This window comes from Eublepharis macularius, chromosome 16 (assembly GCF_028583425.1).
Source record: "Eublepharis macularius isolate TG4126 chromosome 16, MPM_Emac_v1.0, whole genome shotgun sequence".
In the NCBI taxonomy this organism is placed as follows: domain Eukaryota; kingdom Metazoa; phylum Chordata; class Lepidosauria; order Squamata; family Eublepharidae; genus Eublepharis; species Eublepharis macularius.
Window position 1 is genome coordinate 32,698,655 of NC_072805.1, and position 72,089 is coordinate 32,770,743.

At 42.1% G+C, this 72,089-nt stretch overlaps 2 protein-coding genes across 3 annotated transcripts; both read right to left on the reverse strand.

Annotated features, from left to right (window-relative positions):
• Positions 1-1,919: 1,919 nt before the first annotated feature.
• On the reverse strand, positions 1,920-50,551 carry DPY19L3 (dpy-19 like C-mannosyltransferase 3). The gene is made up of 19 exons (XM_055000484.1): positions 50,513-50,551; positions 45,287-45,432; positions 43,602-43,726; positions 36,189-36,279; positions 35,005-35,126; positions 32,919-33,064; positions 31,223-31,346; positions 28,974-29,108; positions 27,999-28,130; positions 26,043-26,144; positions 24,927-25,000; positions 24,032-24,190; positions 22,249-22,371; positions 20,984-21,095; positions 20,378-20,434; positions 15,192-15,274; positions 6,823-6,955; positions 5,521-5,679; positions 1,920-5,189 (listed from the first exon to the last, which is right to left on the reverse strand). The coding sequence occupies exons 2-19, from the start codon at positions 45,411-45,413 to the stop codon at positions 5,019-5,021; spliced, it is 2,175 nt and encodes a 724-aa protein (XP_054856459.1). The 5' UTR covers positions 45,414-45,432; positions 50,513-50,551; the 3' UTR covers positions 1,920-5,018.
• A 6,408-nt stretch (positions 50,552-56,959) lies between these two features.
• ZNF507 (zinc finger protein 507) lies at positions 56,960-71,336 on the reverse strand. 2 transcript variants are annotated; one of them, XM_055000831.1, is made up of 6 exons: positions 69,228-71,336; positions 67,519-67,624; positions 64,513-64,627; positions 63,643-63,747; positions 62,327-62,461; positions 56,960-61,250 (listed from the first exon to the last, which is right to left on the reverse strand). In XM_055000831.1, the coding sequence occupies exons 1-6, from the start codon at positions 71,334-71,336 to the stop codon at positions 60,887-60,889; spliced, it is 2,934 nt and encodes a 977-aa protein (XP_054856806.1). In that variant the 3' UTR covers positions 56,960-60,886. The 2 variants fall into 2 exon arrangements, with proteins under 2 accessions (XP_054856806.1, XP_054856807.1); XM_055000832.1 differs by lacking the exon at positions 63,643-63,747.
• Between the last annotated feature and the right edge of the window lie 753 nt (positions 71,337-72,089).

The following is a 72,089-nucleotide window of genomic DNA, read 5'->3' on the forward strand; positions in this document are numbered from 1 at the left end:
GAAAAATGGTGACTGCTAAATCATTTAACTTGGAAATTCAATAAAAGCTACACTTACACGCTGTCAAAGCCCAAAGATGATTTAAATAAATATTAACTGTTCAGCATATTAAGGCGCTTAAGGGAAGGTCAAAAAAACTGCTGCTGGCAGAAGAATGAGTTGCGTTTGGCCGTGAACAAAAGAAGGGCCGGTTCTTTAGTGGCTGTGTTTAAAAGGGACGAACAGCTGCAGGTGGGCTTTCGGGGTAGGACTTTATTGAGAATAGTCAGGCGCTGTGTTACAGCAAAATGCCCACATGGCGAACTGTTTCGTGCCTAGAAAAAGCAAAGAACTTGTCAATGTCAAAGGATGGTGTGACTTTTAATGTCCATCCTGCGTTCCTTTTGATGTTTTACCTCCCTTGCCTCATCAATGTTTCTTTGAGCCTCGGTGTGAAAAACGTCTCTTCTGCAGCAAAGTAGGGCAAGGCTTGAAAATACTACTTGGAAGTAAATCCACCTGAAATCAAGTGGACCTGCTTCTCAGAAAGCGTAGTTCACATTGCACTGTTTGGTGGTGGTGGAGAATGCCCTCAAGACATAGCTGACTTACGGTGACCCCTGGTGGGGTTTTCATGGCAAGAGACTACCAGAGGTGGTTTGCCATTGCCTGCTCCTGCAACCCAGGCCTTCATTGGAGGTCTCCTATCCAGTTATTAACCAAGGCCGACCCTGCTTAGCTTCTGAGATCTGATGAGCTCAGGCTCACCTGGGCTATCTAGATCAGGGCACACTGTTAAGTAGCTTGTAGATTTTATGCAATATTGTTGCAACGGAACTGGGTGTCAGATTCCAAAGACCAGGGCTATGGCTCAGCTGTAGGTCCAGGGTTTCAGCCCCCAGCATTTCTAGTTAAGGTAGCAGGTGATGTGAAAGAACTCAGCCTAAGACCCTGGGACTCTGCCAGTCTGGGTCAGAGTAGGCAACACTGACAACGATGGTCTGATAAGGCAGCTTCATGCGTTCAGGTTTAGTTGAAGGACAGCTGCATGGCAGCGGATGCTGGCACGCTATAATGGAAGGAACAATGAGAAACAGGAATACAAGAACGGGCCTGTCGATCCGTTCGGCTACACTAAGGCGGCAGGCCCTCTGCATCTTTCCCTTAAGCAAATCCAAACGGATCTCAGCCGTCACAAATTGTGGCCTGCCAGGTGCCTGACCTGGCAGGCTCAGATAAGCAGCAAAAACAGGTTAGTCGAATCCATCGTTTAAGCACCAGTCGTTGTAAGAACCTGCCAGGGTTTCTCAGGATGAGCGACAACTGTCAAACACAGAATACGCACAGGCGATCAGGAGCTTTCTGGAGAACAGAAAGGAGTCCAGTCAAAGGCAGAGGAGCGCTAAACACTCGTTGGAAGAGAAGGGGACTTCCTGCCTCTTTGAGGCCATCCAAGTAGGCAGCCTAATCCTGTGATCATTTACTGGAGGGTTCATTCCGCATTCATTGGAATGTACTTTTTGGCTGCCAGGAACTGCAGCTTGAGCTTGGCCATCAGAGAGAGTGACCTGTCCCTAGTTTTCCTGCCCTGTTTTTCTTTGGATTTGAACGCAAATGAGAGTAGATGGCAACGTGGCATTTTGCAGTGCTTTAGGAAGCCAACTCACAATCAGCAGAGTAGATTAGTTCCCATAGAACAAAACCCACTCCCCTTCCTGAACACAGTTTGTCATATCCCCCACTCCACCCCTCGGGCCACAGCAGAAGTATAGCAACACAATCTCCTGAGTTAGGGCAACTAGTAAAGTAGGAAAACAAGTGGCATCAGTGCCGAGCTTCTCCCTTCATTAGAACTCCTAAAGGAGGAAAAGCCCCAAGGGGGAGCCTTGTTCTTCTGCAGCAGCCAAGATAACAAAAAGAGTCCTGTGGCATGGTAACAACGAACAAATTTATTGTGGCATAAGATCTCGTTAAGGCAGAGCTCATTTCATTAGGTGCAACATATAGATAATTTCACATTCAAGGACAAAAAAACCCCTTACGTTTGGCACTTGACAGTTCTGGTAAAAAGACTGCATGTCGATGCCGGCAATATTAAATACATTTTGTAACAATACGATTGTAATGTAAAAAAATACAGAAACTGGTGGTGGAATGGTCAGGCATTTTTGAGAGAGATTAGCATGGCCCAGACAATGAATGCAGAAGAGCGATCTGCAGATACCATATTTTAAAATAAACTGGGTCTGATCCACTGCGGCTGTGTGGGTCTCCTAGAGACAGAAGTAGAAGGTGCTGTGCGTAATAGCTCACAGCATCGGCAGATTACACCCAGTGCCTTTAAAAACAGCAACCTTCTGTAACTTATTACTTAGCCTTACGTGTACTTATCCTGAATTAGCAAAGGCACTCTCCTTGAGCTATCCACTGATGTGACCCACGCTCCCAGCAAGATCAGACACGTATCACGACAGGCTTAATTAAAGTTTTACTACTTATTAAAATGTTTTATTATTATGTTGAAATGGCAGTGGGCTCCAACCTCATGAAGGGATACAGGCTAGAATTTATTCAGGGACTTTGCTTGCATATTGAAAAGAAGCACAACCCGCGTTCAGGTTTGATTTAAGTCCAAATGGATTAAAGCCTGCTTTCCTTTTTTGGGGTGTGTGTGTGTGGTGGCATGAAAGTGTGGAAGGATCTTGCCTATTACTTAATGGAATACTTACCTAAACCTGAAATTGTTTTGCTGGCGGGTGATAGAACCTTATCTAGTCCGGCAAGCAATTTACCTAGGAACAACTACAGAGTGCTAAGCACTTGCATCATTGGGAAATGGGACAGAGCTCAGTTAGGGACCTTTAATCTCATTACACATCTTGATTTAATTTTTTTTTACCCGGAACTCTGTTAAGTTTCCTGTAGCTGGAAACTGATTATAATACTTTTGTGATGCAAATTATTCAAGCAGACCCAATAGGCTCCTATGGTTTCCTAGTGGCACTTGATTCCCACTGCATTTTGCTCTAGAAATTAAAACTGGTCACAGTCTATGGGGAACGTCCCCTGGGCAAGCCCTACTGAAAATAAACGACAGCTGTCCGGCTCCTATTTATTCCAAGGGAGGGGAATTCCTTAAGGAGGCTATACCTTATGGCTGCCGGGTGACTTGCCTTGCTACGATGGGAAAGAAAACCCTTCACTTTCAAACAAGACACGTCCCTTAATTTCATATAAAAATGTTAAAATCAGCATTAAAAACATCACAGTGACTCTGTAAAAAACACAGCATTATAAAGTTGGTAGTCTTCATAAAAGTTTAGAATGTACAAATACATGGAATTGGCCTGTCTGAACCTAAAATAAATGATTGAAGGGTTTGTTTCCTACAGGGATGGAAACGGTGGTGAGGGTGGGGTTGTCGTTCTCCTGTACAATAAAACAAAATTACCCCCTAAAACACCAAGATCCTATGAAGCACAATTTAATTCTCCTGATTCAGTTCAGGTTTGGTAACTGTTTTTACAAACAAATGGAACACAGGAATCAAACACAGCTGTGCAGAAGGGGTGTGTGTGTGTGTGTGTGTGCATTTTGGTCTTAATTTGAGTTACCTCCATTAAAAACTCGAAATTACAAACATCACGACATGCCACGTTACAAAAAAAAAACATGCTCCAGTCCTCACAGCCTCAGATTCACACGAACAGAACGCAGCATCCAGCAGGAGACAAAAACTCAAACAAGTAACAGATACGGCTGAAACACCAAGGACCAAGTAGGCGAAAGTAACAACAGGTTGAAAAGCAGCAGACACGGAAGGGAGACGGCAGGCGCACATGCACGCGGGCACTCCTGGGGGAGGCTTGCCGGATCATGGCTAGCACCTTCCCCTGTAATGAATGTTCAAGGCTGGAGCTTTGCTTGCAAGGAAGAGCAGCCGATACTGAAGGTTTGGTGCGGGTTCCGCAACAGTACCAGGCCCACATGATTACTAGCCAAAGAGCAAATTTACCTGCCAGGAAAAGCCTTACTCTGGCTAAAAGTGAAGTTGTACATGGAGATGTTCTAACTTTTTTCGACCTCTAGCTAGAAGAGGGGGCGGGGGGATGCCCCATCCACGGCAGCACAGACCAAATGCTTTCCCACAGCACTGGCTTTTCTGTTGTGAGGAGGGGACAGAAGGTTGCAAAAGGCATGGGGTTGTGGATAGCTGTTACAGAATCCTCTCCAGGGTCCGGACACAAAATGTCTCCTGATAGCATGTCTGGAAGGAAAGTCCTTATTTTAAGACTGGACTGGGATGTTAAGAAGGTTAAAGCTGTGCTTCTAGACACACAGCGTTAGTAAGCTTTGTGGAAATCAATAGGACTTCCTGGTAAGTACGTTTAGGACTGGGAGTTCCAGAATCTAAACTTGGAACTGATAGTAAGCTTCGTGGAAATCAATAGGACTTCCTGGCAAGTACGTTTAGGACTGGGAGTTTTAGAATCTAAACTTTGCACTGAGGTATAGGTTATGTTGGCTTCCTAAGGAAAGAGAAAGACAGAAGAAGCATCATCATCACAGGACAACACGAGTAAGCCAGAACCCTGAGCAGAATTTCCTAGGTTAGCTGTTGATGGAACGAAACTACAGTTGGTTCACACAAGTGCCTGGTGAAAAAGCTGTGTGTGTGAAGAGGCAGGGGAGCAAGTCTAAGGCTCACGCATCTACGTCTCCAGTTACAGGACTGCATGAATCCCCCCAAAATGTGCACACAAAATGTCCTAAATGGGGTTGTGTGCAAAAAACCAAGATTCAGCCCTGAACCCCACCCCTTGTGGAACATACATGCTGGGTGGGGGCCTTTGTTAATCAACTTCACGTAATCCACAGAAGCTTTCGGGACACATTTTGCATGTCACCAAAGTACTCCCCCCCCCAAACCGTCACAGTAATTAAATAGTAAACCACTTTAAAACAGTGTAAAAATCACTTTTGAAATGGACCCCCCTTTTGTAACTCCCTTAGAGTTGTCCTCTGAGATTACAGCAATGCTAAGCGGTCTTTTTATGTTTGGCAAGCTTATAAACGTGGAATGTTTTATTCTGAAATACTCTCGTGAAATACAGAGTGCACAGAGGCAGATTCCTTTTGATTTCTTCACAAAAGCGAGGATACTGGGACGGCTTCAGGTCAGGCTCGTCGTCCCCAGGACCATCCATGGTCTGTAATGGAAGTTAACATCCATCATTGCTAAAGAATCAGAGCAGAAGATAAAGAGCTGCTCATCTTCTGGCCAAACCCATAGACTTAATGCGGCTGCAACAGCATCAATAGCCTACTGTATAGATGAGGTGCCCACTAGGCTTCTCTTCCTAACCCCCTACCCCCAGCTTCCCAGCTTAATTCAGGGGTTTCCCCAGTTCTTGCCCTAAGATTAATCTCTGAAATCCAAATTCAGGGGAAAAAATGATGGAATTCGTGGTGGGTTCATTACTCTCTATTCTGGTCTACAAGGCACTGCTCTCAATCCCAGCCACGGAGCACCACACTTACATGGCCATTCGCTACATCGAGAAGGTCACGCAGCCGACAGCCTCGGCCGTGTCTTCTGCCGTAACACATGCTGTCCTCCAGAATCACAAAGTCCGTGCCAAAGGATCTGAGGATGCTGTAGACCTCTTCGGGTGACCTTTTGGCATACACCTGGTAAACCTGCCAAAGACAGAAGGCAGTTGAGGCAGAACTAATATGTGCGTTAGTGATCCCCCCCACGATGTATTGTCGAAGGCTTTCACGGCCGGAGAACGATGGTTGTTGGGGGTTTTCCGGGCTGTATTGCCGTGGTCTTGGCATTGTAGTTCCTGACGTTTCGCCAGCAGCTGTGGCTGGCATCTTCAGAGGTGTAGCACCAAAAGACAGAGATCTCTCACACTGAGAGATCTCTGTCTTTTGGTGCTACACCTCTGAAGATGCCAGCCACAGCTGCTGGCGAAACGTCAGGAACTACAATGCCAAGACCACGGCAATACAGCCCGGAAAACCCCCAACAACCATCGATCCCCCCCACCTTTGACATTTCCTCACTTTAAATGCAGACTGAATGAGAGATACAGGTAGGAACTCGTCAGCAGCTATGACTTACGGGCAAAGCGCATGCCTTGCATGTGGAAGGTCCCAGGTTCTATCTTGGTATCTCAGGTAGGTAAGACTTTTTTCAGGCTGAAGCTCTGGTCAGGTTCTGCTAGTCAGAGTAGACAGTGCTAAACTCGATGGACCAATGTGATTTTGTATAAGAAAACTTCATATATTCATATGAACTCTGCGCTACAATTAACCCCAACGATCTGAAAGTGCTATATTTGAAATATAAAATGTATAGTCTTTGTCTAATAGGCTAAGCCAAATGAAAGGGAACTGATCAGAGAAACTTCAAGGAACAAGGAATGTGTCAAGGAATTAAAAGAGGTTTTTTGCATCTCTTGAAAGACCAGCTTAGCAACCTTTGTGTGGAATCTGCAGTTGAGAAATACTATCTTGGCCTTTCATAACCAGGGACTGAGCGCTCGGTGTGAATTGCTCTGGTGTGGTAGACTGTCTGGACATCAATGGAACATTACAAACTCTATCCTAACAAAAGTTTCATCTATATCACTAAACTGAGTTCCAGTTCCCTCTTTGTTATACAATTTTGGCACAACGAACAGTTCATTTGTGGTGCGTTACCAAAGGGAAGACTGATGAGTGATCACATTTGTCTTTGCCAAGAGATAAAGAGTCCAGTGGAATTCCCATTATCCCAAGCCATCGAGAACAGACAGAGTCGGGATACGAGGAGAAGATCCTTAGTCCCCTTACCTGTCTTGTCCTCTCTCGTAGACTTTTATCCTCGTAGTGGGGATGATTGGTCAAAATCCTTCCTGTGCACAGCTTAACTCCTGCCAAGAGCTGCATACTTCCAGCAATCACTGCTTTCCTTGGGGTGTTAGACCTAAGGGAAGTTCAAAATTATGTTTCCAATGATATTAGGAAACTGTCTACTTGGCTGTAGCTAGGCTGAAAAGAATTCCATAATATTTCCAAAGTACTTGCAAAATGGCTATGTTGAGGCTGCAAATATTTTGCTAAGTTTTTTGCCACGCCCCAGAACTTAAATAAACATTCTAGCAATTGCATATCTGATGTGCTTACAAGCTCACATATAAGGAATGAAACTCAAAAACTTATTTCTTTAATACTTCAACAGATTTTCTTTGGGTTTCTGAATTTAAAACAAACAAACTAGGGTCCTGTTCTCTGATCAACATCATCTTGAGTTAATTTCATAAGAAAGCATTCCTCAATTAATAACGTTTTAAAGGCATAGAAAAATAAGAGTGGAGGTGGGGAAAACAGGTAAATAATTAGGCTGTTAGCTGTCAGACTATTAAGAAGGCTTATGGATATGGATATGCCATAAGCCCCTTCTCTAAATGTGTTTCAAACATAAAATACTGCCCAAGCAGGCAGAAATATGGAAGCAAGATCCTGGCTGGGAGTCAGAACATGGTTAGCATGTGAGATGACAGGCAAGACCAGCTCTCAGCCCCCACACCCTGGATGTGTGCATACATCCTAAATCAAAGGGTCTTCCCAGAGTTCCTGGTCGTTTCCACATGCTGTTAAAGAGACAGCCCACTCACTGAACTCTGGTGGTTTTTTTCACTCACTCCACGTGTCTCCTATTTCAAAGTGGAAGCACGCAGTTTGGCTTCCGTTTTTTCAGCATCTTTTAGCCGGACCAGGAAAGTGTGGGAGATTCTGTTCTCAGAAAAGACACCAAAGAAATGGAAGCCAAACTGCCTGCTTCGGCTTTGAAATCGGAGATGTATGGAGTGAAAAAAAAATTCCAGAGTTCAGTGAGTGAGCCGTCTCTTCAACAGGTGAGGAAACAACCCCTGAATTAATCACTGCAACACACCCTACTGATCTTCCCTGATCCACTCGCCTATTCTTAGGGCTCTAAGTACCTCACCCACCCAGCCTTCGTGAGTCATCAATCATCACTGATAACTTTAGTTCTACCTAGGAAGACTTCATCAAAACTTCCCAGTTCATTGTCTCGCCCTGGAGACATCTTCCCAATCCTTTGTCCCGCCCCAAGAACAACCATTAGGTCATTGTTTTGGGGCGGAAGATGCAATCTTGCCCCACCCTGGGTACATTCCATAGTATGTCTGGACTACCCCTCCACCATAGTTGTGTGCATGCCCTTGGATCCAGCATCCACCCACGAACCTCCATTCGAGCTCCTTCACATTGACGCGCTGGTCGCTCAACACTCTCTCCTGGACACCCTCTTCTGGATGGTAACTATCACCCAATCCCTCAAATGATCCAATTTTCACCATTTTCTAGATAGCTGTGTGTGTGTTGTGTGTTTGCGTGCTGTTGATCTTCATTTTTTTCAATACTCCCCCCTCCCTTTTGATTGAAACATCTGTCTGGTCATTGAAAGAGTTCTCTAGCCAGGACAATCCTTGTATACACAGGTGGAGATCCCTAAGTTACCCGCCTCTCGCCTCTCCTTGCACGCTAATCCTCCCAACTTGCAAGGGGACATCCTCATAGGGTAACTTCAGTCTATTTCAAAGGAATCTGACCAGATTTTCATGGATGTGACTGCAAAACCACTGGAAGGCTGCACAATTTTATACAGAAGTGTATGGTAGAACAGTAACCGAGGTGCTGGTGCGAGGTGCTCTGGTGTGGTGGGTCAATGGATACTATTCTGACCAGCCATTGTAATATTATGAACTTTTTTCTAGTAAAAGTTTCATCCGTATTATTTCCATTGCCTCTGCAACCACCACCACCCCGCCCCAGCACTGAGACAAAGCCCTCATTCTTGTGGGGTTTTTTTTTGGAAAGCTTGATAAAGAAGCCACAGATCAGAGAATGCTGCTGCTAGAAGATGAGTCAACTATTGCACCAAATCATACAGGACAGCCCCATCGAGACGGCACGACTTCAGAATGCTCACTCAGTGTTCCTCATCAAAAGCTTCTTGCATGTGGAAAGTAAGTGCCTTGAGGAGAAGGGGTTCTTTGAACAACAATCCAATCCCAGGAGGAGGTCCGTTTCAAACAGGGTTGCAAAGCACAGTGATGCCCATCTAGTTATTGCCCAGGTTTTTATGCAGACACCAAACAGGCTTGAGGGATGTTTCAAGGATAAAATAAAAACCACGCTGTTCCAAGGAAGCCAGCTGTACGAATGCTACTTTATGCTTAACTGTGTGTACATGCTTGTGTTATAGCTTATTATTTAATCCCTCTGCAAAAATGTGGTTTGGTGAGTTTGCCGTTGGGTTTCAGTGATTAAAAACTGGAAAATGTTAAGAGACAGCCATAAATGTTTGCTTGAGCTCTGAAGGAGATCAACTTTTAGAAATGAATGCAGGCTTAACACAAGCACTTGTAACGAGTCCAGCCTAATCTCATACACAGACAGTAGAGATAATATTTTTTAACATGCCATTTTAGCTTTTGATGGAAAAAGGAAACCATTGCAGTTTTCCTCTGGCTTCTAAAGTGGGCTCCTTTGGAAAAATCTCTTTGATTCAGTTTAATATTTTATAATTATATTTTGAAATATTCAAAAATGCCACCCAGCAAGTCTCAGCACAGGAACTGGTATAAGAACCTAATCTTACGGCATGCCTAATAATCTTTCCGTTTGGCAGAGGAGGGGGCCTGGATTCCGGTTGGCCTCCACTCTAAACCTCTTCCATCTGAGCTAAAAGGAACGTCACCACCATCTGGTCCATACGTTGCAAAGCAGGAAGGATGCTGACGCTAAAACCACTTGCCTGCTTTTCCTGCTTCTCTTTCGTAATGCATCAATGAGAGACATTACCCGCAGCAAGAACGACTTCTGAAGGGAGACTGAGGTTGCTGAAAGCCAGTAAAACTGGGCTGTTGTATTTTTTATTGCACTTTTATCCCACTCTTTCTCCAAGAAGATGGCCCTCATTTTTTTCATCACGACAGCCCTGTGTGGTAGGCTAGGCCAAACGACAGAGAGATCAGCTCAAGGTCAGTCAGTGAGCTTTGTTCCACGGTAGACTGGGTATCCGGATTCAGGTCTTCCCATTCCTAGCCTGACGTGACACTACACACTGGCTGTTACCAATACGGTTATCAGCACTGGCAGTTATGAGCACCTCAGTCTGAATATTATTATTGTTTATATATAGTCTGCCTTTCTCACTGAGATCCAAGGCAGATTACACACTGCGAGTGAATACAATATAATCAACAGTTGGAACATTCAATGAAAACAGATAAAACAGGCTATGGTAGCCACAAATTTGAAAACTAGTATAAAACCAAACACAGATTAAACCTTTCTGAATTAAAGTGTAAGTAATATGACATCTTTAGCAACACCGAATTACCCAGTAGGAGCGTATCTTCATCAGCAGACAGAACCCAATAACCTAGTGTACCGTTCTGTCCCTTAACAAGGTATCTCTCTGAGCCATTTCTTACGACACAGCCCAATAATATGAGAAGAAAGCCCTCCCGAATAATTGTCTTGCATAATTTGCAGAAATCCAGGAGAGCGAGTGCTTTCCTGACCTCAGGCAGGCCGTTCCACAAGGTGGGGGCTACCACAGAGAAAGTGCAGCTGTGGATTTAGCCCAACTGCAGGGTGTTATTTGCAGAAAGTCCTGTTCAGATGAGCAAAGCTGCAGTGGCGGAACAGAGGGAAAAAGGCAGTTTTGCATATGAGCGGGGTATAGGCAATGAAGGGGGAGGGAAGGCAGTATGGTACAGCATGGTCTTTTCATATCTTGGAAGTTAATCAGGGTCAGGACTTGGATGGGAGACCACAAAGGAAGACTCTGCAGAGGGAGGCAATGGCAAACCACCTCTGCTTCTCACTTGCCTTGAAAGCCCCTTGCTGGGGTTGCCCTAAGTCAGTTGTGACTTGACGGCACTTTACATACATAGGCCATGAAGGGCTTTGAATGTAATATTCATGATCTTGAATTGAGCCCAGTAACTGATGGAGTAAATGCAGAGTGGGAGCAATATACATGCTCCATCTAGCTCCTGGAAGTAAACGAGCGGCAGAGTTTTGCATGAGCTGAAGTCTCTGAGCTGACTTTGAGGGGAGACCTATGTAGAGTGAATTACAGTAGTCTAGTCGTCATGTTACCATGATGGCATGAATCCAGGTGGCAAGACTAGCAATATCAAGGTAAGGGGCCATCTTCCAGGCTAGTCTAAGTTGGGAGAAGGCCTTTTTTGCCACTGCATTCAGTTGCTTCTCTAGTGGCAGTGCTGGATCGAATATAACCCCTATGCTTTTCAATGAGCCAGCCAGGGTCAACTGGACCCAATCAAAGGTTGGAAGCACAATATCCTTCAAGATCTCTGCTTTTCCAACAAGCATCATTTCCTTCTTGTCTGGGTTCAATTTCTTTACTTTCAGTCATTTGACAACAGCTGTCAAGCAGCAATTCAGGGGATTTGGATAGTGAAATATAGAGCTGGATATCATCTGCATATTGACAGCATCCAGTTCCATAGCTATGAATGATTTCTTCTAATACCCAGTACGGTCTGCTGGCCAAGGCCTACAAAGTGTCTTACTTGGCTACACACTTCACCTGCCCCGTCTGCCTGCTTCAATCCTCCCTCATGGTGGGGGCAGTATCCTGAAAATTAGTGCTAGAAGAGGAGCAGATGTGCTGCTTCTCTCCTTCCTCTGTAAGAGCTGAATAGGCTCTAAAGTCGTAACAGAACTGCTAAAGGTGTCATCCTGACGAATGGCCACTAGAGGGGGACAATTCACCAGCATGTTCCAGGCCCGCCGCACCAGGTGCTCTGAATTTCTCTCCCGGATGCCGGCACTAAAAAGCTCAGTCTCTGTATCTTACACAGCTAATGTGCTTCAAACGACCGAATGACACTTTTCCATTATGGGAAAACGAAGCAATTTTTACAAATGTCTGAACAAATGATGTATAAAATGAAAGGATAATTTGTTTTTATAGGTTTCTGCCAAGCTCCATAACCAGGCTGCCCAACCTGCAAACAATTTATTCTGCAAGAGATGTCACTAAATAATGACAAGGACTTACAGGTCAAACTGATTTACATTATGTAATTTAAATGTCATTCTGAGAGGACCTGATGGCATTTTGAACAAATAATCTCATTTATTTTTTGAAGCTCTAAGCTTCAACAAGTTAATTACTGTTGAACTAATGGGGTAAACTCAGCACTATAATACAAAACGGGGTCCTCTGCTTTATCCACACTTTAAGAATTATAGGATTGCTACAAAATAACTCATTTACAACCAAAAGCTTTAATGGGAATTACATGACTCTGTGTAGGACTTCTGGAGGGAAAATACGGTGCCTTTCTTGAGGCCTTCGGAAGATCCAAAGCACCTGTTTTAAAGAAGCCCTGTTAAAACAGCAAGTGAATAATTTGATAGTCAAGTCAGAAAAGATATTTATGAATATGTCTATCCTGACTTTCAGCTCTTAGGACTTTGAAAGTTCATTGCCACAAATATTATGCCATCATGTGATCAGAAATGCAAAATGAGCAGTTCAGACATCGGGAGAAGAGGGGGCGCCTGTGGCTCAGTGGCAGTGCATCTGCACGGCATGTAGAAGGTCCCAGGTTTAATCCCCAGCTTCTCCAGTTAAATGGATCAGGTGGTAGGTGACGGGGAAGACCTGGGACCCTCGGTCATGTGAGCAGACAATACTGACTGAGATAAACCAGCGGTCTGATTTGGTGTAAGGCAGCTTCATGGGATGCTTTCCTGATGTCGCTTCAAGCAGCGAAGTGGCACAGAACAGGAAGTGCCTATTGTGGGGCTTTACAGCTATCATCCCGAGCTGAACCACCCGGGCTGATCTTGCTAGACAATGTAGGAAGCAGACAGCAGCACGCAGATGTTACTCTGAATGTGTGAACTGAGACCGACTGGCTCTATAATTCATAATGCCAGCTGCTGGAAAAAGGCTGGATGTGGAAGGGCAGCATAAGGAAACCCGTGTGTTGCTTTTCCATCCATTTTTAGCTATCCGTCTTGCCCTCAGTTACACAGACACCTGTGTCTAACAAAACTGAGGCTCCTAACAAAACTGAGACACCTAACAAAATTGAGGCTCCTAACAAAATTGAGACTCAGGACCATGGGACTGAAGCTGTGTCTACACGTGCACAGTGGAATAAGGTGAGAATGGAAGTGGCTGAATGGTCTGTACCACTTTGGACTTTGGACGTCATTTTTTTTAATGCTGTCCCTGAAAATGGAAATCAACACAGCAAGGAGCAAGGTTTCTCTGTAGCCAACTTTCTACATTCAGGGAATTTAAAAAATAAATAAATGCAAGTGACATATTAAAAAAATTAATCTTCTACCTTCAGCCTGTGGTAGTGTGGATCCTGCCTCACAGCAATACGACAACCTAACGTACCATGTATATCTACCCCTTAAACACAACATCCAACTCACACACTATGGAGAACACAGGTTGGCTTGGGGGTCCCCATCTTCTGTCCTGTAGAGGTGGGTTTTTCTCAGTTTCTGCATGCGTGCTGCACGATTCAGACAACGCCTGTGGTCTGTGTAGAGAAGGGGCCTACCTGTGCTGAAGCCCGTTCCCTGCACATGCCACAGTCATGATCCAAACCGGGCACTGGGTGCAAGGGAATTGAGGAAAACCTGAAACTCGCGTGTCACGTGGCAAACTCGGGTTTTCAAATTACGTTTTGATTGAAAGCCACATAGAAACCTTTTCTGGAGGTCATAAACTGTTAAACTATGCGGCAAACTCGGAAGGAAACGAGAAGTTCAGCTGAACTTCTAATAACGGAATGAAAAATGACTGCCTCACCCTTGACAATGGGGGGGGGGGGGTTACGAGGCAAGGAAGTATCAAGTCCCAGTTTTCAGGTGCAAGGCATAAATTGGTTGTCGGCCACTATTAATGCAAAAGTAATTAACTTGTCCTGACGCAAATAACATTCTCTGTCTCTCCAACACAATAAATTCCAAACAACTCGCCCTCCCCCAAATTTGTGGCTGTCACGACTTAAAAAGGAAAAGAGGATAAGCAGCAGTTTAGTATTCTCTGCTCTGAAATTGTGTGAAAAATTACTCTCATTGCAACCAGTCAAATCCAGTTTGTGGCTGAAACCAAAGCCCCATGTATATTTTATGCATAAATCTCTATATAAAACACTGCTTTATTGCACCCTAGAGACCAGGGCTATTAAACATTTAGCATCTCTTAATACAGGAGTGGTACTAAAGACCCCTGGCTGGTGAACATTTGTCACGAGGAGGTGTCGATACGGGAGCAAAGGGATGGCGAGGACTTCTGTCGGCTTTCAGAATATTGGGGGAGATTTACGCCACCTATTTACTCGTGAATAATTACATCGTCCTGTAACCCTACAACAGAAGGCAATGCAGCGTTGTAAAATCCCAGCATATTCTTACAGATGTGAAAGCCCCCCTTCCTTTTAAAAAACAAGTCGTAGACCCGGGGTGGCCAATATTGGAGGCCCACGAGCCACACCCAGTCTCTGGCGCCATGAAGCGTGGCACTAAAATCCTTCCTGGTCCAGGTTACATACCAGCAGCCACCTTTCTTGCTCAAAGTAGTAAGATTTCAAAGGCCCTTGCATTATCTTATTTTGGAAAATAAGCAGAGGCCTATGCAGCGTCCTCTCATTTGGAACTGAGAGTGGTGCATATGAAGGGTGAATATCCCTTCTACTCAATCCCCAGTGTTCATAGATGATCATTTGTCTTAGCCCTAGCGGTTACCATGTTAATCACTTTGGAGTGGGGGTAGAGGGAGAGACCTATGCAAGCCAAGCTGCTTGGGGCCTGATGGTACTGGGGTGGGGGTGGGGGGGGAGATGGCTGCTGATTGGTTCAGCTTTTTTTGCTGATGAAGTCCAGCACTTCATGCTGATGAAATTGGCTGCTGCCATTCTGGACAAAAAACGCAGTTGCAGTAGGAAGGCTTTGTATACAGGGATTCCAAAAAGGACACGACAAAAGGACCGAAGGTTCTTGCATGTTACCCACCTTCTAAAATCTGTCAATGTAGGTCACTGACGGTACTTGAGTGCCGTCACTAAGAGCATCGGCGCTCTCTAAACAGCATCTAATTCAAATAAAGTAAAAAATCCTCTTACTTAATCCAGTTCATCAGCTCCACTGTGTCTGGGTCGTAGAATTCTCTCAACTCTGACAGCTCAGCCATCATTCCCGGCCAGAACTAGAAGGAAAATGCAGAAAATGGAATGAATAAGTTGCAAGTCACAGCCTGGGAGACAGCTCAATTATGCAACACTTAGAAGTGACTCTTTTTTTAAAAAAAAAATGGTGGGTGCATCCATAAGAACTAAAGCAGTATTTTTTTGTTCAGCTCGGCACTGGCTGGCTGTTTTTTTAGGACACTGCAGACAAAGACCAGTATAGGTTCGTGTGGGCCCACAATCAAACTAGAAGACTGTACCCACAGACAGACAGACAGTGTAAATATGCTTTTTTGCATATTGTGTCAGAACGCCTATCCTTGAATTGATTGGGAATCAACAATCTGAGGGCCAAACCAGAAATCGATACACACGTGTGTGTTTTTACCTCACAATAGCAGTTTTGTTTATACAAGCAGAGAAAGATTTGCAGAAGAGAGGCAGCAGGAAGAGTGTTTAACCCCTTCCGTGCTTGCCAATGTTGCTTTCCAAATTGCTACAGCGAGCTGCACTCCTCTCCTCTGGGGTCCCAGCCATGTGCTGGCAAGATTGACATATACGCCTGGAATTCTAAGAGGGAAGAAGCAGCAAGCAGAGGGTGGGAAATGGTATGAAGGGACAGGCCTTAACATTTCCCAACCCCTTCTGCATCGCCACTCCAAAATACTCCTTCCCAAACTGCTTTTCCATAAGGAAAACAGTTATCAGGATGGACAAGAAGGACTGTGCCAAACTGGAAGACAGGACACTGGGAGACGTTCAGTGCTGAAGGTTCCCAAGGTTTGGTGGGAGAAAAACTTCTACCAGATGGAGCCGACAGGAAGGGGCCGGGCTTAGGTGAGAGACAGAATATGGAGGGATGGATCAAAAAATGCTTATGAGTTCTTTCCTCCTTCACCAGGTTAAAGCTTCTAGGTGAATACAGGGAAGGGTGGAAATGCCGTATTTCCCTCTCTACCTGAGGTCCAGGCTCCTGGAAGCAGGCAACGATTTCCCTGGTGGGATCAAGGATCTTACACCTCACACACAGGCTAGCAGATCAATTATATCAGCCTTATAAAATGAGCAACTCACTGTAGTGCTCGTTGTCCCCCCTGCTTTATTGGTGGCCAGTTAACTGAGAGCTAGCGGCTGCCTCCATGCCATTACCAAAGGACTTGTGCTCAGCGGCCCTGAGGTGATCCGGTGAAGACTCTTGCCAACAGCACAAAGCTGCCTTGGTGTTTTATGCAAACAGGAGCGGGATCTGTGTGGCCTTCGTACAGACAATTGACAGGGACCAGTCCAAAGCTGCCTTGTATATCCCGCCTATTAGAGAGCTCTGCTAAAGCGGGCTGCTTCCAGCTGTAGCTGAGCAAATAAATCTTTCACACAACCCATTTGGACTTGCAGTAACCACATGCCTCCAAAGAGGCTTTCATTAGCTTACTCAGGATTGAGGTTATAATCCTAAATATACCGCTGGCTTGGGGGACAGGAGCAAATGCATATTTAGCTTCATAAAATGTAGCCGCAGGACTGTGCAAACAAATTCCTGTACAAGCGATGGCCAGTAAAACGTTTAAGACAGAACTGGAACTTACACGGGGAAAAAAGAGGAGGAGTTCCTGCATAAAAACCAACTTCCATTCCTTGAATGGCCTTCTGGTTCTCTCTCTGCATACACAGATAGGTGGTGCAGAGGAGACCCGACATCCAGTGCATATTACTTCCGCGTGCATTGTTAAAAAGGAGCTTGAGCCTGTTTGTTTGGAGGAGGGAGGGGTAGCTGAATAGAGGAACAAACTTCCCGATCTCCTCCTTCAAGATCAGGAGGGGGGCTCCCTCCCTCGCTCTAGATCACTGGTTCATCCTGGTAGTGTGCCATCGCCCAAACTAAACAGGCTTCACCATTCACCAGCAGTTTGGGGAGCAGTTGAGCCTCTGAGCACATACAGAGTGCTAGAAGGCGGCCTGTGAATGAGGACACATCGGGATGGCTTAACTTAGCCTAAGAAAGGTATTTACTGAACTTCAGCAGAATCTAAAATATAGGGAGCACACAGTATATAGGAAGCTGCCTTGCACTGACCTTGCAGCTAAGTGAAAGAAAGGAAAAGGACAGAAAGTTGCTAATGTCTAACTAACATACTAAGAGTTACCAAATAATACCTGGAACATCCCCTGCCATTATGGGTGCCCGCCCAATACCCCGGAAGTGAAGGTAAACCTGCCACTAGGACCCACCTCCATTCTCCATCCCCTGAACCACCCCGGATCACACCCATAAAGGGCTGCCAAACCCCTTTATACTCTCCTTCTCCATGGCTAAACTGGCCCTCGATCATGTAGACACACATAAGCCATGAAGCCAGTTTTATGATGGTACCAAAAGGCTAAAGCAAGGATGCCAGTTACACGGACATCTCAAGGAGAGGTGCCAGGTGGAGCAAATGGCATTTTATTGCCCTGCCCGCTCCTCCCTGCTTTCCCAGAGCTGGATTTGAAAAGGCGAATCACAGGCCAGTTTGATACAAAAAGGCCTCTGCTCCTACCATAACACCCTCCAAATAGGATTGTGGCCTCCACAACTGGCACCATCCGTCATCTGTCCAGTGAGAAGACTGGGAGGGCAAATGGCATGGACACTGGCTAGGATGAAGCTGGGGCTGCACAACAAGGTCTTTGCACTGGAACTGCTGCTTTTAATATTTATGCACAACAGATGGAATTTGCCGATCCTTCACTTCTGAGAAAAGCTAGAAGTAAACGCAGAGAGCAGCATTTCTTGCTTTTAAAACGTTGTGAAATAAAACGCTAAACAGACCTCATTTCTGCTCTCAGACTGGGTCATTACCCAGCAAGAAGGATGTTATGTGCAAAGAATATTTAAAACGAGGACCTATTTAAATGAGAAAACAACGGATGCCAGATACTAGTTATGTGACATTAGTTACATGAATATGTAACTAAGATGTTGGTTAAGGAATAAGTTATCTGAATATTATTGTTTGTATGCAAACAGAATTGCTGCTCCTATTCCTCCACTGACAAAATTTTATGTTGCAAGTAAGCCATCTCTGGTCTGGGATTTCATATTTACACAAAAGTAACAAAAAAATGCTAAAGATTCAGCACATGCGGATGCACACACATTTCCTTGTTAACACACCTACTACACGGAACAGGCAATAGGTCTTCAAGGGATCAATGGCCTATTGATATAGAAATATGCAATAAGAACTCTTCCCTGGACGGAAAGGAAATACAGCTTTTACTCAGAGAATGTTCAAAATTGATTGTGAACGAATACATTTTTACAGCTCTTTGCCAGTTTACACTGTCACAGTTACAAATCCACGTTCATGGATGAAGATGTGTGTTTTGTAATGTAGGAATAGCTGGCTCAATGTCAACAAAAATGCTGGGAAGCTGATGTGGTTCAATTTCTTGGCATAGCGGTATGAATAAAAAATCAACTCTTAGCATAATTTTAACACTAAAGATTTTCTGTATGTGTTCACGTATATGGATGTATCACTGTGCAAACAGATGAAGCTGCCTTATGCACTGGTCCCTCAAGGTCAGGCCTGCCTACTCTGACTGGCAGCAGCTCTCCAGGTTCTCAGGATGAGGCCTTTCGCACTCCCTATTACCTGAGCCTTTTGGAGGTTCTACTTAGGACCTCCTGTGTGCCAAGCAGTGTGCCAAGTTATACAAGTTCAGAGAGTAGGTTCCACCCAGTTCTTTCTTTGTCATCCTTCCACCTCCAGACCTACCATGGTCAGGTCTAAATGACCCACAATATTTCAAGGACACCGTGTGGCTGAAAAATAACACAATCTTTCTAATAAACTATCAAAAATATCTTATTTATCTAAATAAAGGTAAAGGTAGTCCCCTGTGCAAGCACCGAGTCATTACTGACCCATGGCGGAACGTCGCATCACGATGTTTTCTTGGCAGACTTTTTACAGGGTGGTTTGCCAGGTCACGAGCACAGCTTGGGCCGCAGTACTGCCGCTTACCACTCTGTGGTAAGATACAAGCAGTAATATTCCAAAGACAAGTGCAAGTAATAACAGATTAATCTGAGCACCGGGGAAATTTAAACAGTCCCGTTAATTAGTCCAGATTCTCCAAAGTCCATACAAAATAATTATGGAGACCAAGCTCTCTTCTTTATATTCCTTCAAGGGAACCCGAAGCTGCGAGCAAGCAGGAAGCCACCTCCTGGGTCGGAGAACCCACAACGGAGGCGATGGATATACGGAGGAAGAATCATAGCTATCAACCGCTCAACAGGGCGCAAGCTGGATTCCTATTTCGGTGAAGCTTTCTCAAGAGCGTTGATAGACAGAGTTCCAAATGCAAAAGTAACCTCACTTCTCTAATCCCAAATGGGAAGCCCAGATATGCTAACTGCTATTCACTACACGGTGCCCCTCTTTCTGTGTTACATCCTTCCAGCTCCAGCCTGTTCTAAATATCTAACAGTTCCTCACTACTATAAAGCATTCATGCTTGCACGCCTGAATGCTGCCCCCTGTACTGTAATTTGCTTTATTTGGACAGACTCTGCCAATGTGATTTGAAAAAGGCCGACACCCTGTCCCATAAGATATTGGAATGTCCTCATTATCATGAATTATGGATTGCCCCTATTTTAACTAAATTACCTCCTACTACACTAAAAGGTAATATAGTTCCCTATCTGCTGGTAGGTAGAGACCCAAGAACTACGCTGGCTGTGGTCAAATATCCATCATATTTTTCTTAAAGAAATAAAGGATCCCTATCTGCTGCTCAAGATCATTGGATCAAAAGGGCTTGAAAGGAAAAGGAGAAAGATGCTCTGACACTGAGCCACAACCCCTTCCCTGCGCAGAGAAGTGCATGTGAATGAGATGGTATATATGGTGAGGTGGCAGGTCAGCCTATGGGGAAAGCGCAATCGCAATCATGAAGACAATTTCCAAATGTACTATTAATTTTCCCTATCTCCCCCATCATGACTGTAAACCCAATTCACAAGACTGCATGGAGAAATCCAGAAAACTGGTCCCAGGTTATTTGGGAGTCTAGATCTTTAAGAACACGACACGTTTTTGTTGCGATAAAAAAATACTAAGAAAAACTCCTACCTTGTAACAAAGATACAGCAATATCAGCATAGGTGTTAAATACCTCATCACAGACACCTAAGCATAAAAGAAAAAAAAATACATTTACTGAAACATAAAAACCATTTTGGACAAATTAAATATGAGGATTCTGAAACAGAAACAGGGATCTGCTTCACAAATCACATTTTGAGGTCAGACAGTAATTTTACTTGGCATTAATAATGGCCCATTTTGAAACTCATTCTATTAAGCATGTTTCACGAAGATTTCAAGCATTAATCTAGCATTTGTGAACTGCAAAATATGCTATTGTGCTGTGTAAGTGAAAAATTATTGGTTGCTATGATTTTTCATGGGACACATAATTCTGTCTTTCATAGCTTCTGCAACATCACCATCTAGTGGAGTTAAATGGCATTCCTTTAACAAGCAAAACATTTTAAGTTAAGGTGGTATACTGATGTTGACATTAAATAGTTTTCTAAAAGTATTACACTAAAAGTAAGTATAAACATTTTTTTTCATCAGTATGTACACATTTGCTTTAAGCATTTGTTCACTTGCTTTAGTTTGCCTCTTAAAATATGAATATTCATAAACCAGTGAAAACTAAAGAGCTCTAACCCTTTGTGGTGTGTAAAGACGAACAAATTTCAGGATCAGGCCCCATGTGTCACTACTGCACAAACCTGAAGCTGCAAACACACATATATGGGAAGTCCAAACATATTTCATCCTGCAATATTAAAACAAATATTTTAGAGCAAAGTACAGAAGTAAGCTTAAGACTATTTGTCAATGCAAACTTAAATTCTTTTCCCTCCAAGACCTCCAGTATTTAAAAACAGCAGTGTAAAAATAATGTGGGGAAAGAATCAAATTTGGCAATCTGTTGGGAAGAGCTGGAATAGTCTTTGCTCTGGTTTTGGGGTCCAATTTTGTCTCAGGATGACGGCAGGGAGGGAACTACTGGACATGGGTCAACACGGGGAAACACACAAGTTCTAAAAATCCTGGGACCACGTTATCTCAGTGACTGCCTTCTGCCAATGATCTTGCCTTTTCCTTAAGACTACCATTTGGGGCACTTCTCTGGGCAGGCGCTCCCTCCCTCAGGAGTCTGCTTGGCAATTAAGGTCTCTGTTAGGGACCCTTTTCCAGAAGAATCTGTTTTCAGAGACGAGGCAGAGGGCTCTAGAGGGCTGTCGTAGCACCTGGACTAGACTAAGAAACTCCCTCCCCACATAGATTTGCCTGATGACTTTGTTAGCATCTATTTGGTAACAGGTAAAAGTCCAATCTGAGCTTGTAATCGCACACAGGATAACTGCTTTTCTGAGATTAATGATTTTTATTACTAGTTTACTGTATTTTTATGCCTTAGACATTGTATTGTTTTAAGTGTTTTTTTAAGGAGAGGAGCAAAGTATACATTTTTTGAATTTTTAAAAAAATCAAACAAATAAATAAATAGGCATGAAGCAGGAACAGAGCCTTTGTTGTGGTGGTGCCCCAGTCGTGAAATACCCTCCCCGGAAATATTCATTTGGCACCCACTCTTCCGTCTTTTAGGCACCATGACGGATTTTCAAAGCACCCGGTGGATTATTTCTTTTTTCTTATTGTTACTTTACCGCTGTTGCCATTTCTCTTACACTGGGGATTGCGAGATTGGGAAAATTGTTTTTATTTGAATTTATTGTTAATGGTTCTATTTTCACTTCGTAAACTGCCTTTAAGGCTTGATAGTTGAAAGGTGGGGCACAATTTTTTGCAGCAAATAATCTAATAGGCAGTAGAATACATTATAACCTGTTTTTATGTTCTATTTAATATTCAACAATGAACATTCTGAGCTTTGCATGTGAGATGTGTCAAATGAACGGTACCTCATTGTGCTTAAAGCCAGGCACCCAAACAGAATGGTGTGCACCAAGTTATAAGCAGCACCAGGTTTCAGCAGCGTTGTACACTTCTGTAGTTTATCCATGGATCTGTTATTAGGAGAACCACTGAATAAAGAGAGGGAAAGAGGGGAAAGAGGGGAGAGAGAGAGAGAGACTATGTTATGTTATACTCAGCAATAAGTTATTTTAAAACAGGACATTTGTATGCAGTTCATAGTAACCTCTTGATTCCAGGGAAAATAAAACATTCTAAGGCAGTACTAATAGATTTTTCATTCTCAACGAGTGCTTTAAATATTCCCCAGTGCAAGATTTTCTATGTTCAAGCTGGACTGGCAAGAGTTGATACGAGAGTCAAATAAATAAAAAACACACGTGATTTTATTTGCAAAGCATAATGCTAGAAATGATGATGAATAAGTGTACAACAAAAATAAATCCTTACAGCTATTAACCAAATTTTTAGTTAGGAATTTGTCCCAGGCTTGGACAAGATTCTAGACACCCCTAGGAATTCGCATATGTTGTAATAAAGCTGACAAGAGTTCCTTTAGGCAGAACCAGTTCTAGGCAGCATTCCTCTCCCACACCACTGGACCATTTGCCCAAGCATATTATTTGATGAGTTTTTCTCCGTCAAGGCTGTATCACATTTGTGGCGAATAAGCTGACTGCATCACAAATGCATTGTCGCAAGAACAACCAGCAATTGTACATACCTCTGTAAAACTTCCAAATGTGGTCTAAATGTTAGTGAGCAAAACCACATGCATCTTGTGCTAGTAACAGATGCTTTCATTTGCCATGAACGAGAGTGACTCGTGCTGGGGTGGTGGATAGGGGAAAACAACTGACCACAAATGGGGTGGTTGGCAAAAAGCAGCTTCCAATGCCAATGGTGTTGTATCGCCTGTATGAAGTACGTAAAGGTGCATGCCCTTCTGATGTATGAAACCAGATACACCGGGCAAAGGAAGTGAAGAGGAAAATCATGTGCTCACATCTCTGATGCTCTTCCTGCTTCTAGTAACTTTTCCTTCTCCCTGAGGCAGTAAACCTAAGACTGGGGGAGTACTACTACAGAATGCAGATGGAGACTCCCTCTTCTGAATACTCTTCTGTATAAAAAAGTTCCTTCCACACTGAAAACCTAAATGCCAAGAAGAGGTCCAGCCAGCCATTTCCTTTGCATTTTAAATTTTCTATTTGCACGAGCATTTGTGGGGGAGCATTAAATGCGGGGACATTTAATCAAGTAAGCTACCATACACAGGGCATCCATTCCTGATTCAGGTTTACAGTCTCAGATACCAACCTTAGGGATGTAAGGAGTATTTGTAGTTCAGAGTAATTCTACTGGATTCCCTGATATTTTAAACTAGGGTTTAAAGACAGCAAACGCACATCTAGACCACAACCATCTGTGCTAAGTATCTGATATGCTGCTGTAGCGCTCTTGGGATGTGACATGACATCAGCTAGTGGTAGCGTTCTCATAATCCTCCATTCGAAACGCATATTTGCTTCTAAAGCAGGTTGTAGGGTTATATTATCAGAGGTATTTTTCATACTAAACACATCATTTTGATATACAGTGTTCAGGAGATTAATTTCAATACTTGTACAATTCAAGTTCCAGATATTTGGCACACTCCTAATGCTAAGTATATAGTGCTTCTGATCTTTTTTCAAGGGGTGTCAGGTCTTAGTAAATAGGAAGGAAAAGACCCTGGTAGAATCTTAAGAGGTTTTAAAATGCACATACCGGAGATTTTGAAAAGCAACAACAGCAGCTGCTATGGCCATGACAAAAAGCACAAACACATAGGCATAAAGGACTAATGTGTCTGAAAGTCTTGTGAAAGTATCAAAAGGCAACAGACCAAAAGCTTCTTCACACAGGTACAGGTTAGCATCAAAATCTCTAAAAGAAAAAAAAAGAGAGTAAAATTATGAAGTTCTAACAAAAAGGTTAAAAAAGCAACATATATTCATGTATGATTCCCCACAGGGGGAGAACGACTAATAATAATAATATTTGATTTATATATCACCCTTCAGGACTACTTAACTCCCACTCAGAGTGGTTTACAAAGTATGTCATTATTATCCCCACAACAATCACCCTGTGAGGTGGGTGGGGCTGAGAGAGCTCCAAAGAGCTGTGACTGACCCAAGGTCACCCAGCTGGCTGCAAGCGGAGGAGTGGGGAATCAAACTCGTTCTCCAGATCAGAGTCCTGCTGCTCGTAACCACTACACCAAACAACAACTGTTCCATCCTCTTGGCAAAAGATTTCCAAGAACATGGTCTTCTGTGTCACGGCCCGGAGCCCTGGAATACTCTTTTCAGAAACTTGTTTGTTTTCTTCCCTGGCCTCTTTTTGGCAACAATTTAAGACACATTTGTTCCACCAGGAATTTGGAAATTTTGATAATTTCATTGTTACTTTATTCCTATTTCAAACTTTGATATTATTTTAATTGGTTTTTGTATTTTTATGCACCTATATTAATTTATAAATATTGTTAATAAATATTGTATGCTTTGAACTGCAAGATCAACAATGCTTATCCGTAATTCACAGGCATAAGCTACTGCTGCCTTGCACTGAGAAACAGAAAAATAATTTTACTTTTGAATAATAACTGACATCATACCTTGTTGCTCCAAATCCAAACTTTGCTTTTAGAAATTTAAATATATGCTCATCTGACTCAAGATTAAGAACTTTCTGTGGAGGAAGGAAATAAAAGTTATAACTTTCTCTTAGTTACCAAAATTAATGCTCGACTGCTCTCTTGCTGATATTCTTGCTACGGCCTCTTTATTTCAAACATCTTTCAAATTTTTAAAAACGTTTTTATATTGTGGAACAAGTCATATTGTTCAGGGCCGCAAGTATTTTTCTACTCCAGTAAACAATACGCACACACAAAAAAATTATTGCAATGATATACTATTTTCTCTGTCAAACATAATTTCTTACTCAGCCTGTATTCAGATATTTGATTGGAATTCTTAAGGAGTGTTGCTTTAGCAGGAATAAAATAGGAAACACTTTATTATTGTGGCTATTGGCATTGTTTATGGAAATGTCCTTGACACTGTATGGAAATGTACTTGATACTGATTGTACTAAGCTCATACTGTATAATCCGCCTTGAGTCTCAGTGAGAAAGGCAGACTATAAATGATATAAATAAATAAATAAATAAATAAAATAATAAAACTAGTAACTGTTCTTTTAGACACGTAAGTGCCCCATTCAGAGCAGTGAACAAAGTCAGTGTCATTATTATTTGCACAGTACAGCAGGGAGCTGGAGCTGAGAGGAATGGCCATCTGCTGAGCTCATGGCAGTAGCAGGATTCAAACCAGCAAAATGCTGATTTGCAGCCCAACCACTTAACCACTATGCTGGTGGCCTGTGCCCTACTACTCCACTAAGCAAAGTTTGAAGCCTTCCTCCTGTCTTAAAAATTTTGCAACTTTAAGTTTGAGGAGGGCCTCTTAGGTTGGAGCAACTGCCAACTGCCTAAGGTACGATACTGCTCAGTGTTTCTAGCTATATCACAGACTGATTCAATTCCCAATGAAAACCTAACCAGAGGTATACCCTTTTAAGTTCACTGAAGTCAATATACATTATGCCCCACGTAACTGTTCGAGTTGTACAGTTCTGAGTTAGTGCATAACACTGCATCTTGACAAAGACACACACACACACACACACACACACACACGAAGAACTAGGAAAAAACACATTTACCCACCTTCATAAAGTTATTTACAAGAAACGTCAAACACAGCACTAAAAGCACATGAAGGAAAAGCTTCCCGAGTCTGCTAAATAAGCCTCCTGTTTTCAGGTTATTCTGGAAAATGTAAGCAATTAATATTTTAGTGTTCTAAATATATCTTATAAAATATAAAACGCATACTAATTTATCCAATTAAAAAAAAAACGTAACTATTGTGTGAACAAATTGCTGGTGGTTAAAAGCCTCGTTTTTATATTAGCAAAAGATTATTAGCTTTGAAGAGAGAAACCAACAAAGCTTTTTTTGCGGGGGGGGGGGGAAACCCAACTCTCTTGGAGCAACTGCCAATGGCCTGTGTATGAGAGGCTGGAAAACCATGAAAATGGAAGGCAGAAATCTTGAAGGCATCATGAATGTGAGAGCAGGAGCTCACATCAGGTGAGCCTAAATAAAATGGATGGGGGATTTGTGACCCCCATCATGATAAAAGCATACAGACTACCTGATGTCTGGTTTCTGAATTGAGCACGATGTTCCTCCCAGAGAGATATGGGGAGAAAGTGACATCCTATCTGGACCACGGTCCTTGCCAAACCAGTGCAGACTGCAGTTCAGGACTGTGTGATACTGCAGCCTTGATGTGTTAGCCCTACAAGCAGCACTGGCCAAGCTGCGTCTTCTCAAGCGACCAACAGCTCTTGCCTACTCAAGGTGCTCTCCAAGGTACTGAACGGAACTGTATCTTCCCGGCGTGATTTTCATGGCACCTTTTCAGAGCCCCATTATTATGTTGTACAAGCCTACATTTCAGTTCCGACACAGGCAAGAAAGCAGATGGCCGCACTCACTTCCTGTCAAGTACTGGAAGCAAAGTATGTACGCACCATCATTTTATATGCTTTTCATACAATTCATGAATTTCCCTCTAGGGTAAAGGTAGCATGACAACAAATTCTTCGTGTGCTGCAAGAAAAATATGATCTTAAAGGGTAAGAAGTTCAGTGGGACCATATGGTCTTTCTAAATTGTCTCAGGTTCATTTGGCCATTTTTTATTTATTTATTTGTTTGTTTATTTATTTATTTATTTATTTATTTATTTCTGCTCTTATTTTCAGTGAATCTCTGGAAGAGAGAGAGAGATTGTTCAATCAGGGTCCCATTCCTGGTATTGAGTCGCCACATAAAGATGAATTAATATATGCAATGGATCAGTTCAGGAGGTGATTTTTAATTCGGAATAAAAAACATTTCCTACACTAACGGCCACGCTGCCTTAAACAGGGATGTTTGCTTGCGCTATTTCCCTCCCGCCCCCTATTCTACATTCCCAGTCCAACTGCGCTATTTTGTTTTACTAGGAATCTTTGCTTTAGATTTAAATTTTATCACAACTTGTAATCTGTTTACTGACTGATGTTATCATACTATTTTAATCAGCTTACTGGCTGACAAGTTTTTATCATACTTGTAATCTGCCTTTAGTTCCAGTGACAAAGGCAAACTATAAATGAAAACAACAAGAACCACAACAACAATCTCTTCCAGGCTATATTACTATTTTTGTCACCACTTACGTGGCACCTAAGGGGTTGGATCCAGCAGTAATTTTCCAACAGGAAAAGGAGGCCGGCAATCTACACCAATTCTTCCTTCCCACTGCAGACCCCCCCAGTTTGCCCCATATGCTCTTCCTGCAGGTTCTCTATCCCAGGAAGCCTTTCATGAATGGAGAATTACCACTGGATCCAACCTGATGTCTGAGAGGGAGAAGAAGAGACGTTTCAGAACACACCCCTTTCTAGGCAAAGGGAAGACAGGATTAAAGTAATGCAGCACAAGTAAGCACGTGTCCATGAAGTTCAACTGAAAGGCTTACTTAAGCAACAGAGTATACTTAAGCAACAGAGTACACTAGTCTAGTTCATCCTGTTTTATCTGCCACTTTTAAACTAAAGAAAACACATACCTGAAGTTTTCTTGCTAACAAGGTAGACATATTAAAGCTTACAAGCAATGATCCTGCTATCATGGTATTGAAGAACTGTAGGAAGCAGACGAGCAATAAACTAGCTATTTGTATTATATAGATCCAGGTCACCTGCAGAAATAACAACAATAAATTGCCTAAAACAAAAAAAAATTGCTTCTGCAAAACATAGTCAATTGAGAAATGAGGAACTTCCATTTGAAGCATGAATGCAGTGTGAAGCATTTAACTTCTTCATGCTCATCCCACAGTTAGCAAATCGGCCTAGAGAGAAAGAGAGGGTCGAGTGCCCAATAGAAAAATAAACCTTGCCTGCAGAAGTTTGTTTGTGTGTATACATTTATATCTATATAAAGAACAACCCAAATACAGAATTGTCTAAAAAATTCAGGGCAGGGTTGAATCTTATGTCACTTTAAAACCTCAAATGCTAGTATTTAATTAAAAACAAGAAAGAACCAGGGCTTTTTTTCTGGGAAAAGAGGTGGTGGAACTCAGTGGGTTGCCCTCGGAGAAAATGGTCACATAGCTGGTGGCCCTGCCCCCTGATCTCCAGACAGAGGGGAGTTTAGATTGCCATCCACGCTGCTCAGCAGCACGGAGAGCAATCTAAACTCCCCTCTGTTTGGAGATCAGGGGGCAGGGCCACCAGCCATGTGACCACTTTCAAGAGGTTCCGGAACTCCGTTCCACCACGTTCCCACTGAAAAAAAGCCCTGGAAAGAACTAAATATAGCAACTTAAACTGATGTATATAACTAATCTGCTTTGCATCTTGCCCTATACTTCTGGAATATAATTCTGGGAGTTTTTTTGTAAAACTTCAAATTATACCCAATAGCTTTGACATCGCATACAACCAAGCATATTTAAATGCAACAGCTTTCTATTGCCCCAAGGAAATGTAAATGCATGCAATGATGTCAAGAGTACCATATCCAGTTATGAGCTCACCTTTCCCCTAGGAAGAAAGTCGAGAGAGTCAAGTGTGAACAAAACCAGCGCTTGGATCAACAGCATAAACTGATTAAACTGCCAAGCCAAACTGAAGAGGAAGGTCGAAATAAATACAGCCAGAAGTGTCAGCCTCTGGGGAAAAAAAAGAAACATTGGCTAAATGAGAGACAGGAGGAAACAGCATGACACGCAGAACTGAAAGCAACAATGGGCCATTTTTGCAGGGCCATTCTAAGCCCAATGTCTTCAACAGTCTTAGAAGGGTGTTACTGTTTAGGATTGCACTGTCAAGATACTAGCACATCGCCATTTCATATCACTTCAGCATCTACACAGCGGTTAACTCTCTGACTCTGATCAGTGGCACCTGATGTGGGCTTTCGAGGACCACAGTTCTCTTTGTCAGATGCATCTGGCGGGGAGGGCTGTGGTTATCGAAGGCTTGTGCTGCAGTGGAATTGTACGGTCTTGGTGGAGCTGCTGGACTCTTTTTGATTTTGCTACTACAGACTAACGCGGCAAACTCCTTTGAACTTTTACACAAGCAAACTGATCCCCACATCAAAAGGAGCTGTTTGCATCTCCATATCAAAGGAGTTGTTTACATCCCTCCTCTCCTCCTCCCCTCCCCTCCCCTCTATTTGACCAGTTTCCTTCTGCCCTCCATGCATCTGACGAAGAGAACTGTGGTTGGTTGTTGGGGGTTTTCCGGGCTGTATTGCCGTGGTCTTGGCATTGTAGTTCCTGACGTTTCGCCAGCAGCTGTGGCTGGCATCTTCAGAGGTGTAGCACCAAAAGACAGAGATCTCTCAGTGTCACAGTGTGGAAAAGATGTAGGTCATTTGTATCTACTCAGGAGGGGTGGGGTTGAGCTGAGTCATTCTGTAAGAGTTTCCCAGGGTGTGGAATGCTAATGGCGGGAGGCTTCACTGTAACCTGAGGAGGTTCTTTTGCATATGGATTGGTGCTTGATGTGCTAATCTTCTCTGTAGGGCTATTGTCGGGTGTGGAGTGTTTTGTTGGCCTGGTGTTTTTCAGAACTGGAGCCCATGCTCTGTTCATTCTTAAGGTTTCTTCTTTCCTGTTGAAGTTTTGCTTATGCTTGTGAATTTCAATGGCTTCCCTGTGCAGTCTGACAAAGTAGTTGGAAGTGTTGTCAGACTGCACAGGGAAGCCATTGAAATTCACAAGCATAAGCAAAACTTCAACAGGAAAGAAGAAACCTTAAGAATGAACAGAGCATGGGCTCCAGTTCTGAAAAACACCAGGCCAACAAAACACTCCACACCCGACAATAGCCCTGCAGAGAAGATTAGCACATCAAGCACCAATCCATATGCAAAAGAACCTCCTCAGGTTACAGTGAAGCCTCCCGCCATTAGCATTCCACACCCTGGGAAACTCTTACAGAATGACTCAGCTCAACCCCACCCCTCCTGAGTAGATACAAATGACCTACATCTTTTCCACACTGTGACACTGAGAGATCTCTGTCTTTTGGTGCTACACCTCTGAAGATGCCAGCCACAGCTGCTGGCGAAACGTCAGGAACTACAATGCCAAGACCACGGCAATACAGCCCGGAAAACCCCCAACAACCATCGTTCTCCGGCCGTGAAAGCCTTCGACAATACATAGAACTGTGGTTCTTGAAAGCTTATGCTACAAAAAAATTGGTTAAAGGTGCTGCTGGACTCTTTTTGATTTTGCTACTACAGACTAACACGGCTAACTCTTCTGGATCTCTGATCATGAAGAGAAGCTTGGTTTCTTCAAACAAACAAACAGAAACAAAAAAACGAATGGAGGTTCCTGCCTGCTGTGTGGCAGGGAAGACAAAAAGAAGGGGGACAAAATCAGGCCGCTCACCACCTCCTGCCTGACCAGCCGCTCAGGAAGACTGCAGCTCTTAAAAGGGGCTCTTAATGCACAGTCCTCTGCTGGACTGGATTTGGGGAAAGCACGCTCAGTCTGCATCTGAGAGTACAATTCTCAGGCCATCCTGAAAGATGCACACGGAAGCCTGCTTCTGCTCATGCACGGTTTCAAACGTAGCTGCAGCACCTCAGTGCAGTAAAATGGTATGCTTAACTATGGGAGAGCATGAAATAATTACTTGAACAGGCCATGCATCCACTATCTCCTTGTGTTCTGACAGCTTTGTACAGACGATCTTTGACATATAAACATATTTAGAATCAAACTGTATCAGAAAAAAACCTGGTAGTTTAAAAAAAAAAACTCACTTCATGAGCAGGCCGTAAATGAGGTCTGAACAGGAATGAAATTGCTGCTACCTGAACAGCAAAGAATGGCAGTGCCCAGTTCTCTCTTAATGGAATGGTGAATTCTACCCGGGTGGTATCTATTCTGCAGAAAACAAAAGTGAAAGGTTCACAGGAGCACCAAAGATGGAAAAACTCAGAACTGAAAAAGTAGTTCAAATGTTATTTAACTGCTTTCCAATAAAGGAGAAATATTTCAGGTTAACTTGACTAATGCCTTTTCCTATCTTGTTTATTCAACCAAATAAAAGCTCTTAACGGAAACTTCACATGTATCTGCACTATCACAATCTCTGTTTGATCCTGGTTATCTAAATACCATATCCTGACTAATGCACTTTTAAAAAATATATCAGATTTTAACTAGAGAAAATTTATGTGAAAGGGAAATTAGTGCTGAAGGCGTTGCTATAGATCGTCTAAATTAAGAGGAACAGGCTCATGGTAGCTTTCAAACACTCATATCCCAAAAGGATTAAATTATTGGCCTGTGTATTTTAGTCCCCTCGCCTTAATAATCGGCTAAACTAAGCATCCCCTAAAATATCATCCAGTAGTGAAATAACATCATAGTTGTTGTAATTAATTGATTAAAAGCTAGGAGTTGATAGTTTATTGACTGTGCTGTGTCTATATTCTACATAATGTCTTGAATGCTAATGACACTAAATAAATGTTTAGCGGCAGCAACATTTCTTTCTTTCTTTCTTTCTTTCTTTCTTTCTTTCTTTCTTTCTTTCTTTCTTTCTTTCTTTCTTTCTTTCTTTCTTTCTTTCTTTCTTTCTTTCTTTCTTTCTTTCTTTCTTTCTTTCTGTCATTTATAGTCTGCCTTTCTCACTGAGACTCAAGGCCGATTACGTAATGTGAGATTAGTACAATCAGTATCGAGGACATTTCCATACAGTGTCAAAGACATTTCCACAACAATGTCATAGGATTTTACAAAGACGCAGCATTAGCAAGGATCCAATACAGAGTTGAAGAATTGCTGAAATGCAGCATAATCAATTCTAGGACTGAAATTAGATAACACGAAGCACAGGTTGCATAGTTTTTTCACTGGCTGACAGCTCTACTTTCAAAATTTCTGCAGAAAGGAAAATGGTTTCCTTTTGCGAGTATCTAAATCTGTGAACCTCAAACTCAAACAGGCTTTTTCAAACAACAATTTTACACTGATCCACCAGAGTTTCACTCTACTCCAGTCCTCATATCTCTTTGTTCTAATTATTTGTATTTCTCTCCTCCGTTTCCACCACACATATGTATACTTCCTGTAAAGGAACATACGAAGCTGCCCTATGCTGACTCAGACAATTTGTCTATCAAGAGCAGTATTGTCTATTCTGACTGGCAGCGGCTCTCCTGTGCCTCTCCAGGCAGAGGTCTTTCACATCACCTGATACCTGATCTTATTTTAAACTGGAGACGCCATGAGACTGAACCTGGGACTTCCTGTATGCAAAACACAGCCCCTCTCAAGTCACATGTTCCATTTTGGGGCTTTCTGAATTAGATCTATGTACAGAGGCAAAGTCTCTAAAGTAAATACACCTGTGTACTTTCTAACCTATCTCTAAAAGATTTAATATCCTCTTTTCCATAGCACAGGAAAAACAACAGATTACTTTTGGAAAAATTACAAAATTAACCTCACCTGTTTGTAATATACCAGAAGGCAGCTAATACACCTGAAAGCCAAGTTCCACTAAGAAGCCAGCTGGTTACATAGAGAGCAACAACATAAACCGCCTGAAGGCCAAATAACGTGTAGATGTAAAAATAAATAGGCTCTAAAAATGTCTGTGAAGCAAGGATACATTGACAGAGTTAAATATACATCACTTGTAAGTTTCAGCATGAAATCAACGTTCATAGCAGCAGTCTGCACCCTATGGCTCCAGAGCCAAATGTGGCTCAGTAGGGAAGCAAATACGGCTCTTTTAAAAAAGAAATTCAATCTTTAACTTTAGGTATATTGGCAGGGCAGCTGGAATACTAGAATAACCAGTATGTGAAGGGAATGGTGGGCAAAGATTTTTATGGGACTAAAAGGCTTCTTAGAGAATAGGAAATGACAAAGATCAGCAGTGATACAAGTGCTACCTGTGAGCAGATTTATGCCAGTGCTTTAAACTATCGTGCAGGATATATAGTTATTGAGATTTTGCACGTGCCACTTCCTAATATAGAACCTGCAACAACCTGAGTTTAGGACTAGAGATAGGCATGAACCAAAATTTATGACGAACCAGGCCGGTTCATGGTTTACGAACCAGCGATTCATCCAATCCCATTTCTGACAAACCGCCACGAACTTTAGGCTGGTTCATTTGGTTCGTTTTTTGGTTTGTCACTGCAGACAGTATGGTGCCGATCAATCAGTTTTGTAGGCAACAGGGGATGGACTTCCTGCAGACCTTCCGCTGACCTGGAAGTGACCTTCTGCTGGCCCGGGTAGTGACGATTTTATGACCTGGATGTGATGTTTTCATGAACCAAATGAACCGGTTCACTAACCGGGGGGGGGGGGAGAAGACAGGTTCGTGAAAGTTTGTGGTTTGTGAAATTTGACGAACCCATCTCTATTTAGGACAAGGAAACATTCCAGATTATTAATCGATTTATGTGAATTATCAATTGTTAAATTGTGCATTTTCAATTAAGCAAAAGGAGTGTGCAATCTTGAGGAACCAGCAAACTAACTGGATTCATGCCGATCTGGCATAATCTGGCTACGTCAGTTAACCAAGATGAGCCTTGGATCTGATCTGGCCAGTTGGACTCTGCTGGGCCAAATTATCTGGCTGTAAGCAGCTACCACAGGCAGCCACCACACAAGTGGAGCAGCTCACAGTTAGAGGACAGAGGGGGCAAGAGAGTAGTGGTACAAAGCGCCAAGCTTCATGCCACTGCAGGAGAGTAGTACAAGGCTGGTGGAGTGGGACAGGAGGAAGCAGGCAGAGTGGATTCCCATATCCTTCCGCTCTTCCCCTTTGCCTAAGATTCAGAGGAGCTCTTCAAGCCACTGCTACCAGCCACCTTTTAAATTCTACAGCTTAACAAGCTCCTCCCACCCCGCTTCAGTAAACGTATTCTCCATTGGGATTTTCTGGTTTGACATTGGGTTCCCTTGCTATAGTTTGGTTCTGTTGGGCTTTATTGGTTAAGATTACAAGGGAGTTTGAATTTCTAACTGAAGAATCTCAAGATGGGGGGGTGGGGTAAGCTGTGGAGTTAAGAAAAAGGACGTTTCCCCAAAACAAACAATGGAGAGTGGCTGGGGGTAGTTTGTTCAGGGGCCCACAGAACTGGAACCCAGAGTTCAATCCACCTAACATTTGGGGGTCTTTAGTGGACAGTCAGGACTCAGGAGTAGGTTGCCTGAAATTTTGGTGGTGTTTGCTTAAAAAATACTCTCCCCAGCACCAGACATTTCCCCCCATAGGGAATAATGGCCAGATAAATCCAGGATTCTCTAACCCGGATCAAAGAATCTGACCCAGATTTCAGTGATACCTAATTATTTCCATATCCCTGAAACCCAGGTCATCTGCAATTCTTTTTTTGGTGCACACCCCCATTAAAAATGGGTTTTCTTTTTATTCCTGAGTATGTAGCCTTTTTTAGCCATTTCAAAAATATGGATTTTAAAGAAACAGAACTTGCTTCTGAGAAATAATCCCTAAGGTTTTTTTTTAATTCACTGTGCTTTTCCCATTAACATGTAATTGAATACTTACCTTAATATGAAAAGTCCTGTACAGAATACTAAGAAATACTTCCTGGTAAACATTCATTCTTTCAAGTATGTTAATTGTCCTCAGGGACTCAGTTTTATTGTCATATATCAAACTATGTAAACCTGTACAGGAAGGAAGAAATAAAGTGAGGACAGGCCAACTTTTTAAAAAGACTTTATAGCAGTACTTAGTACTTCTGCGTATCTAGTACTATCCTCCTGTGAAAGAGAATTTACAAAATGAGAAATTAAAGAATGTTCTCTTTAATTTCAAAATAAAACTATCCTATTTTACAATGCACTTTTTAGATAACTTGAACTATGTGAAAAGTTATGTTTTAATAAATAAATAACATGAATAAACTATTTAAGTACAATTTATACGTCTTTAATAATATATAACCAGGATCAATCAGGTGTATGTATCGAGGTTCCTCTGGAAAACTATTACTCTGAAAATTTTAAGAGCGATTATCTTGCTTAAATATGTAGCTAATTTATATTTCTTTAGCCATCACCTGCTGTGTTTTCAGGACTCAAGAGTAGGTTCTTAAAATATTAACTTTCTTCAGTAAAGATCCATATACAAATTCAGGATATCTATGGATCACATATATGACTCCTTCTGAATGGCCTTCTAATAAACATTACTTTTCTACTGCACAAGGAGTGATTTAGGGATCTCACAGTCAAAGCCTAAGCAGTACTTTATATGGTGCAATCCTAAGCAGAGTTACACCAGTCTAAGCCCATTGATTTAAGTGGGCTTAGACTGGAGTAACGCTTCTTAGGATTGCATTGTTTAAGTTAATGGACTTAGAAGGGGGTAACTCTCTTTTAGTACTGCACTGTGAGATCTTTAAAGAATACGAAAAGTATAGTTTACGACAGCAGCATGTTTCCATTGATTTTTAAGAAGCAAGATGGCATCCTATCTGTCTAAAACATTCACAGATGTATCAGGCACTAAACAAGAACAAGATTTTCTTTCCTAGGATTTATACTGTGACTGCATTGCAACACAAAATCCTACATTAAACAGAAGGGTGGTGGCAGGTAATCCAGCACTCATTGACAGCAAGAATCCAGCCCTATCCTTAAAACGTAAGAGCCATGTTTTTGAGAGCCAACTTGCTCTTTGAGCAATTTAAGAAATAAAATAATTTCAAAACATTGATACAATACCTGACTGAATGGATGGAGCCTGTAGCATTTGCTTGTAATAGGAATAATACAGGCCACACTCTGTCCTGAAAGATATTTCCCGCTCTACCTCCTGTAAAGAAACATGCCCGTTTAGATGCAAGAGGAAACAAATGCTGAATCTTCATATTGCTTAAGCTAGATCTCTTAGTAAGTTCAGTACACTTAAAATGGAAACGAGCAGCAATTCATGCAACACATTTAACAGATGAACTGCTCTCTCATTCTCACCCTGACGATAATTCTGCATAACAGTTCATTAAGCGATGGGGAACGGAAGAAAAGAGATCCATCAGTAGCAAAGCAGACATTTAAGTCCAGATTTCCAATGTCCAAATCTATTAAACAACTTTGAACCTCATACAAAAATAAACATATTATAGACAGTCAAGCTGTTTGTCACTGGGTCACCTCAAGTTGCTGAAACTTGCATTTCATTTTGGACTATCAGTATGACCGGCATGGTGATAGTCGGTGTGGTGCACTGGTTAGAGTGGTCCGACTAGGACCTGGAAGACCCAGGTTCAAATCCTCACTCTGCCATGGAAGCTTGCGGGGTGGCCCTGGGGGCAAGTCATTGTTTCTCAGCTTAACCCTCATAGGGTTGTTGTCAGGATAAAAACAGGAAAAAAGAGAGAATGATGTAAGCCACTTTGGGTACCCATTTGGGAGAAAAGCAGGATATAAATATTTAAATAAATATCTACTAAAACCATGAGAACTTCAACTATCCTTCAGAAAAACCTGGCAGAGCGATTTGCTACGTCACTTTGTATTTCAGTTTGCTATGGCTACTAAACAGGATGGTAGTTCTGTTCCTGTTACAGTGAATGCACATACAACCTGCATATACATGTTTGTAAGAAAGAGCAAATGCGTATTCACTTTACAAATGAAACCAGGAACCAGTACCTGGATAAATGTGGGGTTTAAGTCAAATGATCAGCTGTACATACACTGAAAGTATCATGAGTATTATTCAGTTCACACATAAAGGAAAATCCAAGTGTACAGTGTACACGGATTGGCCATGCATTCATTGTAATTTGTGAACAGGGCTTGTGATCAGAACAGCATTAGAAGAGACATATTCTTGGGTATGCGCTACCAGCCAATTTAAAACTGGTAATGGGGCTCTTAGATTAAAAAATGAAGGAAGGCTGCTCACTCAAAAGTAAAGACGCACACAAATTGGAATTAAAAACACAACTTCATCCTCCATGCATTTCTTCAACACTTTTTAAAGTCAATTACACTAGCAACCGCTGCTTTAGCATTACTATGCTATTTACAAACATCTCATTTTGGAACACAGTGATTGCTTGAATGGACTTTTTACATGGAGAATTTTATTTAGTCAAATTCTCACTATACAAACCAAAATTAAGCAGATCAATGAGGAAAAAGGGAATGGCAGATGGTTGATGCCAAACCCTCCTAAACATTATGTTCCTGGCATGCTGAATGATTGAAGTGCCTGTGGAAGCAAAATAAACTACCAGAAATACCAAACGCTGTTTATAATGACAGGCTAACATGACTGACATTTCTATGTCAATTGTACAGTTACTAAAAACACTTACCAAGTGAGGGGGATCTTTTCAATATATTAAAATCTGGAAAGACTGAGAGACATTTTGGAATTGAATTTTTGGGAGGGCTGGGCATAGGAGGGGAATCTAATTAGCAAAAATGCACCAAACGTGATTAATTTGTAAGCTTGGCACCAGCTGCCTTCCACCAAACACCATACTTTATGAGCTAAACACTACTGTTTTACATCTGTTTCATACTAAGATAACATCTGCTTTCCTCATTCACAAAAACATTTCCAGCGCTAAAGCAATTCACAGTTTTCCTAGAGTCTTGTGTCAACAAAGTGGACTTAGAAGCAATAACTCTGCTGAGGATAGCACTATTAATGCTGCTACTTAGCTTGTTAGAGTACCAGTTTGGTGTAGTGGTTAAGAGTGGCAGGGCTCTAAACTGGAGAACTGGGTTTGATTCCCCACTCCTCTGCTTGAAGCCAGCTGGGGGACCTTGGGTCAGTCATAGCTCTCTCAGAGCTCTCTCAGCCCCACCCACCTCACAGGGTGATTGTCGTGAGGATAATAATAACACACTTCGTATGTTGTCCTGAACAGCGGTATATAAATTGAATGTTGTTGTTGTTCATTATTGTTATTGTTTGACTGCTGGACTTTTACTTGATTAGGCAAGACTAAGTCAAATGGGCTTAAACTGTAGGAGGGTAATATTCAGGTGAACATTAGGGAGAAACTTCCTCATGGTAAGAGAAATTCAACAATGAAACCAATTACAGGATTTGGGAGTGAGGTGAAAGGTTTGATCTCACTCTCCAAAGGTCTTCATACAGAGACTAGACAGCCATTCCTTAGGAACGGCCTAGTTTTGGATTTCTTGCATTAAGAACGGGGCTGGACCAAATGGCATCTACCTCTGTGTCTTATGTTGTGAGTCCCCTCAGGAACTAAGAAAGCAGGCCATACATATTTCAAATAAATAAGCATGTGATCCAAGACCCCCATGTCATTTTATGTGTACACTAGAATCCATATTTCTAGAACTCTGCTCTATTGGAATGGTTCAGGAAGGTGCTTTAATAAAGGGAATGGGACTGTGGACTATATACTACTATTATCTGTTTGCTATATGCTTTGTGTTGGTCTCACTGCATTGATTTCTTATGTAAAACCATTTTCTGTAACGTTTAACAGATCATGTTTTGCTTCAGATTTCTATAATCCTAGTTTTATTACATTGCTCACTAGATATCTCATCTGACATTGGGTAATCTGATTTACGTCTCAGTGAGTAAGGTGAATGATAAATAATGTATTTGAATTTGCCAACTCTAGTTGGTCAGCCTGTATTGAAGCTAAAATAAGTTCCTTGAACTTATCTATAGAATATTTATCCCTGCTATCTGAGTCTGAGGCCTTCTCAAAAATAAAATCCAGTCTTTTGGGATTAGAGTTACAAATCCTCTATAGTTCTGCTAATAGAACTTGTCCTCCCCTAAACTTGGGGATTTTCCCTAATGTAAGTTTCCCAGCAGTATACCTTTACCAACTCCTGGCTCCCAATTTACGTAGAGCCTTTTCTCTGGCCAGATTTAATGTTCTTCCTTCAGCCATTTTATCTGGCAGATTTCATGGGATTCCTTATTAGAGCAGGTGTTGTCCTTGTTTGTTGGACTGTGTTGAAACTGTTTCCCATGTTCTTCTCCAGTGCCCTTTTTATCTGGCGCCACGCCGGGATCTTCTACATCCTATATTAGCCCAACTTTCAGAGTTTTCTGATGATGTTAAGGTTCAGTTCCTGCTTGACAACCCAGATGGGGAAATAACTGAAATAGTAGCTATGTTTCTCTACAGTGCCATGGCTATTCGCCCAGACAAGTAATATTCTGTACTGGTTTTGCTGCACTGTTGCCCTGCTCCTATCTGTGTTTTAATCTCATTTTGTATGGCGTCTCTGTATTTAAAATTTTATATTTTATGTATGCCAATAAATATGCCTTGCTTGACTTGATAAATAATGTAAATAAAATATAAATAAAAATATAAAACAAAACAAAAAATAGGCACTAACTAGAGATGGAAGTTATGGCCATTTCTTTTCTGTGCCCCACATCTGCTCTCCCCGTCAATCTGAAGGGGGGGGGGCGGAATTAAAATTTTGGAAAAAAATGAGACATCCTCTTATTAATTTTTTTTTCTCTTTCAGAATTATGAGTGAACTATTTTAAACAGTATTTTAAAACAAAACTGTACAGCCAGTTCCTGCTTCTATAAATCAATCCAAGGCGCTATACCACTGCTGCTGTGTTTGACTGGACTCCCAAGCAAGCAACGTTTGTAGGATGTGATAAGGAAAAGTGTTCTTCATATCTTCAGGTATTTGTACCAGTTTGGGAGGGGGGGAATCTGCCAAGCATGTTTTTGTTCCTGCAAGATGATGATGCCTTTTGTACAATTTACCCTCTGCTTGATATTCCTTCATTCTCTGAATCATGAAAAAAACTGATGTTCCCCCCTCTGCAGAGGGGGGTGACTTTACCGGGGGGGAGAAGAGGTAAAAGTGAATTTCTAAGCAGCTATGATATTAGATTGATATATATAGAATAATAATTAGAATAGTGATAGAAAACAACCATCTATAAGGGTTAACTATAAGGATGGACTAATTAATAATATTTTCTTTCTGATTCTGTATAATGTACCAAACCGAATATGTCTATTTGAAGGTATATATGAGTCAAATTGATTGATATCATATATAGATTTATGATTGAAGGGGAACAGAAATATTAATGTAAACAAATATAACTAACATAGAGAGAAGAAGATAGAATGAATAACATATAGAGTATAAGTTAAACTGGCTGGTTTATATGAATGTATGGTTTACATAGTTTACGATATATAGAAATATTTGAAAATGGAATTATGAAAAAGGGGATAAATTGTTTATCCATTATGGAAAAAAAGGGACTCATAGTTAGGGTACAGAGCACTAAAAATAGTTAAAGAAGTATTGCTTAGAATAAAGGGAGAATATACATTTGTTAGATAGAGGAATATATAAAGAGTAAGGGAAAAGGGATAAAGGGTTGGAAAACTGTTGGAAGTCAACAAAAAGGGGGGGAAAGGGAGGGGGTTAGAAATTGGGAAATGGGAAAATTGATTGTAATGTTTAAACATTTGATTCTAACCCAATAAAAATTTTTACAAAAAAAAAAAAAACTGATGTTCAAAAACATACACCTCTACACGATCAAGGAATGAAGTTGGACACACCTATATTTTCACGATTTGGGACAGTACAAAGTGGCCTATGTCTACCGTTTCCCTCCTGTACATGAACACTATTTTCTCCTGACCACCATTTTCAAGAGGTTGCTGCAAACAGTTAAAAATATCCTTTTATCATGCGCTCTTTCCACCTCTAAAACCAGCCTTTCATATCAGCACAAAGCATGCAGAAAAGAGGCCGTACAAATGTATTTTTGAAAAATGTTAAGCAGGACTATATAAAATAACTCGCCACAATTAAACTTCCACTTTTGTTCAACATGAAAGTCTTCAAGGACATAAAGAACTCTTTATATTCTGCATTTCCAGGCAAAGGTCAGGACACATCTGGGGAGCTCAAGAGCCTTCTGTGTGAACGGCTGACGCTTTGCAACCCAGCGTTTGAGACAATTTAGGAAAGGTGGTGGCTTCTGAACCGCTAAATCATGTTCCACTACAAAAGACCGCTGGAAGACCACTTCAGTACAGCATCGGGTACAAACAGGGCTTCATCTTTTGAATTAACTCAATATAATTCACTGTTGACAATGTTTTGACTTTTTAATATTATGCATACTTAGTAAAAGCCAAAAAAAAGCACCATAAGAGAAATAAAGGAAAATTGCCTTGGAAAGTATAATCCAATTAATTCAACAGCAAATCTTCACAAGCGTTACAGTGAAAGCCCAGCAGAAATATCCACATTTAAAATGTTCCAGATCGCCTTCCATAAACATGCCTAATATACAAAGGAGGACTTGGCCAGTTAACATGACATCAGAGTGACTTATCCTGATGAGAGTCAAACCGCTTGAGGTGATCCGTGATTGGATCGCCCTACTAAAAAAAACAAAATAAAAGCAACCACAAGGAGGAGCAGGATACGGATCAGGGCCACAGAACTGACTGAGAGAGGAATTAACCTCTTCTTTGCGCCATTTCCCCCCTCATATCACCATCATGAAACTGCTGCTTGTCCTGTGGAGAGGAAACCTACAGGTACTACAAGGATCACTGTACATTCATCCCTGCGAGGTAAGCGGACATTCAGAGAGGGGGAAAAAACCATACAATGGGGGAAAGCACACACTGAAAGCTTTAAACCAAATCACAAACCCACATGGCCACGTTTAACTATTTTATTTTAAATGCTGGACATCTCTGAACAAATCTCTCAGCATCTCAACTACTTGATGGTTAGTGTTCGGTAGACTTTGCTGGAGGAAACAAGCAGCAGATTTGTTTAGTGACTGATATCGGAAAGGAGACTTCATCAAAAAGGAAATCAGGCACAGTAGAAAGAGGGATTCGGAGGTGCAATACTAGGGTTCAGTGCCCAGTTTGGACTGTTGAAAACAACTACAAGAGACTGTAGAATGCTGGATAAGAGAAATACAAAAGAGAAATACAAAATCACTTCTCATGTTCAGATCTAATTTCTGCCAGAGATAATACTACTGGCCTACATTTTGGGATTCTTGTAAAACCAGCAACAATACAATGCATTCATGTTACTTTAGTGCCTCAGTCTCCTGTCCAAGATCCTAGAAACCACAGATCTAAATTGCTCACAACAATGTTGTCCCCTCCTACAAGACTGGAGAAGATACCTATCGATATCCAGGCATTTCATGTTTGCCAGAACCAGAACAAGTAAAAGGTGTGTTCTTAATAAGCTCTTTAAATCATTTGCTTTTCATCTGCTAGAAACAACCTGTGTTCGAATTACTGAGTTATTGACCTAATTTTTTTTTCTTGGAGAATTTTCTATCATCACCCCAGCCCTGATTTATTTCACAAGAGCTGGCAATAAATTGCAACTGAATTTGCCCTAATAGAGAGCTAAAGATAAAATAGATGCTATTAACATGACATCATGCGATGGAAATACTTTAATGTACCACATAATGAATTCTACTGTTGCAGGATGCAGTTCCAGCCTGCTGAAATTGAGGAACACTATCCGATCGAGTCTTGAGCAGGAACTTCAGTGCTGGACCTACAATAAATGTCTGTTTTCACAAAATAAGCAAGGCCTATGCTACAGTTAACTAGCTGCAGCACTGTAACATGTGGCAAAGAGCCACAACCAATTTTAGCTTCCTGGCATATATACCTCTTTAATACCAGAGCTGATACACAAGATGTTTTGTGTGCATCAATAACCAATATTTAAAGTGGCCCTTATCTGGAGAGAAAGTTAAAAGCTTTTTTTTTTAATTAATTAGCAAAGAGCTGCTCAACTGAGTAATACTGAATTCTATGTCAAAAACAACTACACTATGCTGTATTATAAGTATAAAAAAATTACACACCAAATGTTGCTGTTACTTCAACTTTTTGAGCATCTCCTGTACCACTACAGAAAGTACTCAAGAGAATATCTGATAAGAACAGCATTCAATTTTGTAAAAATTAAATGATCAACAATGCAGAAAAGGCAACGCTACAGTAAATTTGGAAGAGCTTTGCAGAAAAAAATGAGTTTGCAAAGCCTCATCTAAAACACACACACCATCATCCATATTGTGAGAAATGACTTAGGAAAGCAATGATGCAATTAAAGTCATTCTGTTACCTTGATGTTGGAAAACCATAGATCATTTTCATGAAGAGTAGCAAAATAAATAGAAGTGAGAACTCCTAGGGAAATGCCGACAAATCCACCGGTGATGAGTGAAAGTTTCTTCCACACTTTTCCACCTGCCAAAGATTATTTTGGTAAATATTTATCATTTGCGATAATTGATTTCAGCAATGTGTCTAAAAAGATGCCCCCCTCTAAATGTAGGCTACCGTTTATATATAAGTTTTTAAAACTGACAAAAATGACTGTGTATGAGATTATTCTGGCAATGCAAAACAAATCAAATCAAAACAAACAAACAAACAGAAATTGACCTAGCTGGTTCTTGGAATCATACTCTTTAGCATTTTTCCAGAAAATGGGAATGATCACGCTTTGGGCAGGTGGGAGGGCAGAATTACCAAGGCGATCTCCACCCCAGCCTCCTTCCATTCACTGGAATGACTGTACACAGCCCATACATGCATAAACACGTGATGAGGAACCCTGAAAAAGCTGCACACTCTATCAGACAGAGAATGGATGTAGAATCTATACAAGCATTCTACCAAACACACAGAGTGGAGCATGGCACTGCCACACGTCCCACTCCTGCTCCAACCATGTGTTCGTTATCCCCTCCTAGAATGCCTGAAAAGGACTTTTGCATTGTGTTAATTTGAGGGACCACAAAAATCAAACAGGGGCAGATCCAAGTGCACTTTTCTTGAGCTAACAGAATATTTAATTGCTTTGTCATGTTCCTTTCTTGTATACAGGATATTTATAGAATTGAGTGAAAGGCCTGATACCTTATTATTATTGTTGTTATTACCATTAGTTCATCTTTCTCACTGAGATCCGAGGTGGATTACACAGTTTGACTGAAAATACAATATAATCAATAGCTAGGACATTCACTGAGCGAAGTACAATAATGACCAACAGTTAGGACATTCAGAGAAACAGATACAATAGGGTATGGTAGAAGAAAAGTTTTAAACACACTTAAAGCTGATCCAATACGGTCTGAGATCCAGAGGAGTTAGCCGTGTTAGTCTGTAGTAGCAAAATCAAAAAGAGTCCAGTAGCACCTTTAAGACTAACCAATTTTATTGTAGCATAAGCTTTCGAGAATCAAGTTCTCTTCGTCAGATGCCTGATCGAAACTGGTCTGAGGCACTTTCATCAGCTCATGTGTGTGTTACCAAAATCGCTTCTCATTTTCAAAGAATTCGTAATTGCAATTGTAACTTTAAAAAAAATCATAACACAGCATCATTTCTAATAAGACTTTATTAAACACATCAAAATCGTGTTCGGTCTTAAAAGGTTTGGTTACCTGAACTGGGCTTTCCTTATTTCTTATACAGTGTTCAGACTCTATAGTTGCATTCAACAATAAGGATCAGCCCTGAGCAAAACAGACTGCAATAATAATTTTCCTTTTACTCCAAATTACAGATTATCTCTGGCTAACATCAATATAGCAAAAGAATAAAGAATATGATTTTAAGATATGATGCAGTCTGGTTGATTCCATTTAGACACTCTTCATGTATACTTTCAGGTGAACAGCTGTGCTGGTTTGCAGCGGAAGAGTACAGTCCAGTAGCACCTTAAAGACGAACAAGATTTCCAAAGTATATGCTTTTGAGAGTCAAACTCTCTGATGGATTTCAGTAAAACATACAAACAAAATGACCTACCAGGCAGAACTCTCCCATCAAGCCTCCAATGCTTCTCAGGTGGTTCTTCTTGAACTTCTGAGGCTTTTATTCCTTTTCTGTGTCTAACACTTGTCATGATGTCAGTAACTTTCATGCACACATCAAGCTGGTTCCTAAATATACATATACAAAATAATAGGTAAGCCTAGCAAACTTATTTAACAGGGTATTACTACTACTACTACTTTTGAAAAGCATGCCAGAGGACATAAGGAACCATATTTCATGGAAACAGAGACTAATTATTAAATTAACCAGATTTTTAAAAAAATCTTTTTTACTTGCGGTAAAACACATGAGTGGAAATCTCATCCTTGCAATCTTTTCTACAAATAGATTAGCAAAGCAAACACTGTAATAAAATACACAGCCATTCGAGATAACTTTCAGACTAGTCAATGGAAAGAATGTACGGTAAAAGGTAAGCTTCTTAATTCACTCTGTGTTGGAATCAATACAATATTTTGATTTCAATGGGTTCAGACTGGAGTAATTCTATATAAGATTTACACTGTTGCTGACGTACGTGTTCTCAACTTTTCTATGGTATAAAAAGGAAATAATGATTGTCTCCGATTTGAGTTGCCAATACGAAAAAAGAGGCAAGATGTTTCTCTATTCCTCTTCTGGAATTCTGTAGTACATCAACAACCTTACTTAAAAGCAGGCCCCTCTGGAAAAGCGAGTAAATGGAAACAATAAGTGATGTCGGAGAAAAAAATGCTTGTGCAAAATCCGAAAATAACACAAGTAGTCCTAGTTCTCTGTGAGCAACAGTATGGTTTGACAGCCTGAAGTATTGTTCACATTGATGGGAAGTTGAGGAGGGGGGCTATTTTCTATGGTTTTGTGGTAGTGATATATTGTATCCCAGGTGTGCACAACTAGTGATACACCAAACTGAAAACGACACATCAGGATTGTTGTAACCATCTTGAATTTGGTTCCTGATGAAGACTGCATCAACCAGGGACAGGGATAGCTTAATATCTAGAAGGCTGTAACTTATGGTCAGAGATTGCTTGGTATAAAGGTTCACAAGCTGAGCAAGCTGGTCTCCATTACAGAAGTCTCTAGCGCTGCTGGAAATGGGAATACTGCAGAGTAATGTGTTTTTGGCTGCACTAAACGAATCCTCACTTTTAGTTTACAAGCAAAGGAAGAATCTTTCTTGCATTCTACTACATTAAGGTGGTAGGTACATCTAAGCAACAGGTGAAGAAGTCAGAGAGGCAAATCTTTCAGGTCAACTGCTTATTATCTTTTGGGTCAGTGAACAATTATCCACCCACTGTCCATTAGCAACACTTTTGGTAAATTTCCAGGGTAATTTCTCTTTTCAGTCTGTTTGGATGCACAAACCGCAACACCTCCCACATTCTCCATGTTGCTGTTACAATATTTACTTAATTACAAGATTTGGATATTTTGGGTGCAGGTTTCTTAACACTCTGCTGTGGAGGGAAAACTCTGCTAGGAAGGAACATTGTTTACATTTACATAATGCAGGTCAGCTGGCTCAAAGGTAAGAGAAACACTGCATGATGAAAATCAACTGCTTTGAAGAATCCTCCCTATTTCAAATCTGCCCCTGCTCCTTCCCTGTTGAAAATGGAAGATATGGATAGATTATTTGAGAATTCTCCTGATTTCTCCACCTAATCAGAACCATACATGAAAAATGAGCCGATTAGAGCCTGAGAGATAAGAAGAGTCCTGCTGCATCACACCAGCAGTCCATCTAGTCCAACATCCTGTTTCCAGGGCTCATTTCGAGGGGGAATGCGCAGGAACGCAGTTCCGGCAGTTCCCCAAAGAGGTCACATGTCAGGTGGCCCTGCCCACCTGACTCTCGGCCATTTTGAGCCCGTTTCGTCCTGGATTGGGGCTGAAATGGCCCAGATCAGGCCTCTGACAGGTGGTGGATCACTCTCCTGTTCAGCAGCAGCCAGATCCTGACTATTTTAAGCCCAATTTCGGCCCTGAATGGCCAGGATTAGGTCCAAAGCAGCCAGGATAGGTGATGTCAGGGGGTGCGGCATATGCAAATCAGATATGCTAATGACACATTTCCGGTGGTGGCAAGGGGCGTGGCATATGCTAATGAGTTATGCTAATGAGTTCCTCCAGGTCTTTTTCTATGAAATGACACAGTGGCCAAGCAGGTGTCCTGGTGGGCCACTAAACAAGGCACAGAGGCTCAGGCCTTCCCCGATGTTGCCTTCTAGCACTGGGTTTCAGAGGCCTACAAGCCTCAAGAGGTGAAAGCAGAAAAATGTGCTATTAAGAGGACTGTGAGGGAAGGAGAACAATAAGCAGAGGTATAAACCGTAATGAGGAGAGGACAACCCTGATTGAAGGTCTGCAGCTGGTCAGCGCCAGGATGAACCTTAGGAATTTAAACCAACTTATTGTCCTTGATGGAAGAAAAATAGGCTATCAACACAGTAAAATAAATTATTACATCTCTCAAACACTGCTACACATCTGAAACCCCCCATATATTTGTGATATTTTGATATATAGCAACCAGAGAGACAGTTTTGTGTAGTGGTTAAGAGCGCGGGACTCTAATCTGGAGAGCCTGGATTGATTCCCCACTCCTCCACTTGAAGCCAGCTGGGTGACCTTGGGTCAGTCACAGCTTCTTGGAGCTCTCTCAGCCCCACCCACCTCACAGGGTGTTTTGTTGTGGGAATAATAATGACATACTTTGTAAACTGCTCTGAGTGGGCATTAAGTTGTCCTAAAGGGTGGTATATACATCAAATGTTGTTGCTGTTGTTGTTGTTGTTATTATTAACCCTGAACCCCCCCCACAGTAAAATAACTTTTTACTGGGGATAACATTTTTGCATATAACTGTGTGTGTTCTAATTCACAAAAGCTTCTTTCGCAAGAAATTAGTTATTCCAGATTGAGAACAAAAAGGCATCAAAACATTTGGTATGTGTGCATGAGACAGAGAGAGAGAGAGAGAGAGAGACAGACAGACAGACAGACAGACAGACAGACAGACAGACAGACAGACAGACAGACAGAGGAGCCAATCCCCACTCTACCATGAAAGCTCACCGGGGACCTTGGGCTAGTCACTATCTCTGTCTCACCTACCTCACAGGTTTGTTGTTGAGAGAATAAAATGAGGGTGGGGGGGGGAGGAGAACTGTGTTGTAAACTGCTCTGGCTTCCCAGTGGGGAGAAAAGTAGGGATATAAATAAATGCATCTTTTTGGTTGGCAGACTTTAACATAAATTCATTCGTCTTATGGATGTGTATACTTCATACACCTGATGAAGTGTTCTTTGATTCATGAAAATTCATACTGGAATAAACGCTGTTAGAAGTTCCTAAAGTGCCACTGGAACTGCCATTTTATTTAAACTCTGGCCAAGTAGCAGATACAGATACAGATATATAAATACAGATATAGGTGTATGCATACATGAGGCAAGGTCAGGGTCACAACATCAAAATATCACAAATACACATTTTTGTGAGACAGGGTATCAGGTGGTTAGTCTGTAGTAGCAGAACAAAATTAGAGTCCAGTAGCACATTAGCCACCAACAAAAATTTCCAGGATATAAGCTTTGGTGAGTTAAAGCTCACTTTGTCAGATACAAATGAAGTTCCATCTATCCTTATATCCAGGTTAGAAAGTAGGAAGAGTGAAACCAAGAAGGGCCAGGGGAGGGAAATGGTGGGAACGGTGCAACTAAGAAGGGCCAGGTGATATCACAGGATACAGAAGAATAACACAAAAATCTGTTTAATTAGAGCTAGGAGAGGTAAACTGAGGTTGTCAGTTCAGAAAATTAGCATTCCAATGACCTAAGAAACCCTATTAGCATCAGCAACGAGGTAAGAAACCCGACATCCCTCTTCAGCCCCCATGATCCAGAACTGCTTAGTGAATTCTAGTTGGACCACCTGGTGTTGCAATCCACCTTTGTAACTCATCTGGAGGAGAGAACTGGCTGCTCTTACTTCAACAAGACAATGTTCTGGGAAAAAAAAAGTCCCCTAGTCTTATGACTGTTTCATGCCAGATTTATGTCTACGGAGGGTCACTTTTCTCATGAGATTGCATCAGCTGCCTGGGGAGGGAAATGGTGGGAAGGGTGCAACTAAGAAGGGCCAGGTGGTGTCACAGGATACAGAAGAATAACACAAAAATCTGTTTAATTAGAGCTAGGAGAGATAAACTGAGGTAGTCAGTTCAGCAAATTAGCATTCCAATGACCTAAGAAACCTTATTAAACATCAGCAACGAGATAAGAAACCGGACATCCCTCTTCAGCCCCCATGATCCAGAACTGCTTAATGAATTCTAGTGGGACCCCCTGGCTTTGCAATCCACCTTTGAAACTCCTCTGTAGGAGAGAACTGGCTGCTTTTAGGTCAACAATACAACATCCCGAAAAAAATAATAAAAATGTTCTCTACTCTTGTGATTGTTTCATGCCAGATTTATGTCTATGGAGGGTCACTTTTCTCATGAGACTGCAGGGCTCCAACTGTGTCAGCTGCCTGGGGAGGGAAATGGTGGGAAGGGTACAACCAAGAAGGGCCAGGTGGAGTCACAGGATGCAGAAGAACAACACAAAATCTGCTTGATTAGAGCTAGGAGAGGTAAAGTGAGGTTGTCAGTTCAGAAAATTAGCATTGCAATGACCTAAGAGACCCTATTAGCATCAGCAACGAGATAAGAAACCCGACATCCCTCTTCAGCCCCCATGATGCAGAACTGCTTAATGAATTCTAGTTGGACCACCTGGTGTTGCAATCCACCTTTGAAACTCCTCTGGAGGAGAGAACTGGCCGCTCTTAGGTCAACAATACAACATCCTGAACACAATAATAAAAATGTCCCCATCTCTTGTGATTGTTGCATGCCAAATTTAGGTCCACGGAGGGTCACTTGTGCGAGTTTTCTCATGGAACTGCGGAGCTCCTCCAGCTCTGTCGGCTGCCTGGGGAGGGAAATGGCGGCCGAGGGGGGCATCCTTGAACGGGGGAGGCCGTGAGGGCAGTCTGTGAGGGGAACCCCGGGCCAGAAATGGAGGCGGGAAGCGGGCCTAGGCCGCCGCCGCCGCCCCTCCGGCCGCCCTTCCCTCAGCCGCCCGCGCGGCCTGCGCCGCCCCTCTCTCCGCCCGCCTTGCCTTCCTCCCCTTCCCGCACGCCGTTACCTGCCCGCCGCCGAGGACGGAGAGAGCCGGCCGGGAGTCAGCGGAGCGGGCGAGGAAGTCTCCCTCAGAGCGCCGGGAGAGCGGGCGGAGAGAGGAGGCGGCGGCGGCGGCTGAGGGAAAGAAGCGCCTCCCTTCGCTGCCCTCTCGAGGGAGGAGGAGATGGAAACAGGGTGGGGGGGGCATTCGGGAGTTGGGGGAGAGCCAAGGAGGGGGTGGAGAGGAGTAGTGGGGTAGCTGGGGGGCGGCCATGGTGGGTGTACCGTTGCCCCCCATAATTAAGAACAATATTGGGGGATATTTATGCAATAAGGGGGGGTCATGGTGGGTGTAGGGTTGCCCCCATAATTAAGAACAATATTTGGGAATATTTATGCAACTAAGGTGTGTGCATACGGGGGGGATCATAGAATCACTGGGTTGGAAGGGATCTCTAGAGTCATCTAGTCCACCCCCCTGCAAAATTCAGGACGTTCCCAAATACCTCCCCCCGCCCCACACACACCGTGACCCTTACTCCATGCCCAGAAGATGGCAAAACTCTATCAGGATCCCCTGCCAAACTGGCCTGGGGAAAATTACTGCCTGACCCCTAAGTTGAGATTGGCGTTAGCCTGGGCATGTAAGAAGGGGCCACGGGAACTAAGCACTGATCTAACCCTTCCTACCTTCCCTCTCATCTGCCTAGGTTCACAGAATAAGCATTGATGGGTGTAGAGCTGCCCTCCATAGTTAAGATCAATATTTAGGTATATTTATGCAATAAGGTGCGTGTGTGGGGGGGGGGAGGTTTATGGTGGGTATACCGTCCCCCCATAATTAAGAACCATATTTGGGGATATTTAGGCAATAAAAGGGGGTTCGTGATGGGTATAGGGTTGCTCCCCTTAATTAAGAACCATATTTGAGAATATTTATGTAAGAAGGTGGGGGGGGGTCATGGTGGGTGTAGTGTTGCCCCCATAATTAAAAGCAATATTTTGGGATATTCATGCAACTAAGATGGATGGTGGTGGTGTTCACGGTGGGTATAGAATCCCCCCCCATTCATAACTGAAAATAATATTTGGGAATATTTATTCAACTTAGGCCAGAGAGGTTCGTGTTGGATATAGCGTCCCCCCATTCATAACTAGAAACAATATTTTGGAATATTCATGCAACTAAGGTGTGGGGGGTGTTCATTGTAGTTGTAGTGTTGCCCTCCACAATTAAAAACAAATTTTGGGAATGTTTATGCAGCTAAGGTGGGGGAGTGGGGGTTCCATGGTGGGTGTAGTGTTGTCCCTCCATAATTAAAAACAATATTTGGAGAAATTGTAGATGTACAATTGCTTCCCTCTTCATAATGTTCATGTTTTATTTTACAAGATTTACCAAACTGGAGGCAGTGTGAATGATGTGGTCTCTCATTCATAATTAAGAAGAAAATATTTTCCAAGATTTATACAGCTGGAGGTGGAGGCGTCTGTGGGGTGTCCCCCCCTTCATAATGTTAATGAATTATTTTTTGTAAGCAATATTATTATGCAAGATGTATACAGTTGAGGGCAGTAGGATCCGTGGTGGTTGTAGATTCACTCCTTCCGTTAATAAAAAAAAAACCTGTATGATTTATGCAACTGGGGCAGAAGACTCCATGGTGGGTGTAGGATTGCCTCCCAGTTCATATATATGATTTTACAAGACTTGCTAAATGGAGGGGGGCGGGTTAAGTCCGTGATCAGTGGAGAGTACCTTCCCATTCATAAAGAGTCCAGTCGCACCTTTAAGACTAACCAAATTTACTGTAGCATAAGCTTTCGAGAATCACAGTTCTCTTTGTCAGATGCATAGATCCTCTGGATCTATTCCCATTCATATCCTCCTATCAGGAGATATTTAACTCTGGGAGCAAGCCTAAGCACATCACCTCAGAAGTAAGTCCCATGTTTTTCAGTGAGGCTTACTCTCAGGTGGGTATCTTTAGGACCTCTTGTATCTGATGAAGGGAGCTCTGACTCTTGAAAGCTTATGCTCTGAAAATCTTGTTGGGTCTCTAAGGTGCCACTGGACTCATCCTGCTATCTTTAAGACTGTGACCTCTCTTTAGGATTGCACTGTAACAGGAGATAGAGGAGTCCATGTGTGTTTAGAGCTTCATAATTTTTGTATACAATATTTTACAAGACTTATAAAGCAAGGGGGTTCATGAGAGGTTGACTTCCATGCTCTACGGCAGTATCGCTCTGCAAATGATATGTTGGTATAAGGGACAGGGGAGAGCTGTTGCTTTATAAGATCCTTGTAAGCTTCCCAGTGGATTCAGACTGGTCACACCCTTGGTGTGATCCATCAAGGTCCTTTATGGCATTAAGAGCCAGTTTGGTGTAGTGGTTAAGAGTGTGGGACTCTAATCTGGAGAGCGAGGTTTGATTCCCCACTCCACCGCTTGAAGCCACCTGGGTGACTTTGGGCTAGTCACAGTTCTCTGGAGCTCTCTCAGCCCCATCCACCTCACAGGGTGTTTTGTTGTGGGGATAATAATAGCATACTTTGTAAACTGCTCTGAGTGAGTGTTAAGTCATCCTGAAGGCCGGTATATAAATCTAATGTTGTTTAAAGAGGATGTCCACCAATTAAATCTAATTCTTCAATACATCCTTGGTAGCACAACCTACAGTTGCTGTCAGCCTTGTCTCACCTGACTGCCACATTGCTAGCTGCAAATGTTTCCTTCCAATTTTAAAAATTAAAAGAAAGTGAGGAATCACAACACTGGGGTAGCTGTTAGTTGTACTGTTTTGGTCACTCAGCTGAGAGCCAAGCTACAAGTGACGCCTTACACAGGTTGGACACTTGTCAGCTTCCCTCAAGTTTTGATGGGAAATGTAGACATCCTGGTTTTACAGCTTGGCTCTCCATTACAGCTGCAAGACCAGGATGCCTACATTTCCCATCAAAACTTGAGGGAAGCTGACAAGTGTCCAACTTGTGTCAGGCATCACTTGTAGCTTGGCTCTGAGTGAATGGATGGATTACAATTCCCTGGGTCAAATGGTGTCAGTGCCGGATAGGAAATGCTGGAATGTTAGTGGGGTTATAAGGATTCTTTTTGGTGCAGTTGGATAGCTGCAGAGAAATTTAGGGCATGAGGATGATACAGTGGTCCAGGTCATGTGTCCAGTTGGGGGGTTGCATGAGTTATATGTGCTCATGAGATGCGTGCCGAGTGTCCAACTTGCACAAGTTACATGTCCTTATGAGATGCACCTTCCACCTTTTTGTCTGGTGGGACTCTATTTTTAATATTTGCGGGGTAGTCAAGAATTTTAATAGGTGACACTTCCCTACCTCCATTGCAAAGAATCGTGACGATGGTGGGCACGATCCAGTACCACCCGCTGCACTCTCCTTGAACCATTTCTTTAGTTGAAGGAAACCCTGCTCTTCATGATACTGCAGCAGAGTGAGGCAATACAGGCAACTCTGTTTTTCCTTCTACAGAAGGCTGCAATATATCTTTTCTGTTTGAGAAACACCGATTGTACACATGGTAGTGATCAGAATCCTGCTGTTAAAGGCAGTGCAGCAAAAGTAGTGTATGTAGTTTGGGAAACATCTAGACAGTAGACCCCTGATTGTCAAAAGCAAGGGATCAGCAGCGGTTCCCTTCATGTCGTACTTGTGAGATTCCTGAAAGACACCACAGGAAACAGGATGCCGGGCTTTGGTTTGATCCTGCAAGCCGTTCTTAGAGGAAAGTAGATTAAAATAGTTGGAAACATTAATCATACCAAAGAAGTTGAATGGGACTTACTTATGGCTGATTGGTCACATCCTTTAAAAAAAAAAACAGCTGTGGAAGTTGCTGTTCCCATGTAAATAGTGCAAAGTGAAAGAACATTACTTGGAAATCCAGCACATTTACTTGTCCCTTCTATCCATCATCTCTTTTCTACTATACATCTTGTACAGGTGTGGGTCCAAGATTTCAGTATTTGTAGTTGTCTTAAATTTTTAAATATTTGCCATACAAATATACTGCTTTGTACTAATTTTCTTACACAGACCCTTCCTTCCCAGAGCTTGCACTGGAGAACACGGAACTACGGGCCACAGAGTATCCGCCTCCCTTTGTACTCTAAATTCTCCACGATTAATCCAATTTTCTTTGGAAGAATGTTTCTTATGTTGCAAACATGGCAAGAGACACTGTGACAAAACACACACAACAGTAACACTGTTTCTCAAAGGCATTGCAAAGCTTTTATAGATACACCTCGTAAGGACAAAAAGTGTTTTTGGTGAAAGAATTTCCTAACGGGACTCCTCTGGATCTATAACAGGACAGTTATAATTCATCTCTTAACCAACCTGAAATGACTGTCTTACATGAAAAGTAATATGAGTAAAATAATCAGAGAAACAGAAGTTAGAAGGAAAGAAAAAAATGAGAGAAATGGGAGTTAGGAGGAAAGATAAAAATATATCCTTTTAGCCTCTTTACTTTAGGCCTGTACAGCTAATGAAAGATCATCACCAAACACTGCCTAGAAACCCTATACTTTAATCTGACGGATGCCTATCTTCCTGATTTCATAGTCCATAGCAGAGACAGGCCAGTTGACTTAAATGTAGCTGGGAAGTCACAAGTGCAGGTCTAGTCTGCAGATATGAACAAAAAGATGGATGGAAAGGATTTTGTGTGTGTGTGTAAGCGTGCTGGCAAGTATTTAAATAACACTTTGGTGTACAAAACCTTCAATAATATTGATTCTTCTCAGCAACACTTACATGATAGGTCAGTATTATATCCATACTGGGAGGGGAGAGGGTTGATAGGTAAACAGAACAATCCCAGCATGGTGTAGTGGTTAGAGTGTCGGACAACCAGGTTTTAATCCCCACTCTGCCACTGAAGCTCGCTGGGTGACCTTGGTCCAGTCACACACTCTCAGCTTAATCGACTTCACAGGATTGTTGTGGGGGTAAAATGGAGGCGAGAATTATGTAAGGTGCCTGGGTCCCCCACTAGGGTGAAAGGTGGAGTGCAAACAAACAAATGCCATGCAGAGTTGCTTATGTCTAAACCTACTGAGTAACTGCTTGGGTTGTTGCACTGTCAAAGCTACGTAGTAAGATCTGAATGAGAGGGTTTCCTTCTTTCCTAGCTGAGTTTTTTAGCCACTATGCTTATGGCTTAGTTCACATGCAACACCAAAATGTGGCTTTTAAAAAATACGTATTTGTGCAAAACGAACAAAAAAGAAATAAAAACAATGCTGGCAACAAAAACACTGTTGGCAAATCTATAAAAGGTTTCCAGACTTCTAAAAACAAGTTCATACGCAATTGTTGTCTATATACGATATGTTCAAATGTTTACCCTCCCACAAATTTTGTTAAGTCGTATAGGTGCTACTGGACTCTTGCTCTTTTCTACTGCCACAGACAAACACGGCTAGCCATCTTGTTCAAATGTGGTAAGTTTATAAGATCCTCAATCCAATGACTGAATGAACTCAGAATGTGCCCTGGATTCATGTTCCACATCCTCCTTCCACCCCATGGTGGCCTGAAGGGCAAGCACAAATCATAGTTTGCTGGTTTGGAAGAAACAGCAAAGTATGATTTGCAACAATTGCAGTGAAGCAACTCTTCCTATTTTGTCATCACTGCAGGAGCTATCTGTATAGCACATTTTTATCTAGCCCTTCCTCCAGGGTTCTCCCTTTTTTAGTTAATCCTTACAACTAGCTTGTGAGGTAGATAGGTTAGATTAAGACTGGCTCAGATTCACCAAGCAAGATTTATGGCAGACTGAAGCTGAGTTTTATCTTTCAGAATAACCCCAGTCCAGTGCTCTTTCCATTATACCACACTGACTAATACCTTCTTTTGGAGCAAGGTATAAAAGAGGTCACTCTATGTCCAAATCATTCCTCAATTTTTCTTGCCCCCCCTTATTAGGAGTTGAAAACATGCCAAGATTTATAACATCCGTATGAATAAAATGGTCTCAGCAAAACCCGGATTCCCATCTTTTCCTTTTTTTATTGTGCTGCCTCTATGGTGTGTGTTCATGAAACACAAAACCTTGGTTTGGCATGACATCTGTATCAAGCCAATATTACCTCTGTGTAAGTGTGTAGTAAAAACCAACAGAAAATGATAACTTCTCCCTGTTCAGCTCTTATATTTCATACAATGAAGTTCAAAACAGCACTGACGTGGATAAATATTGAAAAAGAGTAAGTTTTTGTGCACTCGGTATTCTAAGTACTCTGGTAGCGAAACTCTGATTAATATATGTTTTGTGTACTCTGTATTTTAATAACTCTTGTAGTGCAAAATCTTACTGTTCCTTTGACCCTGTTATCCCCCCTTTTTCTTTCTGTACCCCTTTTTATTCTGAAAAATAAATAAATAAAAAACACAGCACTGACGAGTTTAACCAAAAAACCCCAAGTTTATTACCAAAATACAGTTAGTCAATACATGACAAAAAACTTCTGTAAAGCAAAATAAATTATTTTTAACAATGTACAGTATTTCCAAAGGTAGTCAAAAGTAGTACTACAAAGTTTGCTGGGTAGCTTCAAACAGACAATCCTAGAGAAGAACTTAAGGCATGCAACTTAATGTGCGGGAAAGAGATTTTTTAATAAAATAAAGCCATCCTATCAATACGATACAGCAAGAGACGTATCTGCAGTCTTTTACATGTCAGTTCCCCCCCCCCCCCTAAAAAGTTTTATACTTTGGCTATAAAAAAAGCAATGCCATGGTATTACAATTTCTTTCCTTAAAAAAATATACCCATGCCCATGAATATCAAATGCCAGTTTCTATTAAATATATTTTAACATTACTTTTGAGCACCAACGTGTACATTTATTAATTTATTTAATGATTAAATAAGTGCTTTTTAAAAAAATGCAGTAACTGCCTGAATCCCACTCTGTCTTTCAAGCTAACGATATGGAGAGAGCTGCAATAGTCATGCTTTATTAGTGAAGCGGCTGAAGCCGCACTTAATTATAGCCACACTTATAGTTCAATGTTTCCAAGTTGTGTTATAACTTAAGGGCTGGGTTCAGACAAACTGTGGTGTAGCCTATGAGAGAGGCCAGGAGACAGTGGGACCATCTTGAGTAACTCTCCCACTCCGGACTGAACGGGATATCCACAAATGCTGTACACGCAAAGGTGCAGACCACAGAAGTTAACAACTACACAGTTTGCGCCTGCAGTGATCACACTTTATGTAGCTGGGCCCAGCGTATGCACTACTTAGCTTGTCCTAAAATAGGAGAAGTGGCCCAGTAAGTGCAGCAGCCGGTATAATTCCACTGCTCAATCTCATGTCCCCTTAGTCTGTATCAGACGAAGTTTATCTGAACTGGCCCCAAAGTGCCATGTTGATCCATTAAAATAGCTCCCTCTACTTGACTACAGCTGAACACCGCACCAGAAGAAAACATGGCCTGTTTGGCAATAAAGATACTGGTATCAACAGGACTGTCTCCTGAACCTGTGCACGCAGCCAGAAGCTGCGTGGAAACTTTGGGCTGTATCCAAAGTTTGGTGTCTGTCAACAGAAGGCATTTCTGTCCACAGAATATTTTGTCCTCCCTGCCTCCTAGCTGCAGCCCGTTAAGCCCCTTAATATGGTCCCCTGTCCCGCTGACATAGCATTTCAGGGAACTCAGTGGGCTGCGGTGGCAGGAGGCAGAAATATCCCACTGTGTTGATAGAAGTAAATTTTAATCTGGAGACAACCCAGTGACTATAATAGAGTCCCAATAACTAGAGCAGAAGCTGAAATTAAAATCCAAAGCACTAAAACGTCACCTACCTCAAGCGGGGGGTGGGGGAGCAAACATGGTTCTTAGCATTACATGTCTGAGCATTGACATCCTAAAATCCTGTCATTTCAGATCTTGCGACAGGAGGACAGGACGTGTGTATGTTTGAAAAGTGCTCTTACAAAATAACACACACAGCCCTGGCATCCAAACAGACTATGCCACAACACTTTCCAAGGCGGGTTACATGATCAGTAAACTGGTTTCAGCCTAGAATCTTCACATGACATCTATGGAAATCAGAGTCAACAGACAGCGCCCACGGACCCTTAAAACACAGAAGCTGTCAGTATGCTTATTTCCTGTGCAAATGAACGCCAGATTTCTAGTCTCAAGGCTACAGCCAGTCTGTTATTTCAACAACAAAGAAGTACTCCACTTTACTATTTAGCTGTAAGAGTTGAACTAAAAATTACAGGTACAAGTGGTAAGAAAAAAAAACCATGCTGAATACACACACCTTTGTCTATCCCTCCTAGCTGATTTTGACTGCTCCTTGCATGTTGTATTCTAAAAAAGAAAACTTCACATGTGTACACAAAAAATTCAGTAGCTTCAATAAGGATTATCACTAATTCATCTCTTCGCTGTCTTCCTGTAGTGTAATAAAGAGGCATGACCCATTATGGAAAAAAAATAATAAAGGATCACGGCAATCTATCATCGCTTTTGAAATGATGAGTGTTTTGGAAGTTTATCGTGCTTTAACCAAATTGCTGCAAACAGATCCTACAAAGAAGGGAAGTGAAATGTTAATACACCTTTTACAATCCGAGATATTATATAGTTTGCCTAACTATTTTCTGCTTCCAGTTATACTTAAACTTCATGCTGAGCTCACAATACTGAGCTTAAGAACTGAAGATAAGAGTGGGAGGCAAACATATTTCATCAAAGTTTTATGAGTGAAGTTCATTCTGAATCAACTTTAAGAGCACATTTAAAAATATCAAGTACCTTGAATATTAAACCTTCCCAAATTGTCCTGTTCTGCAGGAACAGCACAAGAGCATTCAAAATCTAAACCCCATCTTTCATATATCTGAAATGTTCCTGTAAACTGGATTATAAGACCATCCTTTCAACATTCTGGCACACATTATTTAGGAACCAATAATGGAAGAAATAGCTCAAGAAAAGGAGGATCTAGTTTTGTAGGTCAACAAAACGAAAAATTTCTGCACTTGATTTGGCTTTTAAAGGTTCTTTGAAAATTGCATACAAAATTTGCCCAATTTCACAGGTTGGGGGGACGGAGTAGCACCATGAAACCTGTAAGCTTTTTACTTAATTCTGCTAACAGCAATGTATAAATAGGTAATAAATACACAAGAAATATGTTCAGCAGCTCTTGGGAAACAATTCAGATTTGCATTCAACAAATTGGCTAGAAATAAACGGAACGGCAACGTCATGGGAGGAACTGTGACTGATTCCACCAACATGCGGTTCAGAAATGTCAGAGGCTGCCATCTTGAGTGCTGACTGCTGCTCTTCCAGACATCAAGCAGTTGAACTGCGTGCAGGGTTTTGGTCAAAGTAATAGACCTACTACATTGCTCAAGGTGTGAAATACCTCCTAGAGAGGCAAGTACATGCTTCTTTCCACTGACCAACAAGAACTGCTTGCTTATGGTAGCCTCATTGAGTTTTCATTGGTTTCCAGTGGACCTATGTCAATAGCTTCTGCTCTGCCGCATGGTTATTTCGTCAAAATGAGGTAAGTGGTTTCAAAGTTGGGTTCAAGGTCTGCCTATGACCACCTGTTTCTACTGCTGCCTATGCTCCAAATTACAGCATTTCAGCACACTGAAATGAAAAACCACTAGTGACATCCTGCTTAGGTATCACTACGTAAGATTCAAGGTGTTGATGAACCTTTAGGGGTCCCAACAAGAAACATTTAGAAATACACTCCTAGCATTTTTTATTGTAGCATCCCATGGTGGGTGAGAGATTGGGCCAGACACTTTGCAAATTGCCAACGTATTTCATGCTGCTTCCACCAGAAGATACAAGCAGAGGTGAGTATCTTTTCTGAGAAGGAAGCAACCAAACTAGGAATTGTATGGCCAAAGCCTTAATTCCATCTTTCTCTCTTCTCTGGGAGTTACAGCTACTTTATCATTTTACTTTCAGTCATGTCAAAGGGGAAAAATGTTATTTACCTGAAATGAGCATGACGCTCTTCTGGTAATTTCGAGGCAAGAAAGTAAACCCCATAATAGCTTAATACGAATTTCTTATTACATGAACAGACTTTGGATTAGTAACAGGCATTGAAAATGGCTCTGCTGGCATGGGGCAGTAGTGTAAATTAACGATTTCCCCCCAACATAGAGTATGAAACATTCAGTTACTTCAAGAAGTTATGATGTAATCTGCTTTCTCGTTGACAGAATGTCAAAAGTTGGGAATATCGCTATAGTCCTCACGATTCCTCTCTTTTTATAAGGAATTCAGGTAATGTTACTGAACCTAGGAAGAAGCAGCACCTGAAGCAGCATTTGAAAAAGGTGAGCTTTGTTTAGCTCACGCTCTGCGTTGCGCCATGGTCCTTGCTCAGGATTATATTTATAATTTCACCCTCGTGTTCCTTCATGTGTTCGAGCAAGTTCTCTTTGTTGGTGGATTCAAACCCACAAATACAACAGCAGAAGAGCAGGACGCAGTATTCCGTGCCGGTATGGGGGAGAGGAGCATTTTTTTCCGAGTCGCACGAGGTATTCGCTGAGGACTCGAGGCTCTGATTGTTGTCGGAACTTGTGGTTTTATTTGTGGTCTGGCTGGAGGAGTCCGATGGGGATGAAACCTTCGAGTGGCTCATCAAAGGAACTAAACTATCTTCAGGGCCTTCAGCTATTGTCTTCCCAGGTAGCTGATTTGGAGACCTAAGGAAGGAGGGAGGGGTTATTTTCATTTCATTATTAAATCAGGGAACTGGACGGAATTGCAGGATGCAAGATAAAACCATTGGGAAATTTTCGTCTCCCCTTATAGTGCAATAGTGCAGAACAGATACCCTCTTAAAGTCTAGATCACTTCCCCCCATGTATGCAGATCCTTGCCCTCTATGTCATCTCTCTGTGTGGCTTGTTATTGACAGAGGGACTCTGGGTGCTTATAAGGAATTCAAGAATAGGGAAATCATTTGGAAATCCATCCTACAAATCTCCCCCTCCAGGATTCTATCAGCTCTCAGGGGATGAAGCAGGCCGAGTTATTCCCTTTTCTTCCTTTAACTGACTCTCAATATTCCACCCCTTCTAGGACATATTTAGATCTCATCAGACCTTTTTTTCTCCTTTTACTACCTTTAACCACATTTTTTTTGCACGCCTTACGAGTTATCCTGTGGTTGGCTCAATTTTGGTGCTGCCATCATTTGCACAAGTATCAACTAGTTTACTATTAGATAAATGACAATCAGCAAGTAGAATTCTTCAGTACTGTACAGTATTAAAGATAATCTCTAAGGTTCTGTCCATAAAGGTGCAAGAATGCACAAGTTATATTCAGCCGCAACCTAACAACAGCTCTTAAATGCCCCGATGAGTCCACTTGATTTTAAAGAGAAGATCGAAGTCTTGGCACAAGAGCCATCACTTGCAAAATTGCCCCCGGTACATTTAGAACAGCTCCCTGTCAGCAATTATCTATACTAGGACACAGGGCACCAAGCTGCTCTCTGAACTCAGGGACTGGAAAGCTTAGTTTTAAGTCTCAGTTAGAATTCCAGTAGAAAAACAGCTGAAACAAAATTTATAGTGTATCACAGAGTGATTCTGCACATGTTGGATAATGCACTTCCAATCCTCTTTATAGACCATTTGGAACAGATTTTTTTGTGTGCGGACCAAAAAATCCACCTCAAACAATTGATAAAGTGCATTGAAAGTGCATTATCCAAGGAGTGCGGAATCAGCCACAGTTGCAAACAATAACTCTAAAATACAGATGCACGCACCGGCCACTTTGTGAGATTGCATCGTTAATAGCTTTGTTCACTTGTTCATAGTTATAATTTTGGTCACTTGCATGTTTCCACATATGAGACTTCAGAGAAGGAGGATGGCTACACACATATCCACAAAGGGAACATCTGGAAAAAATTGAGAGGAAGGCGAACTGATTACTAGTAAAAGCAGTAAGCAAGTCAACATGTCATCCAAAATTCCTAAAAAAATTGTTCATCATTTACTTAGTTAATACATATTACATCTTGCTTCTTATGAGAAATGTATGGAACCGTTTGGTGTTTGGAGACACTCATCTTACAGGAATGAGAAGTATAACTAACTATGGAACAAACGTTTCTGCTGGAAGATCAGTGAAACACTGGAAATAATCTATTCTATAGCTACTGCAGTTATTACAGTATTAATGCCTTTTGCATTTTTTTCTGGGGTGTGGTGCACCCCTTCTTTTTCCGGTTGTGTTTACACAAACACACAAAATCAGAAAGATGTTGTGCATTATGTGTATGATAATACATGGGATCTTGTTCCAAATTCAATGCCAACTCAGCTTAGTTTAACTGTTATTACATGTTATAAGACACCTTGAAGAACTATGGACTACACACTTAAATCAAATAGCACATTTAGAGCTAGAAACATCACATACTTCAAGCCAAAGCTAGGATCTGGCATATTTTCAGAAGCACTAGACAGCAGCTCCAAACAATGATGGGATTCAGGCAAGTTCTTCTTGCTGAATAGTAATGGAGATGTTCTTAAATCCATTGAATACATGGATAAAATATTAACCACAGCTCTTTGTTAAACAGGTTTCTCAACGGAACAAGTCACATGCAAAATATTTATCAAACCTTACATCTGTTTTTAATTTTTTAAAAAACTTGTTTTATTTCAGTCTCTCCTCCCTAAGCACTATCTATCCTGGTTTCCTGTGTTTATATACCAAGGGATGATAATAAAAATATATGCTAGAAGCATGTGCAAAGCAATTAGCAAGTGCAATCCACCTGAACATGTTTAGGGGAACAATCACAGTTAAGTCTCTGAATACACCTAGGGCTCTGGCCACGCTTAGGTTCCAAGACGTCTCTTTTTAAGAGGCAGAACATTGCCTGGAGCCACTAAAAGCATCAATTATGACAGAAAGGCATTAAAAATCAGAATGTTTTAGAAAAACAAACAAACCCTATGCTAAGCAATTTGTGAGCGGAGGGTCCAGCGAAACTTCAAGTGACCCAATTCCCGCCTATTCACGCATCGTAAACGAGACCACAGCCTCGGCTGAGCAGCCATCGTTACCTACTTGAACTGTTCCATTAGCTGCACTGCCTGGTGCTCCTGGGGGTGCCGCCTCATATGGCATTTCAAACTATTCATATTTGTCGTGGCGAAGTCGCACACTCGACATCTGAAGAAACAATAACCGGTGAATGGCTCCCAACTCGCTGACTCAAGTCGCCAGCAAGAGAAAGAACAATGGGAATACTGGAAGGACGACTGTACTTTAGGAGGCTGCCTTATACTGAGTCAGACAGACCATCGATCTTTCAAGGCCAGTATTGTCTACTCTGGCCGGCAGTGGCTCTCCAGGGTCTTAGGCGGAGATCTTTCTACATCACCCACTGCTTGATCATTTTAACGGGAGGTACCAGGGATCGAACCTGAGACCTTCTGCATGCTATTAGGACACTCCATGGCTGAGCCACAGCCCTTCCCTTGAAAAAGTTCCAAGAAAGTTTAGCTGCTTAGGTCTCATACTGGAATCTCTACAAATACAGCTGGTTAAGTATATGCAATTGGGTCAGGCCCTGGTTGAGAGATGCTCCAGGACCTCTATGTACACTGCCCCAAGTTCCATGGAAGGAAGGGGAATACAGAGGAAGCAAATAAATAACTCATTTTTATGACTCCTCTACCAAATGAAATGAAAAAGGAGGGAGCTGCGCAACAAGCTCAAAGATGCTTACGAGGAACGTTGGTGGATTCTAAAAACACTGTCAGAATGAATCAGTTATTAATGACACATTCCTTCAAAATTAGGTCACTTGAAATCGCCCACAGTTTTCTATCTTTAGGATAGGCAATGGCAGTGATGGGGGGAGATGACCCTAGGGGGGGAAAAGACTAAAAGAAAAGTACCAACGTTCACAACTGGAAATACTAAGAAACTCACCTATACGGTTTGTCAGAATTGTGAATCCGTCTATGATTCCGCACCCCAACGTATGTTGTGCTGGTGTAATCGCAAGTGTCGCATCTGTAAAGCTTTTGGACTGAAATCCTATCCCCTGTATATGACACAAATAGAGAAATGTTATTCTGTATAGAATTACCTTCCCTTTAATGCTCTATTTGAGATCAAGCCAGCTTATCTTGACTAAGCCGTACCCTCCCAATCCAAAAAGAGCAGTTTAGGGTCCCCGCTTGGAGTGGACCTATAAAGTTTGGTTTCATTTTAAAAAAAATGTATGATGCTTTTGTTTTCTGATAATCAGACTGGCCCAACTTCCCAAGCAACCCAAGCAAGTGGTGCCGTTAGGTAATTTTAAACTTTGGGCTTGCTGGTCTTATGGAGGCAACCGTAGAGGGGAATGTATTCTTCAGATGTAAAGCTGCAGCCTGCTTTCGGGGCTGCAAGTTGACCACTGAAGCCAGGGACCCAGACCTCCAACCCAAAGCTCCGCCCCGTTAGCACCACTAACCTAAGCAACTGACTGATAATTGCAGGACCGCCTCCTTCCATATTGTCCAGCCCACCAGTTACGATCTGCCTCGCAAGCCCTGATCTCCATGCTCCCGCCTTCAGAGGTGACACAAGAGGAAACCAGAGACGGGGCTTTTTTAGTGATGGCACCGTGCTTGTCGAATACCCTTTCTGTTGAGGCTTGCCTGGCGCCTACACTACTTTCTTTTAGGTGCCTGGTCGAAATGTTTTTGTTCACCCAGGCTTTTACATTAAGGGGTTAATCTTTTTAAAATTATTTTAGTCTGAAAATTGTGAAATTCATTTTATGCTGCTCCCTGCTTTCCTTTTTAAAACTTCTTTGGCTGGGTTTTTTTAATGCTGGGTTTTTATTTTGTAACTTTTAATGTTATGTTTTGGTGTATTATTTTGTAAGCTGCCTCGGGCAGGCTCCCCAAGAGAGATGTGCATAAAAACTCCTTAAATAAATAAGTAATTTTTCAGCACGATCTTGCAGGGTGCCAAAGTAGCTGGCTGCAACCTGAAAACTCTTTCCCAGGAGCCCACAATTTGCAAAGGATCCTGGGTGTTTTTCTGGGATCATGCAGTGAACATATGAAGCTACCTTATACCGAATCAGACAACTGGTCCACCCGGGTCAGTACTGTCTACTCAGACTGGCAGTGGCTCTCCAGGTTCTCAGGTAAAAGTCCTTCACATCAGCTACTACCTGGTTCTTTTAATTGGAGATTCCAGGAATTGAACCTGGGACCTTCTGCATGCCAAGCAGATGCTCTTACCATTGAACCATGGCCCCTCTCCAGCACTGGCTTGGGGTGCCAAATTGTCTTGAGTCAACCTTGTGATCAATTAAGCATTTTATAACATACGGCAAGAAAGGAAACAACATTTGTTGGCAACTAATAGGTTGCCCAGTAATAAGTATCTAGTTACTAACAACTGCATATTTACATGCTATTGTTTCTTCCATTGCTAGCTTAGATTTGCAACTTTTACAAAATGCAATGATATATCTATTTCTTTGCACGCTTTACACTGCAATGCTATGTGGAGTTATGCCCTTCTAAGCCCACCGATGCCAGTGAAATTAGAAGGGTGAAAATAACAACATTCCATCTATATATCGCCCTTCAGGACAACTTAATGCCCACTCAGAATGGTTTACAAAGTATGTTATTATTATCCCCACAACAATCACCCTGTGAAGTGGGTGGGGCTGAGAGAGCTCCGAGAAGCTGTGACTGACCCAAGGTCACCCTGCTGGCTTCAAGCGGAGGAGTGGGGAATCACACCCAGCTCTCCAGATTAGAGTCCCGCGCTCTTAACCACTATACCAAACTGGCTCTCCTCTGTGTAAGACTGTGCTGTTAGTCAGGTCAAGCGTTTTGGGAATTGCTTCTATCCCTTTTTGAGAAGGGATACGAGAAAGAGCAGTCTGTGATGTATAAAGGAGTAACTGATTCCCACTGAAGAACAAAAGCAGGTGTTCCTCTAATGCATCTTCTTATGATAGTCCTACATTATTAGGCATTTACAAGGCAATCATATGCAGTAAACTCCCTTTAATTGTACGGCACAGCTACGTTCAAGACGGGCACTGATGATTTCATAAATGTGGAAAGAACGTTCCCGCTCAGTTCACTCGCACATGAACAGATGCTGAGCCATAAACCTCTTGGGTCTCGGGCTGTTTTATAGAGGTGACATCTGTTTGACAAGAGGACTTCCTTCCTGCAGTGCTCTCGTAATGTGAGGTTCCAAAACACTTTCGAAAACCTAAATTCTCGTTTAATGAATGCTATTAAAGGGGGAACATTTGCATTTAAGTCACGTTTCCAACCCTGGCTTTTGATTTATTATTATTTACAAAGCGCTTTAATTTTTTTTTTAAAAAAAAAAACCTTCACAACTCTGAATTCAGAGTTGAGGCAGAGCTTGCGGCACTTTTCCTTTCTTTCTTAGGGCAGAAATGCTTGATTAAGAGCCATTAAATGCATTTCCTTCTGACGCCACTATTCCCCAAATGCTAGACCGGCTTCTTTAAAAGGAGGCACGGAAGGTGGCAAACGCAAGCTTCCTCCAGAACCTTTTCTGCCCGGTTTAAAGACCTGGGCTGGGTAGGGATTCAATCCCCGCCCTCTCTCGAGGCCACAGAAAAGCGCCTTCCTCTGGTTGCTTTCCATGAAGTGGGTGTAACGTTTAAAAGCTCCATCTTACGTTGCTTCAGTCGGCAAACAGCACCTCCACATGCCAGCCTTTCACATTCCTGGTCGGGTTGACGGCGGTGCTCGGATGCTGCATGCGACGGGGAAGATGAGCTTTTTATTTATTTATTTGTCTTAAGTCATTACACTCGCTGCATGGCGTGGCGTGCCGTGCCGACGAAAGGTTCTTCAGCAGCCTCCAAATGGGAGGCCAGGACATTTAAAACTGGCCCAACGCTACCATTAAACAAGTCAAAAAGACAGACAGTACCAACACTTTCATCCATTTCACTACAAGTTATTAGCTTGTTAGACGACGATGTCGTGTATATATCTGGAAGGCTGTGCTGCTCCCTCTCGTGACTTCGCAGCTGGCTCTAGAATAGCAAAACAAATATTGTCAGGTATCTGAAGAAGGGAAGCTTTGATGATCGAAAGCTTAGATCTTGAACATCTCGTCGGTCTTTTAAGGTATCCCTGGACTTGAATCTCGCTGTTCTACTGCACACCAACATGGCTACCCACTTGAAACTCTTCCGCTGACTCTTCCACATCAGAGCAAACGGAGCCCATCATTATGTCAAGGGTTACCTGCTCTTACTTAGTTTACAACTGAAATAGATTTTTTAAAAAACACTTTAGCAACCTCCTCGGAGACTACTGAGATAGTGCAAGTCTAGTTTCTTGTAGCTTTAGGGGCCCTACAGAATATGAGAAACGGGACAGGCCAAAACAGTATCTATATTTTAGACCAAAGGATCATTAAGACTTGCAAGGTTCAACCTCTCATGCCGAGATCTGTAGGAGAATCTAAGCTCTGTATCCTCATACCAATGAACTGTCAAAGGGCAAGTGGAAAAGCATTTTCCACGATAGCCATGGTTTGGTGAAAATTCTTTGCAAGGAAGTCTTCGCAGAATGACAACAGTTAACATTTGGTACTCTGAAGCATTAGCCATCAAGAAAGGCTGACTGTTTCAATACCCTGCAGTGGTGACCACAGAACAGCTTGTAGAGATTTATAAAATTGTATTTCTGGCTAGTTTACCTGTGCAAATTCAATTTTGTACATGCATTCCCTTTATTTTCAGCTTTTAACCTTGGGGGGGGGGGCAGCGGCATTTGCTGATCACTTGAGGTTGAAAGGGGGAAAAATCAACTGATTTATGCTGGCTGCTCATATTTAGCAAGCAAGTAAAACTTTTCCCCAGGAAATCTTTTCAAACATTGACTTGTATGATGGCTTTTATATATTTTAGGTTTTAAACCCAAGCAGGGTTTTTAATGCCCCAACCGGGATAATCTGTACATTGAGCAGTGTTGGCCTTGACTAGTAATTGGATGGTTCAAAGACTAGTGTTGCAGAGGCAAACCATCTCTGTCTCTTGCCTTGAAACCCCCAGCACGGGTTGTTATAAGTCAGCTATGCTGCGACAGCACTTTCCACCACCAGGGTTTTGAACAGGTTTTGTGTGATATTATTATTGTGCTGCTGCTATTCAGAAAGCTTAATTTGATGGGTGTGAGCCCATTTATCGAAATATTATATAAACCAAAGAGGTCGAGATACAACATCAAAGAGTATGCCCATTGGTTGAGAACAGTACTCCACTACAGCTTTTTTTTTATATACACATCTCTATAGGTTGAAGCCTGAGTCTTAATTGCCTGAACACTACAGGCCTACTCCAACACAGCATAGACATCTAAGCTCAGTCCGTGTTGCCTCCTTGACCTACCTCTCTGGATAAATTGCACAAATTCTGGCACGTTTCTCAACTTGGGTTGCACGGACTTTAACTCCGGCATCAAAGAAACTCTACTGCTGGTACTCCCAACAGTACCACAGCTACAACCCATACACTGATCATTCACAACGCCTTCGCTGTGGCGAGCTACATCTTCCAATGCACAGAACTCAAAGCAATCAAGAGTGCCACTGAGTAGGAAGCCAGGAAGTGCACAGTGAAAGCCATTCACCTTGTAATGAAAGGATTCCTCGCACTGTTTGCACTGGTACATTCGGGTTTTGCAGTGGTTGATCATATGGCTTTCCAAGTCCTTACTGTTGTCTGCAATATGCTCGCAAATCGGACACTGGTAGGGCTGCCTCTGGCGGTGCACCCGTAAATGTTGCTTGATATAACCCTTGTTGCCGCTACTGTAGTGACACAAACGACAACGGAAGGGACGATCCACATTGGGGATATATTCTACCAAGTTGCTTCCCAGTATGCTGGCATCAGCTGCAGGTTGGCATTGTACATTGTCTTGCAGCTCCTTCAAAATGTCATCATCTGAGGCATTCTGGTCTGTCCTCTCTTTCAATTTCTCAATCACAGTGAGCAGTGACATGCTAATGCCCATTTTAATGGGACCTTCCGCTAACTCCTGTTTATCCTTCTGTATTTCCACGAAAGTGCAGTCGGCTTGGTTTAGGCTTGGCAACTCTTCTGTTTTAAGGGAAGTTACCAGTTTAGAATGGGATGAACCACTGTCAGTCTGTCGTTGGCCAGTGTCTGAGCCTAAAGAGTTAACTTCGGCAAAGGCCCTGAGGCTCGATCGGGTTAGCTCCGCAGCTCTGATAGGCATCGTAACCAGAGCTTCCGCAGCTAGGGAATGCAGTCTCAATGATTCAGAATTGGTTCTTCTTCGGGTGGGAGGGGCATTTTCATCCACCGCTCTGGCTCTTCCGGGGCTTAAGTCACCATCTTTCTTCTCCGTGCTACTCCATCCTATGATCACTTCTTCAAGATCAACAGAATTTTTGTCCACATGATAAACTTCCCCCGACCCGTCATGCACAACACGACTTTGCTCACTGATAATTTTCTTCTCCGCCTCAATGTCGGTACCCATCAAGTAAGGCTTCTGCAAGACAGGTTCTTCGGCACTCGGCAAACGTTCCACTATGACGTTAACGTGACCTTTCTTATTTGGGCTACAGTTAATGATTTTTTGAGCCGATGACAACAAGCTATCAGTTATCAAATTATCCTGTTCCAGATCTGTGTCTGACATCATCTCCTCTAACAGTTTTCCTGGGGGCGACAGCGGAGCTGACTGACTCAGAACTGCTTCCTGTTTTACAGTTTCTTCCACAGGTGATGATTTGTATGTTGTCTTCTCTGGGCTACAAAGATGGAGTTGAACAGCCTGGTCACTACAGAGACCGAGTTCGTTATTTTCTAGTGCCAAGACAACAGTATCGACATTATGAGGAACACCCGATACAGTAGAATCTGGTAACGTTGGTTGCTCATTTTCTTCCTCAAATATGGGATACGAGCAATCAACTTCACCAGCATGCTTCCAGGCGTGTGTTTTCAACATTCTTTGCTGACCACAAGTGTAGCTACAAATTAAGCATCGGTACATGCCGTATTGCTCATAAGTGTACCATTTTTGCCTCCCCTTCTCCGTCAGATGGGTAGACTGAAGCTGCGCCATAGAATCAGACCCTGCTTTGACAAAACTTTCCACTGGCCTATGCAGAGTGGTACTGGAGAGACTCGTGCACTGTTGCTCTTTTGATGCAGTGTGGTTTTTGTCGTCATTATCTGGGTGACATCTAACATGCGTTTCAAATTCTTCTATGCTTATAGTGGCAAAATTACATACTGAACACATGAGTATTACTTCATTCTGCTGACCGTGTTGTTTTAGGTGTTCTTTTAAAAGATGGAGGGAGGGAGACAGAGCCTTGCAAAGACTACACTGGTAGCAAACCACCTTCCTCTTATTCTGTGGAGCACAGTCTGTCGTGTAATAGTCTTCAATATTTATTGTGCCCAGGGCAGGCAATTCAATTGCTTTAGCTGGGATCTCTGGGAGGTGTTGTGAGTCGACTGAGACCACAGACGCTTCCGGATGCAAACGTTTCTTCCCTATTAGAAGGCATTTCTGAGACTTCTCATTCTCGACGATTTTGCTTAGCTTTTGGATAACCTGGATTAGTGGATCGGGGCTACATTTTCTTTGGTCTTCGCCACTTTCCAAGGGTGGGCTTAGGACAGCTTCAGAAATCACTACAGCTTCCTGTTCCCCAATGTTCGAGACGAGTGCTGTTATATTGCTACCTTCTTCCATAATACCTGAAAACAATTTAGAAAAAAAAATGCCTGGGTTACAAAACGAAACCTCAAACTTGAGGAACACAAAGATGAGTCTTATCTCTGCATTCCAGTCCTGAACACATAATTCGGATGGGTTAGACCCAACGGTTCCGTTCTGGGAAATGAAGACTATCCCCTCAGAGGGAGCCATCTTTCCTCGGATGGAAGGACTCCTCTCATCCAGGGCTCACTGGTAGAACATTTGCTTTTTGAACATATACTTTTCATGAAGAAGGTTCCAGGAGATTCAATAATGGGAACACCAGTCTAAAGGCTGTTGAACAATAACATTGTTGGCAAAACTGTCAGAAATCCCAGAGACCTGAGCCGAAGGCATCTATAATCTGAATGGGGATAAGGAAGCTTGATGGGCTTGGCCAAACATTCCTTATTAGAAGGGTGACGTTGGGCCCAAACCATCAGATCTTGCTTCCAGGCAAATACTCTCCGGATTGCTGCCTCAGAGACCAGTAATACGCTCCTCAGCTCTGGACCAATGTCACCAGCTTTCCCCTCTGCCCCATTTAACTGATTCTTAACATTACTTAAGGCCCTTTTTGTGGTATAATTCACAAATGAATGTTTTCCTGCATCTTTGTAAGATGGGGAAATACAACCTTGTCGGATTCTTTTTGGCTGTTCTCACAATAGGCACTTGTGAGGGAACAAAGTGGGGGCATGTAAGGAACCAGGGGGAAGGGGTGATTTGGAACCACCCCCTCCCACA

What these genes read in the sequence shown, in the direction of transcription:
- DPY19L3 (XM_055000484.1), bottom strand. Translation starts at nt 45,413, where the DNA reads ATGAAAGTTACTGACATCATGACAAGTGTTAGACACAGAAAAGGAATA. An exon ending in TCTGCCTGGTAGGTCATTTT is followed by an intron (nt 43,727 to 45,286) that starts GTTTGTATGTTT and finishes AATCTTTGGCAG; the next exon opens with GTGGAAAAGTGTGGAAGAAA. An exon ending in GGCTCCATCCATTCAGTCAG is followed by an intron (nt 35,127 to 36,188) that starts GTATTGTATCAA and finishes CTTCCTGTACAG; the next exon opens with GTTTACATAGTTTGATATAT.
- ZNF507 (XM_055000831.1), bottom strand. Translation starts at nt 71,336, where the DNA reads ATGGAAGAAGGTAGCAATATAACAGCACTCGTCTCGAACATTGGGGAA. An exon ending in AGGAATCCTTTCATTACAAG is followed by an intron (nt 67,625 to 69,227) that starts GTGAATGGCTTT and finishes TTGCTATTCTAG; the next exon opens with AGCCAGCTGCGAAGTCACGA. An exon ending in TGAAATGGATGAAAGTGTTG is followed by an intron (nt 64,628 to 67,518) that starts GTACTGTCTGTC and finishes TGTCATATACAG; the next exon opens with GGGATAGGATTTCAGTCCAA.